The 69,361-nt window shown below is 40.5% G+C and overlaps 3 protein-coding genes across 11 annotated transcripts; 1 reads left to right on the forward strand and 2 right to left on the reverse strand.

Annotated features, from left to right (window-relative positions):
• Positions 1-3,674: 3,674 nt before the first annotated feature.
• LOC124283379 (glycoprotein 3-alpha-L-fucosyltransferase A-like) lies at positions 3,675-20,218 on the reverse strand. Of its 5 annotated transcripts, none has more exons than XM_046719424.1 (3): positions 15,689-15,801; positions 13,170-14,322; positions 3,675-3,731 (listed from the first exon to the last, which is right to left on the reverse strand). In XM_046719424.1, exons 2-3 carry the CDS (start codon positions 14,309-14,311, stop codon positions 3,701-3,703), a joined length of 1,173 nt encoding a protein of 390 aa, XP_046575380.1. In that variant the 5' UTR covers positions 14,312-14,322; positions 15,689-15,801; the 3' UTR covers positions 3,675-3,700. The 5 variants fall into 5 exon arrangements, with proteins under 5 accessions (XP_046575380.1, XP_046575379.1, XP_046575378.1 ...); XM_046719423.1 differs by lacking the exons at positions 3,675-3,731; positions 15,689-15,801 and adding exons at positions 16,911-17,070; positions 18,494-20,218 and having other exon boundaries at positions 12,676-14,322; XM_046719422.1 differs by lacking the exons at positions 3,675-3,731; positions 15,689-15,801 and adding an exon at positions 16,328-16,419 and having other exon boundaries at positions 12,676-14,322.
• A 1,118-nt stretch (positions 20,219-21,336) lies between these two features.
• Positions 21,337-40,241, reverse strand: LOC124283378 (monocarboxylate transporter 12-like). Of its 5 annotated transcripts, none has more exons than XM_046719416.1 (7): positions 40,098-40,241; positions 38,194-38,402; positions 34,389-34,532; positions 33,916-33,954; positions 32,354-33,502; positions 31,984-32,034; positions 21,337-21,490 (listed from the first exon to the last, which is right to left on the reverse strand). In XM_046719416.1, exons 1-7 carry the CDS (start codon positions 40,103-40,105, stop codon positions 21,426-21,428), a joined length of 1,665 nt encoding a protein of 554 aa, XP_046575372.1. In that variant the 5' UTR covers positions 40,106-40,241; the 3' UTR covers positions 21,337-21,425. The 5 variants fall into 5 exon arrangements, with proteins under 5 accessions (XP_046575372.1, XP_046575371.1, XP_046575373.1 ...); XM_046719415.1 differs by lacking the exon at positions 21,337-21,490 and adding an exon at positions 30,871-31,416 and having other exon boundaries at positions 40,098-40,235; XM_046719417.1 differs by lacking the exons at positions 21,337-21,490; positions 40,098-40,241 and adding exons at positions 30,871-31,416; positions 39,816-39,988 and having other exon boundaries at positions 38,194-38,404.
• A 15,062-nt stretch (positions 40,242-55,303) lies between these two features.
• On the forward strand, positions 55,304-58,648 carry LOC124283392 (glycoprotein 3-alpha-L-fucosyltransferase A-like). The gene is made up of 2 exons (XM_046719443.1): positions 55,304-55,493; positions 57,410-58,648. Exon 2 carries the CDS (start codon positions 57,421-57,423, stop codon positions 58,588-58,590), a length of 1,170 nt encoding a protein of 389 aa, XP_046575399.1. The 5' UTR covers positions 55,304-55,493; positions 57,410-57,420; the 3' UTR covers positions 58,591-58,648.
• Positions 58,649-69,361: the final 10,713 nt, after the last annotated feature.

Below are 69,361 nucleotides of genomic sequence, written 5' to 3' on the forward strand. Positions count from 1 at the left end.
CCGGTCTGATTCTCGAAGCGCTAGAAGCTGGAAGTGTTATCCAAATGGTCACATTGAGGCGTAGCTACTGATAGAACATTCGTGAACTGTACAATTGGTATAAGGATTGGTTGCTGAGATGTTCGACACGACTTTGAGTACTGCTTTGGATTTACGCTCATCTGTCTGTTTACATCGTCCTCTCCCCTCGTCGCATCTGCCGTCAACAATCTTCAATCAGATTTGTGACTCAATAGTTTTGTTTTAGAAACTGCACTGTCATTCATTGCTACCATGCTCATTGTGTATTCAATATATTATTGAATACTATAGACTTGTCTGTGTTCGATTTTGCTGGTTCAACAAACCTTTTGTCACGGCAATTCCTAAACCGTAACAGCTACACAAACACACATTGATGGTTATTACATTAATCGTGATATTAAGGCAGGGCATTTATCACGAGAAACAGGACAGCTTGAGCTAACATTCAAATAATCTAAGCTGTGGAGTGATGGTTAATCGATCATTGGTGTGCGGCGTTTTATTAGGGTCTGATACAGTCTTTTGACAAATCAAACCGAAGGTTGGGGCAAGTGATCACGGTCAGGTCTGGCTCGAACCTTTCAAGATACTTTTAACACGAGTAGAGTCTGACAGAAGCCAATCGCTGTGACTAAGATTCCCCAAGCTGCGAGCCTATCCTGTCTTGTATATCAGTTGTAGTTTGAGAAATGAACTGAGGCACAGCTCATTCAATTTTAAATGCCAATGCTAGCATTATTCAAATCCGGAGCTCAGAGGTGGAAAATTCCAAAAAAGGTCAAACATATTCTCTTTTTGAAATCTCAATTTGAATTTGAAAATTATCTATTTAACCCTTTAACTCCGTTATCCCCTTACTCTGTTTTCGTATTTCGTGCCACCATTTACCAGTTGAAAAAGGAAGATGGAATAGGATACGAATAGATGATAGAAAATGTAAATTATGTTGTATGAATGATGTGGTTGATGAGTTTCATTTTTAAATGTGTATATTTTAGAAAAGAAAGTTCAATGTATATACCAGCTTACTTTATAAAAAGATCAAATATGTTAACATTTAACTCACTCTGTAAAAAGATATCTGTAAATATATCATGCAAATTGTAAAATCTTCCCCTAACTACTATTCCGCCATAATATTGTCATTTATTGTCATTTGTACCTCATATGCGGAGGATATTGGCCTCAGTGTAATAAAGGTCTTGTTATGACTCTCGTAAGCCTATGATAAGCTACAGAGTTACGACCGCTTTGAGGAACGGTGCGATCATAAGACTGGAATAAGTTTACAACCCAAATGATTGCGAACAGACTTTTCAGAATGGCGAACGGACAATCTAGGAACAGGAAAACGGCGCGGTCACAGTGACTAGAATTGTACGTCATGTAGACTACCAGTTGCCCGAGTTCCATTTTATGTTGACGACGCGCTGGCTAAGTGGGTCAGATGGCAGCCTTTGAGTGGTGCCTCACTGAGAGTCTGCGTTCGAATCTCGGATGGGACTCAACCCAGCAAAATTTACATCTATAGTAACAAGAAGACCAGGAATTGTGTGATCATCATTCTTACACCAGATACTCAGGATTATTACCATCTGTGTTTTAATGCTATAATCATTGCTCTTGTACTGCATTGCCTTTGAATTTGGAATGGCACCCTATGCTGTACTCCCACTGTAATACCTTTAGGTTTGTATCAACTTGTAAATTTTGCAACACCCCAGTGCCTTGTTGTTTGTTCTTTTACTGGCTGAATCACGGTTAACTTTCACTTTCAACGTGGGAATCAACACGGTACAGTGTGCATGGCTGTGTAAATATGTTGCCACATGTGTAGTGTGTGTGTGTGTCTGTCTGTCTGTCTATGGGTCTGTTAGCCTGTCAGTCGGCGTCTGTGCGGCCGCATTGTACGTGTGTTTAATTAATATATAAAAACAACTATTGCGTACATATTTTAATTCATGTTGCTCTTATCTGTGATTTCATACGTTGTGTCTCGTAGTCTATACCTGGCCGGGTGGTATATATAATTGATCTGTGTACATGTCTTAGCATGAAGTATATATAACGTGAGACACCATGGCAAACATTATCAATGCGGTCTGTGGTTATAATCCTTCCATAGACAGGATAGGATATCTATGTTGTGAAATGTCTGTTTCAAACTGAAATAACTGCATATTGCGAGTTTTCAAAGCGCGAATGGCACGCCTTCGTTTCATTGTGAAATTCGTATGGTTTTGCTTGGTCAGATACGATGGGAAGTTCACGAGTTTTGTATATTTGGTATCTAACCAGAATGACCAAGGTATTCTAATTTACAGAATTCTACTCATTTTTATAAATAGTACAATACCGGGACGTCATCTTTCGAGATCACGCTCTACACCGTCTAGAAACGCATGGATGTAACGTCACCTTGCAATAGGATAACCAGCCAGAAATGAAACCTCAGATTGGCCAGTCTTTGGATAAAATATGAAACCACCTTCCCCCTATCGTCTTGTGTTTCCCATTGTTTACTGGGTTGTTATATCACCACCTTTCATCGCTCATTCCATTATTTCCGGGTATGCTGTTGATCACTGGATTGTCTGGTTCAGACTGGATTATTACAGACCGACGCCATATAGCAGAAATATTGCTAAGTGCGGCATAAAACAACAAACCAAACCAACCCTATTTCCGGGTATTGGTCTTGTCAATGCATTTATCATCATAAACTGGCAGAAAACTATAGCCAAATATCATGTTGACAATTTCTACAGCATAACAATTACACACATGGGAGAAGCACAACTATGTGTATCCGTATTCTATTCAGGCTTGACGAACAAAAAGATTGAATTGTAAAGGAATGAATGATAATTTCAATAACTGGATGAAGAATGAATATAAGTTTACGTTGTTGTCAGCAACATGTACATCAACAAACTACAGATCGCTGTCAGCGAGTGGACGACAATGAGCAACGCCGTTTACATCCCCTGCATTAACACGGCAACTTTGTCAATGGACAGAGCTAATAAACTACCTATCACAAAATGTTCTGGGGACTATGGGGTAGCCTAGTGGTTAAAGCGTTTACATGGGTACACTGTGTGAAAGTCAAGTGTCCCCCATTATGATATTGCCGGAATGTTGCTAAAAGCAGCGTAAAATCTCTTCAATTCGCTCTTCGCTTTTGCTTATTAGAAAGTAAACAATGAAACCTCCAAAAGAGGACGTTGACCATGAGTATGCCTGGGTGGTTCTTTCTGTTTGCTTCGCTATACAGTTCCTCTACGGCCTTTTGATCTGCTCTGTTGGGGTGCTCACACCGGCGTTTCTGTGTTAGTTAGTGTTCAACTTGTACGAAAATTGGACAGTTAAATATTGTTATTCTCGATTTTTATGCATTTTGTTCTAAATGTGAAACGGATGGTATATTTCACATGTTTCCTTAATTCGTTGTTCAGATGGGTAAATACGTGGAAGGACATTTTAATCATATGAGATCACTTAATCAATGTTTGAAGCCCATATTTGGTGTCCCCAATCCTGATATTGCTTGGTGATGCTAAAAGCTACGTAAAACCATACTCACTCACTCAGTCACTGTAACAAAACCTGTTTCTTGTGCACTTCACGTTTACGACATGTAGCAATTGGGACAGGTTTCTAACAATACCAAACATTACGGCAGATCTTTTGGCTGTTCTTGGCATTTTCCGGTTTGAAACCACTGTTTCATATCCATGTAATGCGTTGTTATATTGTTACCATGTAACTTGGCACACAGCTGACATCTCCAATCAAACTGCGTTCTTTCTGAATTAATGTATGCATACTTGTGCTTCTTTTGCAGAATATCACCCATAGCTGTCTTATTTCTCTCCAAATATTTGATATAATTTGCCAAACTCTTGGGACTGTCAAATGATGCCGTGTTAGGGGAGGGTCCCACAGAGCAATTACTACTACTGCGTTGATGTTGATCCATGGTAGTACTGCTGGCTCAGTACTGAGATTATGCTATATTAGACTGTATGTACGAAGTTAATTTCCATTTGGTTGGCGTCTATCGTTCCATAATCAAGTAAGTCATTCTTGATGATCCAACATTAATAAACAAAACTTTGCTTTCTGAAATTCAGATTGGGAAGTAGTAAAAAGACTAGAGACTGGAAGATTCTATGCAGAGATTAACTTAAGAAGTTCGTTATTCCACGAAGTTCTAAATTTAAAAGACAAATTGGAAATTACATGGATATGTCTATTTTTGTCAACTACGTGTAGCTTACACCAAAATTGGTGCAATAGCGACGTTCCGGTATAGATACTTATACCGTTTTCAAGCATGAAGTAGTGAATGAGTACAGCAGGATATATTCAGGGTACATGAGGGGCTAACAAAGACAATGGATGATAAAACAAGATGATTAACAATGAAAACAAGCATAAATATACATGAGATAACAGCATGATGATTAGGATACCAGTAGGATGGCTAACAGGCGAGGCGATTAGTTAGAGGAGACAGAGATTGAGTTCATTAATTTTGGATTAGGTGATGGTAAGCTGATGGGATGAAATAGCCCTGTTAAGTTTTGGGCGGTGTCGTTTTATGTGTAACGCTTCAGTCAATTTTCTTGTGGTGTAATCATGTTGATAGTTTGCTTGTGTTTTGACGGTGTCCCACTTGATGTTGGTTTTGACTGGTGTGGCTGTCGTGAAGTAAGTGTCAATGTCTGCATGCTGCTTTAATAAACGACTGATGTGATGTGACATTTTGCCTCTGCATGGTAGTGAGATGCGGATGGATGCAGATTCGGGGTTGTTAGTGGTGGGTTGAGGGTGGATTTGATGACTCGGTCAACAAATTTAGTGGGGTAATTGTTAAGTCGGGTGAAAACGTGGCGAAGGTGTTGGAGCTCGGGTTCGGTTAGGCAGAGGATAGATTGACAGCACGGCGGATGAGGGTAGAGATGATGACGGTTGTAGTTCTGAGAGGGTGGTTAGAGTCAAATTGGATGTATTGGTCAGTGTGAGTGGGTTTGAAGTAGACAGAGGTTTGGATAGTATTGTCAGCCGTGCGGGTGACCAGAACGCCAAGGAGAGGAAGATGTGGGTTGTTTTCAGTTTCGATAGTAAACTGAAGTCGGGGATGCTGTTGGTTAAGGTGTTGGAGAAGAACAGTGGGGTCGTGATTTTGGGAGAGGATAACAAAGGTGTCATCAATCTTCCAATACCAGCAGGTTGGGTTGATTAGTGAGGTGCGGAGTGCTTGTTGCTTAGAAGAGGTCAGCTGCAGGTAGATTTCAGAAAGGATAGGGGAGAGTGGTGAGCCAATGGGTAAGCCATGGATCTGTTCAAAGATGTCATCACCCCAGGTAAAGTAGGTGGAAGTGATGGAGTTAGAAATGAGTTGGATGATGGAGTCAGTAGAGAGGAAAGTGTCAAGAGTTTCAAGATTATCAAGGCGGTACTGGAGGGTGTGGAGGGTTTCGTTAATGGGTACACTGGTACATAGATCAACAACTTAGTGTGATACAAGAGTTGGTGATAGACTTGAGTTTGTCACAAAACTGGGCTGAATCTGAGATACAAGACTCTGCACTCTTGCCCTGGGTGAGTGAGTGAGTTAAAATCTTAAGTCACATCAGCAGTATTTTAGCCATATCGTGACTATATTAAGCTATGTATTAATAACAACTACAGGTAAATTATTAAACTCTGTCAACGAAGGACAGTAGTGAGTGAGTTAATATGTAACGTCACATCGGCAATATCTCAGCCACATCGTGACGAAAACAATTTATACAATAGTGTTGAAAACATTTTGAAGAGTAAAAACTGTCGACGATGGCCAGTAAAAACTAGAGTATCACAGATATAAACATAAAACTAGTATGCAAAACTAAAACATTTTACTTAAAACAAGACAATACAATATAAAACACGGTCTATAGATCGCCAACAACTGAAGGTAGGTCACCATACTAGGGACCATGGGGTCTTACAGTACCTTTGCTACCTGCATGGACCCTAACTTGATTTACGCCATCCCTTTAGTCCCTGTGGATAATGCAGGAAAAAATAGCGAAAATTACAATCACAATTTTTTAGAAATTTTTGGTCAGTTTGAATTTACTGTTACCCGGCTCGTTATGGGATAACAAGTTTAAATCCTTAAAATAGAATGTAGAATTCCGTAAGTCAATGATCAGTCAAGGAGATGTTTCATCATTTATTGTGAGGTCAAGTGTGTTATTCATAAATACATATGCATAAAAGATATTCAAACAATAATCTAATATACACATTTTGATGGGGAATTAGCATCTCAAACGGTAGAGCTTGTGTGTATAACAGATATAATATTTCTTCTTTCAACCTAACTTCATATAATAATCATAATACAAAATCATTCATACAAATCATTTTAACACAAATCACAATTATACCTCAGCTGTCGTCATATAAAACATATATAAATGATATATGCCACTGAACCAATTTGTTCACTATTAGCATATTAGTGATGTAAAGTACATCTAATGTGTCCATACATGAGTCCAATACAGGCACAACTAATCCATGACAGCACATCTAGTTCACTTACATATTCAATTAACGACTGAGATATATGCATGTCAATGTCCATGCAAAATAAACATACACATGATATTGCCACTATAAACATATACATAAAAATATATTCCAGTCATGACATTATCTGACAGAATTCGTAGAGTTGTACCAAAGAACTTACCTTAAAATAGAATGTAGAATTCCGTAAGTTAATGATCAGTCAAGGAGATGTTTCATCATTTATTGTGAGGTCAAGTGTGCCGATCGGAAATCACTGACCTCTTTTATAGCCGAAAACATCACTGATCAATGTTGGAATTCTTTGCGATTGGCCAAAACATATAATACGGTAATTACGATTTTGGTTGGTTGACATAGATCAAACAGTTACTGATTGGACAAGCCGAAACGGGTTTTGGAAGGGTAGTCACGTGACCGTGACAGGATAATTGCATCAGTTTAATTACGGTTTGTTTTACAACCCTTGTCGGGATTAGTTTTTATAGCTGGCGCCACATGACCGTGTCACAATAGTAATTGGCGTCAATTAGGTCAGATTTATTGCAGTTTGTTTCTACAGTTGTTCGCCTGGACATCTGCACGGTGGTCATTAAGACATTTACTGGTGCAATAAACAATGGATTAAGTTTTAAGTTGACACTTTCAATGGTATATGGCTTATGTTAATTATCTTTGCGAAGTGCGTTACATCAGCTGGAGCCATGACATGAAGTGACGTTTCAATATTACAACTCTTCAAAATGAAAGTGAAATTTGTGGCAAATATATATACAATACATACATTCAGAAAAATATACAAATATGAAGAATATAATGATAAATTGTGCACTGTCACAATACCCTCGGGTGACAACAAGCTTTTGTCCTCAAAAGCAAAAACAAATGAGGTTCAAAGAATGCCAAACATGTGACAATGAATGTTTACACTAATCAGTGGTTGGTGCCCTTGTTTGCCCTTCTAACTTTAAAAATAACTGTGGTCATTTGTCATCTATATATGACTGTTGTAGGGTGAAGAATATTGTACAGACCATGATGGGATATAAAAATAGTAGCAGAATAAGGATGTTTTAAAATTGTACGAATGCGTCTGGCTTTAAGGCAGTTCACGCGGAATTTGTTTGGGATATTGATAGGTTGGCATGAATATTTATTTTTAATTGTAAGTCCTGGCCATTGAATATGAACAGTAGGAAAGATATAACCATCTACATAAATATCATACGTCGTAGTTAGCAAGGTAGCATCCCAGTTGGATGGACATGTACTTAAACTAAGTATGGGGAGGAGTTCACATTGAAATCCTGTTGTAAACTCAAGTGAGATTAAGGTACAGTGTGCCTTCTTGGACTTGAGTTGGTATACGATTACAATAAGCAACATTATGATAATGACGTGAAGCATTATGGGAAGATTGTCCAGGAATGTTGATGTTACCATAGATAGACTTATTGTGGGGGTAGGGGTAGTTGGGTTGTGATACTCAAATGAGGGTTGTTCTGATTTAACCAAAGAAGGTTGTGAAACCAAACAAAGAGTGGCAGCTAGTGCTCTATACTTGAAGAAGAGCCAAACATATGCCTGTGACAATACAATGGATATAATTTAGGGTGAAGACTACACCTTAATTCATACGCTGAATTACATAATCTGTTGCTTTCTCTCCAGAAACGGGATGCAAGAGAAGTCTAAATAGAATGCATCCAAAGAGGAACAAGAGTCCTGAGAAATAAGGAAATCACAGTTAGATGGGAATAAGTCTGGGGGTGAGAAGTGTAAGACGTCTCTTACATATCCCTAGCACTTTATAGACACATATTTACTATGCACGTTGTTGAGGCTTATTCTCATCATTGTGTTAGAAGGGTGATAGGAAAGAAGTGAAAGGGAAGAGAGGTTATCAAGGTGGAGAATTGAATATTGCTATATCTGATATTGTATGAATGAACATATTTATGAGGCAGCCTCGAAGAAACGTGGCTTCTTCTTACGTACTGTGGCAGTCGTGATGGCATGGAAACCATCCACTGTGTAGTCTTGCAATTTTTCTGACGCCATTTGGGCTACAGGGTACAGAACTGCATCAAAGGGTGCAGGTCTAAATCTTTCTCTTAGGTACTTCAGCTTGTCTTCAGTGGTAGTGTTCACTGGAAGAGCTTGTGAGTTGAAGAACCGTTTGGCTTTGCCTTCAAAGAACATAGGCAGGTATTGTCTTTGTTGTTCTTCATTAAGTTTATGTAGCTGGAAAGCATGTTGCAGACGTCAATGAACAGGTTGACATTGTCCTCACCATCAAACCTGTCAACTCCCAGGTGTTTGATCTTGAAGGCCATTGTGGGTGAAACTTGGGGAACAGCTGGCGGGGGAGTCGTGGGTCTGATGGTTGCCGTTGGCTCTCAGGGTCGAGGTTGTGGAACAGCTGGTGGGGGAGTACTGGGCCTGACTTGACCTTGTTCTACTTGGGAGCTGCTCCGGAGTCTGTAGGCATTGAAGGACGGCGTTGTTCCTTTCTGTTTTGGCATGTGAGAGGTTTTTAGGGAAACCCTTTTTCCACCATTTGTTACCCGGCTCGTTATGGGATAACAAGTTTAAATCCTTAAAATAGAATGTAGAATTCCGTAAGTCAATGATCAGTCAAGGAGATGTTTCATCATTTATTGTGAGGTCAAGTGTGTTATTCATAAATACATATGCATAAAAGATATTCAAACAATAATCTAATATACACATTTTGATGGGGAATTAGCATCTCAAACGGTAGAGCTTGTGTGTATAACAGATATAATATTTCTTCTTTCAACCTAACTTCATATAATAATCATAATACAAAATCATTCATACAAATCATTTTAACACAAATCACAATTATACCTCAGCTGTCGTCATATAAAACATATATAAATGATATATGCCACTGAACCAATTTGTTCACTATTAGCATATTAGTGATGTAAAGTACATCTAATGTGTCCATACATGAGTCCAATACAGGCACAACTAATCCATGACAGCACATCTAGTTCACTTACATATTCAATTAACGACTGAGATATATGCATGTCAATGTCCATGCAAAATAAACATACACATGATATTGCCACTATAAACATATACATAAAAATATATTCCAGTCATGACATTATCTGACAGAATTCGTAGAGTTGTACCAAAGAACTTACCTTAAAATAGAATGTAGAATTCCGTAAGTTAATGATCAGTCAAGGAGATGTTTCATCATTTATTGTGAGGTCAAGTGTGCCGATCGGAAATCACTGACCTCTTTTTATAGCCGAAAACATCACTGATCAATGTTGGAATTCTTTGCGATTGGCCAAAACATATAATACGGTAATTACGATTTTGGTTGGTTGACATAGATCAAACAGTTACTGATTGGACAAGCCGAAACGGGTTTTGGAAGGGTAGTCACGTGACCGTGACAGGATAATTGCATCAGTTTAATTACGGTTTGTTTTACAACCCTTGTCGGGATTAGTTTTTATAGCTGGCGCCACATGACCGTGTCACAATAGTAATTGGCGTCAATTAGGTCAGATTTATTGCAGTTTGTTTCTACAGTTGTTCGCCTGGACATCTGCACGGTGGTCATTAAGACATTTACTGGTGCAATAAACAATGGATTAAGTTTTAAGTTGACACTTTCAATGGTATATGGCTTATGTTAATTATCTTTGCGAAGTGCGTTACATCAGCTGGAGCCATGACATGAAGTGACGTTTCAATATTACAACTCTTCAAAATGAAAGTGAAATTTGTGGCAAATATATATACAATACATACATTCAGAAAAATATACAAATATGAAGAATATAATGATAAATTGTGCACTGTCACATTACTTTGAAAGCTTTAGGACTTACGTACCCTGTCTAGAGGACAATCTTTTTACAGTACTGTAACCCCCTTTGAGGATACAGCCCTGAACAATATCAGCTGATACTAGTAATCTAAACTGCCAATTATAAAACATAATTCTATTACAAAGCATATGAAAATTGGTGTAACAATTATATTTCTTTAAAAACTCAATAACTAAATTATAATTAACATTAAAAAGATCCTTCACTGTTTTGACATTGAAATATGTATCCCTTGTGATATAGTCAAGCAGGACACGATTCTTTCATCATAAGGGGACCCGTAAAGGTCGGGGTTAGAATGAACCTTCTGTAACCCATGCTTGTCGTAAGAGGCGACTAACGGGATAACTAATACTCAATAATTTAAATGTGCAAAAATAATTTCTTTGCACAGGGCACAGCGCGACCAGCCGATTGATAGAATCGTGCCCATTCTACCACCCGTCTAGGTGAAGTCCACATATTTTAAAAAGTCAAAGTGGTGTGTTGGGCAAAGGAACGCTGTTCCTGGAACCAATGCCCTCAAGCACCAGACTACCGTCCTCCATCGCCACAGGGGCACGACCCACGGCAAACAGGTTGCCCAATTCGGTCTTACAACCAGCAATGGGGTGCCGTGGACCAATATGCCCCCGGGTCCACACAGGGAGTTGAAGAGCTATTAGCGTTACCCAGCACCCACCACGAGGAGGTTGCGTGCCTACATGAGAAGTAACACGGTAATGAGATTAATTAATTTTCAGTTCTTGTTAAAGAGATTAATCTGTCCAGGAGCGGCATCTTTTCTGATATATAATTTGATCATCTGTAAAATCACTTTCTAAATATAAATCATAACTTCATTTTCTGTGAGTCGAACTTTAAATTTTCTGTGAGACTCCACATATTTTAAAAAGACACTCTCTTAACTTTTGCAAGAAATTTAACAAAACGGTAAAAATCTCCAGTAGTGTGGTCCTGTCAGTCAGTGATATCCTCGTGAAACGTCGTACAATCACTGTCTCACGCTGGGCCCTGGCCACACCTCCAGGGTCAATGTCCCCTACAATGGATATGGCAGGTGGTTCTGATTGGATCCCTGGTGTCTGATCCTGACCTCGGTCATCCTGAATCCCACGGCCCCCATGTACTCTTTTCTCTCTTGGCTCCTGTACAAGTTATTTCCCATGTGATACAAACTTGTGTTAGTGTGTAACACATGTTATATTTGGGATTACACTTTCTCAGTAAAGTACAGATTCTAGTACTTTGGTTGGCTTGTGTGAGCCCCATCCGGAATTCGAACCCACACCCTCAGAATCAGGCACCTCATCGCCAGCACACAAAGTCTGCCGTCTAACCCATTCAGCCACCACGGCTTCCACAACGATGGGAGTCGGATAACTGGTAGTCTTGACCACCGACTTTGTGTACCCCTCTGATATGTGTAAATTGGCACAGCTCCAACGGCGGAAGCTTTGAATACACAATGCCAATTAGAAAGTGGTCAAATGTAACACATGCCATATTTGGCATTACACTTTCTGAATAAAGTACAGATTCTAGTACTTTTGTTAGGCTGAGTCCCATGCGGTATTCGAACCTACACCCTCAGAGCCAGGCACCTAATAGCCCCGGATGGGATCTATGTCCAGTCGATGACACTTAGTCAGTTCTCAATCCTGAAGCAGAAATGGTTATAGTTGAAAGTGCCTGTTTTCTCAGCTATTGAATGATGTAAAGGACCCATAGATTGATCTATCTAGCGCCAGATCTGTATGTCTTGACAAATGTTATCCATAGGAAGACTAGACAATACCTGGCACTTCTAACACAGTGGCAGTCTCCCCATTAACACTGAAAAATGAGGTTCATTTGTCCCCTTGTTTCTTCCAGGATAGGGGGCGGTGGGGTAGTCTGGTGGTTAAAGCGTTCGCTCGTCACGCCGAAGACCCGGGTTCGATTCTCCACATGGGCACAATGTGTGAAGTCCATTTCTGGTGTCTCCCACCGTGATATTGCTGGAATATTGCTACAAGCGGCGTAAAACCCAACTCACTCATTCACTCCTTCCAGGATAGAACTTCATCTTTTTGTTTTAACTCAGTCGAGACCAAGGTCCACCATTAACTGATTGGTACATTTATGATGGTTCGCGCTGTGACGTTAGGAGTGCTGTGAATGAATGTTTGTCGCATTATCTTCAACTGAGAAATGTATTGCTTTATTCACATATGAATACAGCTGGTATTATCGTCGTAAATTAATTGTTCAAATCCTCAAATGGTGCTTGGCACTGATGTAATAGTTTGTCCTATTCATTCATTCATTCATTATGTGTAGTGAGGGTGGCATAAAAGACTCTTATCTCCGTGTGTAGATGAGAGCGTGTATGGAGAGGGCGTGTCATTTGGTTTCGTGAAGCCTTGTGGTTCAAGCGATTGCGCGTCAGAAGACCCAAGTTCAACTCCCCACATGGGTACAATGCCTGAAGCCTATTTCTGTTGTCCCCGCCCTTATATTGCTGGAATATTGTTAACACGTGTACACTCATCCACTCGCTCACTGTAACTAGTGTGTTCCAAGATGTAACTGGGAACAAAAACCTTTCTTTTGCATTTCCCGTTATGATATCTAACGATTAGGACAGGTTTCTAACATTACGGCAGATCTGTTGGCTGTTCTTGGCATTTCCCAGTCTTTAACCACTCTTTCATATCTGTGTAATGCGTTCTTGTAATATTACCATGTAACTTGGCACACAGCTGACATCTCCAATCGAAGTCCGTACTTTCTGAATTAATGTATGCATACTTGTGCTTCTTTTGCAGAATATGACCCATAGCTGTCTCGTTTCTCTCCAAAGATTTGATATAATTTGCCAAACTCTTGGGACTGTCAAATGATGCTGTGTTGATGAAGGTTCCTTTTGGCAGAAGATGTGTATAATTAGCGCCTCCACGAACGATGGGAATAGCTGAAGTCATGAACGTGTTGTAGAACTTTTCTGTGATATAGTCTTTACAAAGGGAATTTTCAAACGAAAGGTAAAACCTATAGGTTGTGTTTAACAGGCCAAGACACTCGAATGACCTTTCCTTGGGGCAGTCAAAACTCTTGTTATGTCTGCAGGCACCATAGATGTCAACATCAATATATTTTTGCAGTTCCGTCACATACACTTCCCTCTTTGACGGTGTACCACAGTTACTAACAAACCAAGCTATTGATCTACTTTTTCGTCTCAGAACATCACTTATATTCACAGTGCCTCCTGTATACAAGATCCTATTGTAGGGAAAGGGTATATCCGAATCCAGGCGGTACGTCAATGTCCAGTTAAAACGTCCATTCCAGTCAGAACGGAAAATCGTGTTTGAATGATAGTGAAGAGGTGCTTCCCACCCATACATAATCCACACCTGGTTCATGTTGGTGTTTGGGTGTTTTGATGAAGGCAGATTAACGCCATTGACAATCACAGCATCAGCAGATGAAATGTGTGCCTCGTTCGTACTTATTTCACACGAACGAAGGTAACAGTGGTCAAAGGACTTTACAGTTTTGTACCAAGATGGGACGTTCATCCACACAATACGTTTCCGCGTTTCGTAACCTGCTGAAGTAATGTTCACACTCCGTCTATGAAGCACGAGGGGATGCTTGAGAGACACTTCGAGGAGGGACAGTTGTTGTCTTGTCTTCAGTGTTGTTGAACTGGACGTTTGCAATGTAAGCACACCCAGTAATCGAGTACTTGTCAAGTAGAAAGCTACAGCAGCAAGAGATGTCACCAGGCATGTGACGAAACATATTTTGTACTTGTAATTCATAGTGGCCGAAGCTGAAACACAACCCACTACAATTAATCAAGAAGGTGAAAGTCAGGTAAATGCATATTAATAATAATATTCACTTATTTAATCTAAATCATCTCACTGTCAAATGCGAACATGATGCCTTAAGCCACACAAGGATATTTCAACAGGTCATTCCTCCCATTTGGGCATATGAGAATGGGTGTTGTTTTACGCCACCTTTAGCAATATTCCAGTAACATCTCGGTGTGTAAGGACACCAAAAGCGGGCTTCGCACATTGCACTCCTCTGGGGAATCGTACCCACGTCATCGAGCGAACGCTTTTACAACTTGGTTAGAACACCCCTTAGATTCATCAGCATCCGCAGTCACTATAGAGTACTGATCCCAATTGGTAGGAGGGTGCTCGCGATATTCTTGTCTCCATTTGAATAACTGACATAGATTGTTATTGTCATCACTAGAAAAAGTACTTGATTGACTTAACATAATCAATTCTAAACACTCCAAGTAATGTACTATAAATAATGTAGTATAAATAATGTACTATAAATATTTTCCGTATAGACAGTTTAATCATACTTGTACATGTTGACTTATTTGAATAAAGATGTTGTTCATCCAATACGGACCTATAACAACTTATACTCGGGAACCAGGCCAGATAGGGTAAGCCATGTTGAAAGTTTATCAATAGGCTTTAGGTTATGTTTGGATAGATCAAGATTTCGGTGGTAATGCTGTGTTTCCATAGGCCTTTCAGCAGCGATCTAAAGATTGTGGAACAGTGAAAAGGGAAGCTGTGTCTTGTTGTTATATATTAATCATGTCTAGTACCTTCAGTTCACTCTTGGATATTGAATATCTACTTCAGATAAAAACCTTATGGTTTTATCCCTAAATTCAAAGTGGTTATAAACATGTAGGTAAACAGAAGGTACAAAGGGTATTGATGGGATTATTTACTAAAGGTGTTTATGTAAACGATATAACGTGCCTATATGAATATCATGTTTGTATATAATGACAAACGGTATCAGTTACTTCAACAAAATTGCATCATATGTTACGCACTGATCCTCTGTGTAATAACCTCAATCACAACTAATTGTATTTTTTCTTTCTTTTAAATTATGCATTCAAAATGCTGGACGAAAAGTGCATAATGGATCGCAAACTTCATGTGCTATGGGCCTTTAGCCTTTACGACAATAAATTGTAGTTGTGCTTGTTCGTCTCAGTATAAATCATTCATAATATCTGTCAAATATCTATTGTGGTGAAATATTGCGGAACTTCTTTGAATAAAAACACATCTCACCCAAAACCGTTCCCTTCAACATTTGCAGATTTCTGATTTATATACCTAATTACAATTTTAAAATCTAACCTTGATTTGAGTTTGATCATCGAGCACATGATATTATCAAAATACATTTCAAATACAATGACCTCGTTATATGAAAGCTTTGTTTATCTATTGAACACCCGCCGGCCGGCCAGCCAGCCGTGACGCAGTGTTCAATCTCGGAAGCAGACAAATATCGTCCATGGTGACCACATCATTAACATCGTGCTATCACATTGTTTTCATTGTCAGCCAAGTGACATATTTGACGCTGGAATCACATATTTTCACGTTTAGTAACGGGAAGGGTAATACATTGCTTGTTAAATTTAAATATAAAGCATCACTACCTTGAACAAGCAGTATTCATCCAGGTGTCCGCCAGCGAGATATATCCCTACATAATCACTTATTATCGTCAGCCGCTGAACCGTCGCCTTCGCTACCTGGATGCACACCTTGCACCGACAGTGTAACCCTATAGAATTTGTAGACTTGCGCAATATTCTGCGCTTAAATCCACATACCTCTGAAATAGGAGCCTTATTTTACTGTCAGTCAGTCGGTTCTCTTGATTTGATTTTAAGGGACATGTTTGACGCTGGAATCATATATTTTCATGTTTAGTAACGGGAAGGGTAATACACTGCTTTGTTAAATTAAAATTAAAACCAACACTACCTTGAACAAGCAGTATTCAGTCAGGTGCCCGCCAGCGAGATATGACCCTGCATAATAATTTATTATCGACAGCTACCGAACTGTCGCCTTCTCTACCCGGCAGCACACCTTGTATACTATTTGTAGACTTGCGCAATATTCTGCGCTTAATCCACATACTATTCTCTGAAACAGGAGCCATATTTTACTGTCAGTCAGTCGATTCTCTTTAGGGGATTGATTTAATAAATGCATCAGATACAGGAAAGTGTATTGACATACTGTTGTTCTCTGCAGTCATAATATGCAAAGTGATCGGTTTAACAGTTTTCTGTGGGATTGATAACCTTTCCACACCATACCACGACCACTGTTTTGTTGTTGTTACTGTTGGAGATATATATTACAGAGAGCCAAGATCGTATAATATATAACTGTTTTCATGATATTGACGTTGAATATAGTATTGAATCTATGAAACCAGCTTAAGGTAACTAATGTTTATGGTTAAAATTGCAAAGAAAACATTTTCATTCAGCTCAATAGAATCATTTGATGAGAATCTATGCATTAACTGGCTGTACATGGCATAGGCTGTACATACCTGTATGTAGTTGGACAAAGGCGATCAGTCGATATCAATAACAAATATTTATCTGCATGAATCTTTTCTGCTTCTAATTGTAGCCTCCTCCAATCTATTTGCAAAATGTCTTGCAGTACATCCTGGTTCCCCTCTTCTGGTTGTACAATCTTTCCTTTCCCTGAAACAAGATCAATTTGAATAGTAGCACTGGAAATTAAATACAAACAGTTAAATGAATGCTTATATGTCCAATAACCTCATGCACAGGAATCGTATTTAATTAATGTGTAATAAAATATATGGGGCGGTGGGGTAGCCTAGCAGTTAAGGCATTCGCTCGTCATGCCGAAGACCCGAATAAAATGTGGGGAGCCATTTCTGGTGTCCCCTCGTTACATTGCTGTCATATTGCTAAAAGCGGTGTACAACTAACCTCACTCACTCAATAGTGTTATGAAGAGTTGTCAATATACATCAGCACAAATCAGAAATTAATCAGGGCTATATTTTTTCGTACATATCTTGAAAGGATGAAAGCATAGAAACTAGAAGCTCTGATAGGTTCTATTCCTGCTATTAAAATATACCTACCAGAGGGATGTGTTTGTGTAACACCAGACACTGGAAGTGACACAGATGATGAACCCAATCTTCTGTGACAATCATAATCATTGTCACTATCATTCACAATATCATATTGAAATGTTATTGCTCCAAGCTTTTCAATTTCATGAAAGCATCTATGCATCTCCCTTGCAGAGAATTCTGCTCGACAGGCTACCATCAATGGAATGCTTCCAAGCAAATGTTGACACCTTTATGATGATGTATATGTAGATTCTGTTTTGTATAAACATGACCGACTAACTGAATGCTGTTAATTGTTTTTCCACAAATAGCTGGTTGAAATGAATATTGTCAAAAAAGCATTTCTCACATTTATTCGGAATATTCATCACTCAAATTTTCCAAAACGTATACATACAGGACACAGTAGTAACAACATCAAACTGATAGCCAATATTTGCCTGAAGTGCAATTTGTGATTGGCAAACATAAAATGTAGGTTAAAAAAATAAATAGCCTATAATTCCCGATATCGCCATGTATAATGAACTCAATTCTAAACAATGTCCATGTAGATTTGTGTTTCATAAATTGTACATGGAATTAACCCGTGCAGATCAGGGCTAGAATTGGTCCTCAGCAATCCATGCTTGTTGTAAGAGTCGACTAACGGGATCGGGTGGTCACGCTCGCTGACTAGGTCGACACAAGTCATCGGTTCCCAGTTGTGTAGATCGATGCGCATGCTGCTGATCGCTGGATTTTCTAGTCCAGACTGATTATGTACAGACCGCTAGTATACGATGACATGTCGACCAAGCCAGCGAGTCTGACCACCCGATCCCATTAGTCACATGACAAACATGGGTTGCTGAAGATCAATTCTAACCCGGACATTCAGAGCTGAGGCACTACCTTGAATGTACACACGCTCCTTTGCCTCTCCTAATGACAAATACACGGTTCACCGATCAAACTACCCACGAAAACAACCAAAGATAGGGAAAAGGGTAAGCATATATATTGTAGCCTACCTCTCACGGGATATCCACTCCATTGACCCCTAGATTGCCCGGATATATCGTTCTACGACAAACGTGGACGGTTGTGAAGTGTGTCAAGGAGCCGGGTTGGAGGACGTGATGTGATATGACAGTGTTTGCTTCTACGGAGCAGTGTACACATTACCTATAGCTACGTGTGACACTACTGCAAGCTATGTCATCGTGTTATCAAAGCTAAAGTCCGTTTGGTTTCATTTGAGACCGAAGATTTGCTCACTAACACAAAATCTAATAATTGCCACAAAACTAAATTTTGCACAGTCACATGAAATCGACAGACCGGTGAGTGAGTGAGTGGGTGAGTGAGTCAAACGGACGGTAGCTGTTGTCTTGAGAGGGTGCCTGATAGTCAGCCGTCAGTCGCTGTTGGTTCAGGCTGAAGACTGGATGTATAAAGCTGCTTGCTGTCTTACACGAGAATCAGCCTGAGTGAGTAAGTGGGTGGGTGAGTGGGTGAGAAATCGCTGAATCTGCAAGTCGTGCACTTGGTACTAATATCAGTAAATTTAAAGCTGTTAGTGGCTTTCCTTGTGATGTTTATATCACCCTATACAGAATCTTAGTTCAACCCATCCTATCATGTGGTGCGGCAATATGGGATACCAGGCAGTTAGGTTGTATCAATTCTGTCCAGAATCGGGCATGTAGATTCTTTTAGGTGTAGGAAGTAAAACCCCACTCCACTCCGTCCGTGGAGAGATGGGTTGGGCACTGCCTTTTACAAACCAAAAGATTGGCATTTTATCATTCTTGAGTAAGCTAAAAAAAATGGAATAAACCAGATTACCAAGTCTGATCTTTAGATGGTCAAATCAGTACCCAAAGTCCTGGAATAGTACTGTTTTTAAATTTATTGATAATCTGAATTTACCATTCGATCTCCATGATATCTCAAGAGCTGATTTTATCATATGAAAGTCTGGACTAAGTCTCTTGATAGTCAATCATGGTACAACGATCTGTATAACGACCGGGGTCAACGTAAAGTGAAATAAACGACGAACTTATCGGTTATTTAAGAAACTATTAAAGCCAGAACAGTATGTCACCTCACTGTTAACAAGATCCCAACGTAGTGTACTGAGTTAGCTACGCTATGGTACTTTGCCTCTTGAGATAGAACTAGGCAGGTATTCCCACCCGAAATGCCTTTACAAGACAGGATCTGTAAATTTTGTTGCAGCAAATCTGTTGAAGATGAGTTACACTTTCTCGCCAAGTGCGACTTTTATTCTGATATCAGATACAATTTATGGCATGATATCTCCCGTATTAACCCTCTATTTTCACAAATGTCTTCAAAGAATCAGTCTATATTCTTATTACGTAATGGAAGATTTGTGAAGCCTCTTGCCGCATTAATATCACAAATGTATAATAGACGAAAACACGCGTTTTAGTCCAAGACACTGATTATCGTAATGTATATTATATTTTAACGTTTTAGTCTTGTCGTAATAATTTTCACATTTGTATGTGGTTTTAAAGTTGTTACCGGGTGGTCAGCATTTTTTACTGTGTATTTTATGTGATTTTAACATGTCAATTGTATACCAAGTTACACGTTAATAAAGTATTTTCTTCTTCCTTCTCTTTCTTCTATAATGTGTCTCCATGCCTACCTGCTGCATGGTATCTCAGTGAGCTAGCACTATAAAACCAGCTTTAGTCTGGGCAAGTACAAGTAGCCACACATACACACGCATGCACGTCGTCATATGAGCGAAATATTCTCAAGCACGACGTTAAACCCCATTTCTCCTCACCTTACTTTGACAAATAGAAAAATACTGAATGCAATATACCTTTTATAAATGCATTTAACGCAGTTCTCAGTAGATGTGGAATATCAGGGGGTTTTTTTATTTTGGTCACAGTCTGCCCCGTCAACTCGTCCTTGTCAACGTGTTCCGGCGACCGTGAACACTGCAGACCTACTGTTGGTTAACCGTCTGAAGAACTGCATTTACCTAGGTATATCATGACTGTATAAGTGAACATGAACAGTCGTAGAAATAATAGAAACACAAAACCCTTTCAACATACAGAAATCTGCTAAAAGAAGAGTCGATTGCACACTTTTAACCATATCAGACCAGACAATCCAGTGATTGACAACATTCGCTACGAGAGACGTGTTTATGAGCTTAATAGTTTGATAGTCTCATTTTCAGTAACACGTGCATCTGAAATACTGTCCGTGCCAGTATGTGTTTAAAACAATGCGTCTCTCGCGCGCCAATTTACACACAAATGCAAAAGGTGTCTCTATTTAGCGAAATATATATCCTTGCCTATCAGATCTTCCTTTAATTGAATGCGACGATGTCTAATGTACAGTCAAAACTCAAAACGTGATGATTTTGCCACAATCATCTTCAACTCAGCTGGTTCCTAAATAACGGGTCCTAACGGTGCCCCGGACGGGGTAGGATAGATGCACTTTCTCGCCAACTTCTGGTACCATCACTATGTTATAGGGGCGGTGGGGTAGCCCAGTGGTTAAAGCGTTCGCTTGTCACGCCGAAGACGTAGGTTCGATTCCCTACATGAGTATAATGTGTGAAGCCCATTTCTGGTATCCCCCTCCGTGATATTGCTACACCATAACCATACTCACCCACGCACTATGTCACAGAGATTCATAAACACATGCTTGTGATGCAGGCTTTTACCAGAGATTTCTCATGGATGTGGAACGGGTTTTGACGCTTTTATATCCATATCTTCCCTCCTGTACATACATACAGACAGACAGACAGACAGACAGACAGACAGACAGACAGACAGACAGACAGACAGACAGACAGACAGACATGATTATATGAATTTACATCCAGGTTTTAAACACAACATTTTCTTAATTGTAGGATATAATGATAATGATACAGTGGGCATGTATCTATGCTGTCTTCTTGCACACAGGGATACACGTGGCAAAGAAGGCACTGGCGAGGTTGCAGCATCCTGAAAGAAAAAAAATAAACGTGACATCATGCGCCGAATAGCCATCACAATTCGCAATGTGTCCGAACTGCGACACGGGACAAGGATCGTCAGACAGAAGTTTAGACCAGCAGTTTAGTCAACAATCAATTCCAGACAGTTTAGACTAGTACATAGAGTCAACACAGTTTAGACTAGTACATAGAGTCAACAATCAATTCCAGACAGTTTAGACTAGTACATAGAGTCAACAATCAATTCCAGACAGTTTAGACTAGCAGTTTAGTCAACAATCAATTCCAGACAGTTTAGACTAGCAGTTTAGTCACCAATCAATTCCAGACAGTTTAGACTAGTACATAGAGTCAACAATCAATTCCATCGCTGTACGATTCCAAGGTAGAGACCTGGTTAAAGCTTTACAGGTTCGATTCCCCTCATGGGTACAGTCTGTGAGCCCGTTTCTGACGTAAATTGCTTCTGGAATATTGCTTAAAGCAGAATAAAACCATACTCACTCACTGCTGAAGTAGTGCTCAACTTATTGCACAATTGGATTTTTATGCATTTTGTACCAAGTGTGGAACAGATGAAACGTCCCACTTGTTTCCATTATTCGTTGTAACGATGTGTAAATGCGTGGAACGGGATGCATTAAGCGGCTATTACAGAAACCCTCGTCACACACATGAAGATCAGGGTAACAATTGATCTTCAGCAACTCATGCTTGTCGTCAGAGGCGACTAACGGGATCGAGTGGTCTGGCTCGCTGACTTGGTTGACACATGTCATCTGTTCTCAATTGCGCAGATTGATTCTCATGCTGTTGATCACTGGATTGTCTGGTCCAGACTCCATTATTTACAGACCGCCGCCATATAGGTGGAATATTGCTGAGTGCGGCGTAAAACTAAACTCACTCACTGACTCAATCACTCAAATAATACAAAAAAACCTCTCTCAAAAAAGAAACGCAACCCTATCTAAATATCTGACATCATTTCTAGAATAAAGATGGTGAATGTAAATTAGAATTTTCTTCAAAATACTGTTAATACGTTCCCATCTGATCAGTATAAGCTCCCAAACGGAACCATTTTCACACATGATGACCTTTGTATCCGTGTTATTTGAGAAAGTGCGAAATTGTCATGTACAAAATGCTAAAAGCCTGTTGCACGTGCAAATCGTTGAAAACACAGTTCATGTAGAGGGTTTTAAAAGCACGCGTAGTTTTGTAATTTTTCTCTCATAATTTGCTCTGCAAATCAAGTTCGAAAATGCCCCGTTTGAGTACAGCAAATCGAAATATTGCCATTGGTCGCATTGAGGCCGGGGAAAGCTTTGGAACAGTTGCCCGTCATCTAAACGTACACAAAACAACAATCTCACGACTTTGGAATCGTTACACACAGTTCCATGCAATTGAAGATCGTCCCAGGAGCGGTAGACCTAGGATCACCACACCGGCTCAGGATCGCTTTATTCGACTCAGCCACCTACGTAATCGGCATGCCACACCCACCATCACTGCAACACAGGTGCCAGGTTTGAGGAGAGTATCGGCCCAAACCATCAGGAACCGTTTACATGAGGCAAATTTACGTGCAAGAAGACCAGTTGTTGGGCCCGTCTTGAAACGCCAACATCGACGCCAACGTCTCAGGTGGTGTACTAACGTAAGGAGATGGACCCTCAGAAACTGGAGAAGAGTCTGGTTTAGTGACGAGTCTCGTTTTCTTCTTCAACGACGTGACGGTAGACAACGTGTCTATAGACGAGCAAATGAACGTTTTGCACCGAACTGCGTTCGACAGGTCGACAGATTTGGAGGAGGAAGCATCATGGTATGGGGAGCCATGTCTTACAACCAACGGTCAGACTTGGTCATCATTCGTGGCAATTTGACGGCACAACGGTACATTGATGACGTCTTACAGCCACATCTTCTGCCGATAATCGACCAACAGAGGGAGTTGTTTCAACATGACAATGCCCGCCCTCATACAGCTCGTGCAACAGTGGCATTCCTACAGAATTCAAACGTCAACGTGATGCCGTGGCCCTCCAGATCGCCAGACATCAATCCTATCGAACATCTGTGGGACCAGCTGGATCGTCGTGTTCGTGCACGTACACCACAACCGCACACGTTGGTTGAACTGGCCGCAGCACTCCAGGAAGAGTGGAGAGCAATCCCCAGGAAAACATCCGCCGTCTGATTCGTTCTGTTCCGAGGAGGTGCACTGCTGTGATTAGAGCTCGTGGCTCTACAACGAGATACTGAAGACAACGCCCCTAGCGTAAATTGAGAGTTCGATACTGACCTGCATTAACTGTTACCTTATACCGTGCTGACCTAAGGTTCACCATGTCAAATTTCATGGCATTATCTTTAAAAATACAAATGTAATAACCAGTTAAAATTGATATAAACATTACCAAAAAACAGGGGTTGCGTTTCTTTTTGAGAGAGTGTATACTTAAAAGGAACCAATCTCCACAAACGTCAGATAAATAACAGAGAATGGGAACTAAATAGTAGGTTATAAACATACGTGTACACTTTGATACAAAAGGAAAATCTCCATGAACACTGGGTAAGTAATATAGAATGGATACATACTAAATAGAAGAAAAGACCAAAAGCTATGATGTCTGGGTGTTTATAACGCTAGGAAAGCCTACCGACCCTCACAGTGTCAGGCACGGTTCACATCAAGAATGAATCTGAGTTTATAGGCAGCTGTGGTCATGACATAAGTCATTATCTCAAGCACACTATGAAACAGATACAAGGCAATACATATTCAGGGTTTACCTACTTCCAATGGGTGGTCCAACCATGTAGCCAGTTCCCAAGACAAATGACCATACGCCATAGCCAAGGGCAAGTTTGGATCGGCCTATCACTTGGATGCATATAGGGCTGACTAACGTCCCTGGCTATAGGCACCAAATAATACACTGAATATCATTTGAAGGCAGTACGTATGGGAGAGCAGGGGGAGTACCATCAGTGATGGCCCCGATAGCTGGGTCAGAGGAGGCAAAGCCTGTCAGGATTCCCGTCAAGAAGGCGGTAATGCCCATTCCGGTGAACAGACTTGAAGACTGTGCCGGCGTGCTACCTTTCAATTCAGCATAATATGGCAAATGAACCATGCAGATAGCTTGTCCAAGGGACCAGAAAAAGGCGCTAGTGAGGTAGAAGAAGAATCCGCTTTTGCCAAAGAAAACTACATTGGCCTTCATAGTACAACAACATCGTGTGTTTGAAAAACGTGTTTGGTGGTCTAGTAGAGGTGCAACAGTTGTAATGGTTGACACTGAATTGTCTTCCGTCAAACTACCAGGAACATTGTATGTATCAGCAGAAAGAGAACAATCGACGTCATCGTGCTGGCTGTCGGAACTCCTGCACGTATCATTGTTCTCCACGATGTGAAGGTCAGTTAGATCTTCTTCTGTACATTCTCGGTCAAGGTCGTTTGTACCAAGGCCAACTGAGACTGGTTTCTGGTCCGCCAATTCAGAAGATGGTCTAATAAGAGTTCCAGCTAGGCAAACATTAAATCCAATGGCACCCAAAATGAGCAGCGTTCCAGAAAGACTGTACAAGTCTAAGAGAAACACTGTTAATGGGGCAACAGTAAGAAGTCCAAGTGCACCTCCAGACATGCAAATACCATAAGCTGCTGGGAGCCTCTTAGCGAAGTAGTCACCAGGTGCCACGCCACTCACGATGGCTGCCAGACCACACCCAACACCTGTGAAAATAGATGTCATCTGGACGTCAAGGTGCACGAGGAAGTACTGTCAATATTTGAGACAGTGAATGGTGCAATAACACATGATATACATAATCATTCATTGAAGAGGGTCTTTTGTTCTCTTAGTATGTGCAATTGACATGTGTGGACATATAACGAGGAAACTGGGGAAAGACCTAAATAAGAAGGTGCGTGGGACTGTTATTATATATTTATGTATAAATTGGCGTTATCACATTTATTCATCAGATCAGTAATTTATTCCACGAAAGCAAAGCATGTGGTCAACAGCCACGTTCCCATGTCAGTGTGTAACATCTGTTACCGCTCACAATGTTTCCAGAAAATGTATGTTTGGTAATATGGGTATGATCTTCGCACCAATGAGCATTCTTTGTATTACTTATCATTATAGCGATATTCACCTGTGATAACTCCAAACGTGATGACCAATCCAGTGACAGTTCTACAGAAGGATGCAGCTGTCAGCCCTACAAGTATCAGGATGCCACCCACAACGCCAGTCAACCTGTGTCCCAGTCTGCCTTCTAAAACACCTGCCAGTGGTCCTTGAAGACAGTATTTATTGGTGGTAACTTGCAGTGAGACTTGAAACGTTTTGTGGATAACAACGACTTGATTATTCGTAACAATATGTTTTCCGTCTATGAAAGACGCTAGCTTGTCACATTGTCCCCCAAGAACCAGTCCATGCATACTTTTTAACATGCATGATGATACAAAGGGAATGTCACTCACTTTGTATTAGCTGTACAAATCCAGCCCAATTTAGGGACATACCCAAATACTAGACTAAGTGTTTGTTGTTTAACGCTGGACTCAGCAATATTCCAGGTATATGACGACGGTCCGTAAATAAACGAATCTGGACCAGAATCTAAAACTAATTGGCATCATGCACATTGACCAACGCAATGGGAGAAAGAGAGTCAGAGAGCCTTGACCACCTGATCCCGTTGGTCGACTCTTACGGCAAGCATGGGTTGCTGAAGACCATTTCTACAACTCTGATCTCGGGAAGATACTATTGGGTAAGTTTTACTTTAGGCCACAGTGAGAAATATAGAAGCTGCTGGCCTGTGAATTGCCCTCTGTGAGACAGATAATCCAGTGACTTAGAGTATGAGTGAACAATTAACCTTATCAAGGCATGCCAATAGGAGTTGGTTGGTTGGTTGGTTGTTTAACGCTCAGCTATATTCCATCTATATTGCGGCGGTCTGTAAATAATCGAGTCTGGACAAGACAATCCAGCGATCAAAGCCATAAGCATCGCAACTGGTATACGATGACGTGTCAACAAAAGTGACCATCCAATCACGTAAGTCGCCTCTTACGAGAAGTATGGGTCACTGAAATCTAACCCGGATCTTCACGGGTCTTATGTATATCCTTCTGTGACACAACATCTCCAACTGTGTTGAGGCTGTTAAAGCACTGTCATCAGATACCTTCTACCAATAGATCGTATTGTAAACGTAAGGTACTCAACTTTAGGACATATATTTATTAGGACCGGATATGCTTGTTATTATTGTAGTTGTTGACGCTTGAGCTGGGTGAATTAGATGCAAATTGTTTTCTCTGTAGGGACAAACCACATAAAAGGGGAGGTAATGTATGGTCTAGAGGGCGCTGTCAGATGTGTCTACAGATGTGACGTCATAGCGCGATAAGTTCATCCTCGGCTGCCACGACCTGTACTTAACATATTGATCTGTTATATTTAAAACAAAGGGTTTTTGTTAAGGTGCCGCAAGAAGAGATTTTTGGAAAGTAAATTAAATTTAGATGTTAAACACTGCTGCAGTGTTGCCATACCTACCTTGTAGGTGGAAAAGATGTGGAGCATCTGATATCTACAGTGATAAGCTTACTTTTTCCTTCTGGGTGCTAACGTAGAAACGGCCTTGCGGGAGTGCTGTAAACGTCAATCTGATTGACGGGTTGTATGCATGGAACAAGACGGTGATACCTGAATCATCATTGATGTGATGTGATGTACCGTCTACAATTGTAATAAACGCCTCGGGGACTTACGAAGATGTTTGTTCTTTTATCTGGTTTGTGGTGGTAGATAGAGAACGCCTTCAGGCGGCGTAGACTACGACAACGAGCAATAAATGCTTGCTGGAGTCTTATCACATTTGGCATTTTTTGCGCTACTGTTGAATACTGATGTTAAAACCTGTTCTTTACTTTTTAAGTAGTTGATTACATCCCGTGAAGATCCGGGTTAGAATTGGTCTTCAGTAACCCATGCTCGTCGTAAGAGGCGACTAACAGGATCGGGTGGTCAGGCTTGCTGACGTGGTTGACACATGTCATCGCATCCCATGAGCATAGATCGATGTTCATGCTGTTGTTCAACTGATTGTCTGGACCAGACTCGATTATTTACAGACCACCACCATATAGCTCGGATACTGCCGAGTTTGGCGTTAAACAACAAACAAACAAAATATTGTTTACCCTCATAATAACATGTAGAAGAGAAATCACACCTGGTTACATTTTTGTTTTTGTGATATTAACTTTTCCTGTCCAGAAACTGATTTCCTCTTCACATTATTACTGATCAAATATTTGTAGATATAATTCTGTTTTAGGCTCTTCAAAATTTGTTTCGGTCATTGTTGGCTTTGTGTGAGTGAGTATGGTTTTACACCGCTTTTAGCAATATTCCAGCAACATCACGTTGGGGGACACTTATGACCCTTGTGGGGAAATAGTATGTCCAGTTTTTATGCCCAGGGAATATCAACTGCACCTCTGCCCTTTGTGGTACATATGTTGCTCAAAATAGGTTTACTTTGTAATTCCAAGCTGTTACAGGGGCGGTTGGATAGCCTTGTGGTCAAAGCGTTAACTCGTCGCGCCAGAGACCTGGCTACATCCATTATTCCATTTGTTCCATTTCGCGTCACAGATATTTGAGAATTGTACATTTATGTGGAAATTTAAGAAGAGGCCTATATTTGTGTTCTCTAACATATTTTATGACTGCAAACATATGATAAAAGTGAAAATATGGAAATGCATCTCACATCATTTTGGTTACGTGAGCATCAATGTCCAAGGCGTCACCCATACAACTTTAACGTTTTACTGGCATCGGACATACTGTCATCCACACCACTGGAGCAGTAATGGCGAACGTGCACTTCTTTCCAGATGGTGTTCGTTTGGATTGCTGCTTATAAGATTTTGTAAACGTAGTATTTTTGTTCTTTTAAAGTTTGGCTAATATGTTCTTCAATCGCCAGCGGCTGAAGGGATGGTGTAAATGCAGGTAGCAAAGCCACTGTAAGTCCCCGTGGTCCCTAGTATGGTGCTCTACCTTCAGTTGTTGGCGATCTATAGTCCATTTTTTACTGTATTGTCCTTATTTAAAATCCAAGTTTAGAGAGAGATGCTAGCTTTATTTCATGATACTGTGATATTCTAGTTGGTTTTACTGTCCTCCGCTGACAGGTTTTTATAATGTACATGTATTTATGGTGAATTTAAAACTTGATTCAGTCACGATATGGCTGAAATATTGCCGATGTGACTGTAAATCTTAAGTCACTCACTCACTCCTTCAGTATCGCTGAGAAAGATAACCAGATATATAAGTATATGGTATACAAGATAACCACATCTATAAGTATATGGTATACAAGATAACCAGATATAAGTATATGGTATACAAGATAACCAGATATATAAGCATATGGTATACAAGATAACCATATATAAGTATATGGTATACAAGATAACCATATATTAGTATATGGTATACAAGATAACCATATATAAGTATAAGGTATACAAGATAACCATATATAAGTATATGGTATACATGATAACCAGATATATAAGCATATGGTATACAAGATAACAATATATAAGTATATGGTATACAAGATAACCATATATACGTATATGGTATACAAGATAACCATATATAAGTATATGGTATACAAGATAACCATATATACTGAGTCAAAAAAGAAACTTCACATTCTTTCTTCAGGGCACTATAAAAGAACAAGAGATGGTTAGATGGTTAAATTGTTATTATTTCATTGCTGAGATCTGTGTGATGTACTCGATACACTGACAGTGCCATAATCAGTTCCATTAGGCTACACCGCCGTTCCAAAACATGGGTATACAGAATGTCAAGTCACAAGAATAAAAATGCGAAATTTCTCAGTTCAATATCGTGTATGGCCGACCCGCGCATTCACCACTGCCAAACACCGTCTCCTCATCGACTGCCTGATGCTTATGAACACGTGGTTGGGGATTCTGCGCCATTGCTCTTGCAAGACAGCGCCAAGTTCCTGCAAATTCTGAGGTTGGTTCCTAAGACCACGAAGCCTTCTCCCAAGTGCATCCCAAACGTGCTCTATTGGATTAAGGTCAGGGGACCTCGATGGCCAGTCCATGACGTTGATTCCAGCGTTTTGAAGGAAATGTCGTGTCAACATCGCGGTATGCGGCCGAGCATTATCATGCTGGAACTGTAGACCTGGGCCATGAGCCGCCATGAAAGGAACGAGTTCAGGGGTGAGCACCTGGTCGCGGTAGGCAGCAGCTGTTAGGTTTCCACGGATGACCAGAAGTCGGGAACGGTTGTTCCCATAGAAAGCACCCCACACTATGCAACTTCCGCCCCCGAATCTGTCGACTTCCTGTACACAACATTAGGCATACCGTTCACGACGTCGTCTCCAGACTCTATGCCTGCCGTCCGCGAATCTGAAGGTAAACCTGGATTCATCGATAAAGACGACTCGATTCCAGTCTCTCTGGGTCAATCGGAGGTGACGTTGGGCCCACAGCAGACGTTGACGTTGATGAAACGGCGTCAATATTGGCCCACGATATGGACGTCGAGAATGGAGATTGGCAGCCCGCAACCGATTTCGAATGGTCTGTGAGGACAGTCGACCTCTAAACATCTGAGCCCTGGTTCGTGTAGCCAGCAGAAATCTGCCACGTAGGTGACGTAGGACGATTTGACGGTCTTCTGCTCGTGACGTCACACGTGGACGACCCGACCTTGGGCGATCAGAAGTGGTGCCAGTTTGTTGTAGACGACCTCGCAAGTCATACACAGTACGACGGCTGCATCCCATTGCTCTTGCGACGTCAATAACTGATCTTCCCGCTTGCAACATGCCAACGGCACGTTCACGTTGCACATTTGACAATCGTAGCATTTCAAGTACCGTTAGAACTGTGGTTTAAAAGTGTTTTTTCAATTCTTGAGGCCAATGCAAACACGTGCATATGAAGAAAACTTCGATGCGAAGATCACGTGATCGACTGCACGTGCAAAACCTGATTTGGCACTAACGTCATTTGCACGACGAATGGATGGGTTTGAGTGGGTTTTGCTAACGTTTTTCTAAAGTCGAAAGATAGGGATCCCATTTCGGATACATAGATGTATCATCAGAGAAACATTATTCATTATTTTTCAAATTACATTTTGTGAAGTTTCCTTTTTGACTCAGTATATAAGTATATGGTATACAAGATAACCAGATATATAAGCATATGGTATACAAGATAACCATATATAAGTATATGGTATACAAGATAACCATATATAAGTATATGGTATGTTTATTTTTCAATGCTTATGAACTGAAAGCATGGTACATCACATATAGACTTGCTGAAAAAAGTTTACTGTTTGGCACTTCCGTATCTTGGATGAATACTAAGATGAAACTTCTTCCTGTTTCAGCCCCTATCATGTGACAACGCAACAGTTTCTATATGAATTAATAGCCTTGACATTTTGTATCTGAAACTCTGACATTAGATGTTTGCTGAGATACAAACCTCCATCAATGAGCATGTAAGGGTTAGCAGGGTCCATGAAACGGACCATAATGCGACAGGAATTTGAACAAATGTTTTTACTCTGTACAGTGAAATCTTAACGCTTTCAATAGATATGGAGTCCATTGTGAAATCACGTTCTGTTGTGTCATTAATCTTGCATCCTAAGGGGTTCAGGTCCGTCCCATCACTTTACACACGCACACGCACGCACGCACGCACGCATACACACACAATGCACACTCATATATATTTCTTGAACAGAGGTATACACATGGCGAAGACGGCACTGGTGAGATTGCAGCATCCTGAAAGGAGACAACGGTGATCCATGAACAAAGGAACAGTGAGTGAGTGAGTGAGTTGAGTTTTACGCCGCACTCAGCAATATTCCAGGTATATGGCGGCGGTCAGTAAATAATCGAGTCTGGACCAGACAATCCAGTGATCAACAGCATGCGCATCGATCTGCGCAAATGGGAACCGATGACATGTGTCAACCAAGGCAGCGAGCCTGACCACCCGATCCCGTTAGTCGCCTCTTACGACAAGCATGGGTTACTGAAGGCCAATATTCTAACCCGGACCTTCACGGGTCTAACAAAAGAAGACATAAACAAAGATGACTTGTTCATTATCAGACACATCACGTCTGCTCGAAAAGAGCATACAATAAACAGGATGACCAAATTGGTTTCAAAATAATATCACTGAAGGTTTCCAAACCATTTGAACGTGTTCAGCAATAAATAACATTAATTGACATCGTATGTTTGGATATCAGAATGACTTGACGTGAATAACAGTCAAACATTCAGCTGTGGATGTCTACTTTCATTTTCCAAATAAAATAATCACTTGCTATGTTCCATTACCCGCAAAAATAAACGTGTAGTCATAATCTCCGCTGTTTGCGTATATTAGACCTGAAACAAATATGGTTATGCTTCAGCAAGAATGTTCTTATAACAAGACCAGAAGTCAAATGTCATTTCAAATATGTAATAAAGCGCACATACACACATCTGTCTAGGATTCGTGTTCTTGCGACCGACGTAACCTTGCGGTTAGATTTAAGCCAATTTCAATATGCCATAAAGTTTGAACAGCTCATTAATGATCATACGTTGAATATGATACACCCAATGAGCACACAGCTTGTATTTCATTCAGCAATCACATTAAAATTGATGCTCATTGACTCACGAAGTAGATAAGAGAATTAGCATTCAAAGTTTTACTTACTTGCAATGGGTGGCCCACACAGTAAACCGATTCCTAAGACAAAAGACCACATTCCATAGGCAACAGCCAGTTTAGATCGTCCTATCAGTTCAATGCATATAGGACTTACTAATGTATACGGTCCTTGGCTATATAAACCAAATAACACACAGGCAACCATTTGGAGATGGTATGTATGTGACAGCACGGGGAGTAGCATTAGAGACACCCCAGACATTCCTTCAAATCCAACATAAAGTAGTAAGCTGCCAATAGCTTTATCCGATGAGGCCAAGCCAGAAAGCATTCCAGAGAAAAGAGCAGCTATGCCCATTCCTGTAAACAGACTCGCAGACTGTGCCGGTGTACTACCTTTCAATTCAGCATAATGTGGTAGATGAACCATGCAGGTAGCTTCTGAAAGAGACCAAAATAAGACACTGAAGAGGTAGAGGAAGAATCCATTTGCGCCATATGAAGCTACATGTTCTCTTATTGTCCTGCACCGTGAATGTGTCTTTGACGAAGGTGAGTTCTGTTCCAGCAGAGGTGCAACACTTGCATTTTCTTTCCCTGAATTGTCTTCTTTCGAAGTACAAGGGTCGGGAGTGCGTGCTTCTCTGTCATCATTATTATCTGTTGACGAGAAGATATGTCCGTCATCTTCCTGGTGGGAAAGAGTAACAATTGTCTCACTCTGTGCACATAGGTCTTCAGGTCCTTGTGGTACATCTACACAATCAGCAGGTCCTTCAGATACATCTACACAATCAGCACATGTTTGTGGGGCATCTCTACACTCATCAGGTCCTTGTGGTACATCTACACAATCAGCACATCCTTGTGGGGCATCTCTACACTCAGCAGGTCCTTGTGGTACATCTACACAACTATCAGTGTCATCTTCTGAAACTGCTATGTCCTGCATCAGTGTAGATGATGGTCTAAGCAGAGCTCCGGCTAAGCACACATGGAATCCGATGGCACCCAAAATTAGCAGCGTTCCGGACAGGGTGTACACTTCCAACAGAAATATCGTTAATGGACCGACTACAAGTAGTCCTAATGCACCTCCAGACATGCAGATACCGTACGCCACTGGAAGTCTCTTATTGAAGTAGTCTCCGGGAGCCACACCACTCACATTAGCAGCCAAGCCACAACCTAAACCTGTGTAAAATATATAAGTAAAGTCTCGAGTTAAGAAAGATGTAAAAGTACGAGCATGAAACCAAAGAATCTACGAGCTGCTATCCATTCGATGCAGGCAAAGACGCACCCGGTTCATAAATGTCTCTTGACTAACCAAGCGCACATGTACAAGTTTGTTTGAGGCCATTAAAGACCCCAAGAACGACATACAGCTCTTAAAACTTAAACATTTGAGACATTGATATACGATATGTTTGCACGACGTTTCTGTCATGAATGAAACATACAACAGTAAGGATGATAACTTCTTCTTATTGCATTAAGCGACGTTTCCGTGTAGATTCTGACATCGTTATCAATCCGAATGGTCGCTCTATGCTAGAAACAAGAAGTTGTCATCCGTAAAATTGTATGCTTAATTATTGACTCACCGACTTCTAGAATACCAATTAAACAGTTTTTTACATTATCTGCAAAAAATAATGTTGCAGTTTATGCAGTTTTTTCTTAAAATAAATATTTCTATGTAAATGACCACAACCTCAAAACTTTGTTACATGGAATACCTCCAGCTACCAACAATGTCAATAAGAACATAATAGAGTCTCTGTATCAACACACCTTTAAGACTAAACGATTTGATAAATTATTCCAGACCAATATCAATGAAATGTAACTGCAAGTTCAAGGTTCATAAGCACGTACAATGCACATATATGATTTGATTTGTCGTTTTTATGTATCCAGTTCTTGTGTATTTTATTTAGATGATATATGTACTGGTGAAATGTCAACAAAAGCACAGTTTTGCTAATTTACTAAACCAGATTCTTTGAGAATAAAAACATGTTTAAACCAAGATATATATTTGCTGACTTGTGGTATATGTTGGTTCATACTTCACCCGTTATTACACCGAAGGTGAGGATCAGCCCAGTCACAGTTCTGCAGAGGGATGCGGATGTCAGTCCTACAAGTATCATGATGCCGCCCAGAAAACTGGCCAGTCTGTGTCCGAGTCGGCCTTCAATACTTCCTACAAATGGTCCTGAAAAAGGTATTTATTGTATGTATTAATTTTTCGTTTTAACACTATTAATTATTAATACAATGAAACCTCATAAACACAAAGTCATGTTAATACCGCATATCTGCTCTTTACGGTTTGGCTTTTTTAATTCTATGCAATAAATGTCGAAAATGCTGAATGGGTTTCATTGCCATGTCTACCGATATATGTCACTGAGAATGAACCCATCAAGGTGAGTACTTAATGGTCGACAATGATTTTAGCATTCAAAGTATGAAAACTGAACTGTTTTTTCATAACACATAGTACTTACTAACTGAAGACTCTATCAAAGCACACTATCAGCTTGTTGTTACTACTTGATTCTCTGTTGTTTATGGCTTCATCAACCGTTTTGTTTGTTGTTCTCAGTCCACAACTGGCCTCTCCCAGTTATGTACCACTTGTTATTCAATTACAAGCTGTTGTTAAATGTTTATCTGCTGTTTGTCATAACATACCAAGTAGATATACTTCTCACCATTTGGTCGTAGTCACTTTCAGCTTGATACCGATGCAAGAATCTACATTGAAACGTTGCTCTATGCAATAAACAATAAAATGTCATCTATAGAGTTGTATGTTTCATAATACTTCCTGGTCACTTATACTGCCGTATGGTGAGAACATGGCTCATGTCAGTCGATAGCATGCAGTTTAAGAATGTCTGCAGATTGCGTATTCACAGCTGTAGGAGTGGCCTTTAACAACACAATTACCGTCAGTATAAAACAGGACAGCCGAGAATTAAAGCTATGTCACAGCGACCGATTTACAACTCTTGTCTGATTGAAAATTCAGGGTTGTTGGTTTGATTGGCTGTTGTTTAACGCTCCATCCAGCAATATTACAGCTATATTGCGGCGGTCTGTAGATAATCGAGTCTGGGCGAGATAACCCAGTGATTGACAACAGGAGCATCGATCTACGTAATTGGAATACGATTACGTGTTTCAACAATAGCTAGGCTTCTTTTACGTATTTACCCACAAAAAGTAAACATGTGTATGATGAATGAAGCATAAGCATCGATGTCTGTGTCATTACTTCCTTCCGAGAACACAGTCAGTGCGGCAAGCGTTGTGAGATACGTGGTGAAATCGTTAAACATGCCACGAAATAGGGTATATGTTGTACCTTGCATGTTATATGATATACGTTGTGACATGTTATATGTTATGTTATACGTTGTGACAAATTATGTTGTTATACGTTGTGACATGTTATATGTTGTTATACGTTGTAACATGTTATATGTTGCATGTTATATGTTATATGCTGCATGTTATATGCTATACGTTGCATGTTATATAGTATACGCTGCATATGTTATACGTTGTGACATGTTATATGTTATACAATGTATGTTATCTGTTATACATTGTATGTTATATGCTGTGACATGTTATATGTTACATGCTGCATGTTATATGTTATACGCTGTGACATGTTATATGTTATACGTTGTACGGTATATGTTGCATGTTATATGTTACACATTGTGACTTGTTATATGTTGTACGCTGTGACATGTTATATAGTATATGCTGCATGGTATATGTTGTGACGTTATATGATATATGCTGCACGTTATATGTTATATGTTGTGACATGTTATATGTTATACGCTGCATGTTATATGTTGCATGATATATGTTATACGTTGTGACATGTTATATGTTATATGTTGCATGTTGTATGTTATACGTTGTTACATGTTATATCTTATACGTTATATTTGTTATGACATGCTATATGTTATACGTTGTATTGTATATGTTATACGTTGTATGGCATATGTTGCATGTTATATATTATACATTGTCACATGTTATATGTTACATGTCATGTTATACGTTGTATGTTATATGTTATACGTTGCATGTTACGTGTTATACGTTGTATGGTATATGTAGCATGATATATGTTACATAACGTTGCATGTTATACGTTATGTAGTTTGTTTCATGCTATATGTTTTTATTAAATGTCATGTTGTATTTGCATGTTACACGTTGCCTGTTGTAAATTACATGATATTCGTTACGTCGTAGACGTTACATGTTATATGATATGATGCCACTGTGTATAATGTTATACATTACATGCCAATATGTATGTTAAACGTTACATCATATAACTTGTAATCATATAACATTATATGTTACACGTTATATATTTCATGTTATACGTCACATGGTACACGTACGCTTTGTGTTATGTATTATGTACAGATTATATGTTACATGTTATACCTTTACGTCACATAGTACATGTAAGGTATGTGTTATATATTACGTGTTATATGTTACATGTTATATGTTTACGCCACATGGTACACGTAAGGTATGTGTTATATATTTCGTGTAACATGTAACATGTGATATGTTTACGTGACATGGTACATGTAAGGTATGTGTTACATATTACGTGATATATGTTACATATTATATGTTTACGTCATATGGTACACGTAAGGTATGTGTTATATTTCGTGTAACATGTTACATGTGATATGTTTACGTGGCATGGTACATGTAAGGTATGTGTTATATATCAAGTGATATATGTTACATATTATATACTTACGTCACATGGTACACGTAACTTAGGTGTGTTATATATAAAAGTGTTAATATGTTAATATCTGTTAATATGTAAGATAATTCTTTGAACATTTATTCCACTCATACAAACCAACGGAGACCTTCAGGAGAATCTAGTAATAGACAAAGGGCAAACATTCAACATTTGTCAAATTAACGGAAATATTTATGTATTGGCTTGTGCCATGATGTTCCGGTAAAGCGTTGACCTCACACTAGTGCAGGCATGTATTACCTTATAACACATGGTGTAAATGTCCCAAACTTGACATGCAACGTACAGCCCATATAGTAGTTATAGCAAGCACATCTGTGCATTGCTCTAATAGAGGATAGACCCGTGAAGATCCGGGGTAGAATAGATCTTCAGCAACCCATTCTTGTCATAAAAGGCGACTATGCTTGTCGTAAAAGGCGACTAACGGGATCGGGTGGTCAGGCTCGCTGACTTGGTTGACACATGTCATCGGTTCTCAATTGCGCAGATCGATGCTCATGCTGTTGATCACTGGATTGTCTGGTCCAGACTCGATTATTTACAGACCGCAGCCATATAGCTGGAATATTGTATAGTGCGGCGTAAAACTAAACTCACTCACTAATAGAGGATACCAAACGACCTTCCGTGTAATACCATTTTTATTAAATGATATATGATTTGGTATCAAATGATCGAAAGTGAGTTTGATACTAAATCTATCACGAGTTTAATAAAAATGGTACTTCACGGAAGCGAGTTTAGTATTCTGTTCATTACTCTCCAACATAAATTGATAGAAACTGCCTACGGTGTGATGACTCTCAGCTTTTCGCGAGTCAAGCAAGGTCTGATGCCATGGTGACAGGTAATAGCATTGTGACGTCATAACTGTAAACCATTATGACCTCATACGTCTAGCAGTATTACACTAGTGCGATTTTGCCGTAAAAATATTACACTGCAATATCTTCCATGGGCGTGTAATAAAGTGTATTGGTGTGGGCCTACATATAATATATCAACGTTGAATCATGAACATCAGAAATACACTCACCACACATTGTAAATGTCCCCAACAGAGTTGATCCAATCCATGACACTTGGACTAAGTCATTGTCAATTTCCTCCAGAAACGCCGGTGTGAGCACCCCAACAGAACAGATTAAAAGGCCGTAGAGGAACTCTATAGAGAAGCAAGCAGCGAGGACCACCCAGGCATACCCACGGTCAACGTCCTCTTTGGGGGGTTGCATTGTTTTCTTTCTAATAACAAAGAATATGAGTGAATGGATGAGATTTTACGCTGCTTATAGCAACATTCTAGGATATGTTTCCTGGATTATATTTCCTGGAAATCTGTGGTTGGTATATTCATCGTTTCAGGCCACAATCTGCATTGTCCCAGTTATATCATATTATATGTAAATAATGGAATCCGATTTTCAAGATCCAGGAGACATTGAAATCTCAAAACCTAACAGTCCATGACAAATAGTCCGATTTACACCCCCGGAGGCAGTGAAATCTCAGAACCTAACCACCCATGACAAATAGTCCGATTTACACCCTCGGAGAATGTGAAATCTCAGAGCCCTTGAGTTTGTCAAGAGAAAACTATATCGCCTATCAAAGCCTTTCAGACAGATAGACAGTTATATCCAGTAGAAAGGCCACTGGGCCATAATACAGTCAAATGCATGATCACACATCACATGAATGGTACACAAGGATTTATAAAAATGTTCTGCTCTTAATTATAATTTGTACATTATATAAAAACAAAGAAACATTCTTAATCACATCGACATTAGCAGATTGAATAGTATGTATAAAGTTGTTTATCGTCGGAGGCTGACTTAAATATTTCACAATATATTTTTCTCGAATATCAGAGAAACATTCACAAATATACAAAATATGCCACTCATCTTCAACAACATTAATACCTTTGGATTTACAAAATAAACAAAATCTTTCATTAGAAGCAATATTTTCATATCTCCCAGTCTCTATTGCTAAATTAAAGTTTCCACATCTAAATTTTGAAAGCCTTGCATTTCAAAGCCTTGCATGAAACATAATTAATTCATTAATGACCATCAAACAATGTTGATTCACCGCCAACAAGATTGATGTATACTGTACTGCTAAGTGGCTGAGCTGACACTGAGTGAGTTCGCTAATCACGTCGTTAATTGGGTCTTGGGGGGTAGTAAATCAGTTCGCTATAGCCGTTAATTCGCTACTCACGAGTTCGGTATTCACGTATAATTTTAATGATATTATAAAGGACTGTTGACGGGACTTTTAAATTTGTTCGCTATATCCGTTTGTACGCTATATCCGTGTTCGCTATAACCATGTTCTACTGTTATAACAGCTATCGATTTTCAATGGCTTTGCAAATATGGTTATCATGCAGTCAATATAGATTTAATTGTTCACATTTACCAGGCGATATCCCAATAAAATTATCCAATATTTCCAATTATTTTTGGATTAAAGAAAAGCTAGGGAACAACCTGATCATCTCAAATTTCGAAAGACACAAGTGCACGATGCGTTGAAACAACGTTCCTATCGTTCATGGAAGTGTTGTAGGTTTATAACACCAAAACGCAGCAGTGTGACGCTAATCACAACAACAGACACTTTGTATTGAACATGCGTTACCTTTTAGTCCGATCCCATCCAGAGCATTATGGACGCTAATGTTCATGTACCGACAGTTTCAAGAATAGTAGTAACGCGCCGATGTAGAGATATATGAACGGGCATCATGACACATTGCACAACAACGCGACATGCCCTTTGTTTGCGTTCTAGCATTATAACCCGCCGCTCCAGGATTATGTTATCTGCTCTACCGGTCACGAGCAAGATACAACTAGGTCAAGTCGGTTCGGTTGAACATCTAGGCCAGTAATCTATGCGATTGTGTTATGAAGGTCGACTTACCCCAGCATTTCTTGGCGTTGCGTTCGAGCGAAATTCTCAGCGACCGCGAACAATAAACAAAGGTATTGATTGTAGCGATTACTCTGCAGTCACCGCTTTCATGGACATGGGTGTAAGTTTAAGTTATTTGGAAATATGGGGGCATGTGCATAGACGTCCATGTATACATAAATTATTCGGAAATAAGACAGGTGATTCGTATGCTTCAGATGTATACATGCGAATACATGTCTGTGCATGTGTTAGCTTAGATACATAGCGTTCAATGACATGTCAGTGAACGCCATGTATCTTAGCTATGCATGTGTGGGGGCACATGTAGGTGTGTATGACTATGGAGGTATGTATACGTACGTGCGTGTGTTCATGATTGTGTAATTAATCCGTTCACTCTCACGTACATCACAAAATACCTGCTGTGAATGTCCGTCAGGGCCCCAAAGGAATATTCATCATATACCTATCAATAACATGGACCATTTTGCACATACAATACTTGCTGTCGGCATATGTCCATATTGACCACCCGGGCCAAAATGCATCTCAGCCATATCAGCCCAAGGGCCGAAAATCAACATCAGCCGTATTGCCCGGCTACTAAACTGGTACGGAATGAATACAGGCAAACGCTTGAAACTTTAAATGACGGAGCCTAGATTATTTTAGAGTTACGTCCCTTGCGTCGTCTGCTGGAGCTGCTGTTCATCATGAAATGGTAGTTGTCGTTACAATTGGTGTTGAGTATTCCATTGTTATGGTTATGAATAAACAGTTTACTATTTTCTTCTTCTTATCGTTTTTTGAGTGTTTCAGTATTTACAGATGTCGTTTATGATAAAAAGGTTATGATATGACAGTTTCCCTTTCCCTTTCGCCAGATATGACTCATGGCGAAAGGAAAACTGTCATGTAATAACCTCTAAATGTGAGAGTGTCCAATACAGATTTAGCGAATAACCATCTAATACACTCGATAACGTGCACTGCCCTGGTGTAATAGCGTTGACGTATAACTGTCAGTTGATTGTCTGATTATTGTTTAACGCCGCACTCAGGAATATTCCAGCTACAGGGCGGCTGTTTGTAAATAATCGCGATCAAGTCTGGACCAGATTATCTATTGGTCATCAGCACGAGCATCGATCTATATAATTGGGATACGTGTCAACTAAGTCAGTGAGCCTGACCATCCGATCCCGTTAGTCGCCTCTTACAACAAGAGTGGGTTGCTGTTCGATCAATGACCAATTCTTCCGTATGAAGCACGATTTCATTTGTTACCAAAATTGATGATATCTTAATATGCATTGTTTCAGTTCCGAATTTCATGTTGTAACAATCTGATCCCACGTGAACAAAGCATTGCGGGAACGTCGTGATCCATAGCAAATTCTCACCGAGAGTTGATTTCCTACGGGTTGGTGGGGTAGCCTAGTGGTTAAAGCGTTGGCTCGTCACGCTGAACACCCGGGCTCGAATCCCCACATGGGTACACAGTGTGAAGCCCATTTCCGGTGTCCCCCGCCGTGATGTTGCTGGAATATTGCTAAAAGCGGCGTAAAACCAAACTGAGGCAGGCAGGCGATTTCCTACGGCTTAGTCCAGAACATAGTGGACGCAGTGAACATTCGTACACCTACATGTACGAAATTCAATATGCTTCCTTTCTGCGTAATTTAATTCCATTTGTACTGTGTTTCAAATGTCCTGGCTTAATCATGTTAATCACGCTGATGTTCATGCGATAATTATGTGATGCTATGTTTGAAGAATGTTTTTAATGTTGCAAATTTATCAGATAATGAATACAATACACATATTCCTCATTGGAGATTTAAAGTGTCATTTGAGGTGAAGTGAGATGAAATGGGATCTAACTTAAAGGTCACATGCAACCAAAAAATCAAACATAATTAAAACACAATTATAACTTTTTCATTACATATAATATGCATTGCTGATTATGAAAAAACAAATAAACAAAATTATAAGCGTATAATCGCAAATCAAAAGTGCAATATTTTGCACTTGGGTTTACCTCCCAAGAAACGAAGCAGCCGGGATACCGAACCCAGTCAGAGCGGGTGGGTGTGCACTCAAGTGTAACGGCTGGTTCATTAGCAGATGCCGCCTTCACGGTTCACTGTGTGTGTATATATAGAGATGTTGGGTTTTGTAAATACATGCTCATTTTTTGTGTATAACATTTTGCAATCAACAGACATCATAACATGTCATGTGTTCAAGTATCACACCTGCCTGTCTGTGTAATTACATAATGTGACAAAGACCGAACTCGGGCCATAAATCAATGCGTTTTGTTTATGGTGTATAGCCTGATTGGTGTTAAGTTCAAATTGCATGTGGTCAGTGATCGCAGTTGTGTATTGAATATTGTCATTAGCCGACAGGCAGGCAGACACACAGGTGTCAATAAAACAAGACATTGAGTTTTGTCTGTGACAGCGACATATCTATATCACAGTTAGAAATTGTGTCAACGCTAAATAATGCATTGCATTTAAGTATCGAACTGAGAAAGTGACTCGGTAAGAAGAACGTGTGGTGAAATAGACAAATGAAATTATATAAACAGTTTATTTACTGTCATAACATATAAAAAGCTCGCGCCTGCGAGATATCAACAAAACATTATGAAAATAGCTCACACCTTCACAAGCCTTCACCGAGTATTCACCAGACAGCCCGCTTCCAAGTTGCGCGAACCTATTTCACTGCGCATGTGCTATGAGCGCAGCCAAGCTGTTGAAACCCGTATTCCCCAGAAAAGTCTGGGGAAAATTAGTGAAACGTTTGAACTCCGATTTCGCGCGGTTTTTTTCATCGCGTTATTTTTCAACTTTATAAGTTGAATTTGCATTTTTGACGCTTTGTTTCGGTAAGTCCATACCGAAAGGTATCAGAATCTGCAAAGTTGTGTTTTACGTTGCATGTGACCTTTAAGAATATTTCGCTCATATTACGACGTGCATGCGTGTGTATGTGTCGGCTTGTGCCAGTCCAGACTTATTAGTGAGTGAGTGAGTTTAGTTTAGTTCTGTAAATAATCGAGTATGGACCAAACAATCCCGTGATCTACAGCATGACTGACTGACTGAGTTTGGTTTTACGCCGCTTTTAGCAATATTCCAGCAATATCACGGCGGGGGACACCAGAAATGGGCTTAACACATTGTGCCCATGTGGGGAATCGAACCCGGGTCTTCGGCGTGACGAGCCAACGCTTTAACCACTAGGCTACCCCACCGCCCCTCTACAGCATGAACATCGACCTACGCATTTGGGATGCCATGACATCTGTCAACAACCACGCGATCCCGTTAGTCGTCTCTGTCGTTACTGCCGATTGGATGTCAGTAAACCCTACAACAGCTACCTTCTAATTATAGCCGTTCCACATTGTCAGGGGAGACAGTAGCTCTCCACTCGCTTGATCTGTTGAGTGATGCTAAGTCAAGGAGTGAGGGATCGGAAGACCGGGCCTAACAACTAACTTTTTGAGGTGTTCGAGCCAGCTCCGCCCTTGTCACATGTCCCGATACAGTATTTCTGATTGGTTTAAAGTTACATCATTTCATGGTCTCATGTCGTACCTGTCGTACTGTAAACTGTGATTCACCTTAAAGTAAATACTTTCAGAGTCTTTTGAATTCTGTTACTCCCAGTTATTATGTTCTTGATTAATTACCAAGCAGTGATAGCATCCAGTCTATCACGAAATAACCGCAATTCCCAGTAATGGGTTTGTTATACTTGTCTTGTTTAGGAAATGCATTTTTAACCTTATAACACCTCTTAAGGTAAGCACGGGCTGCCGAGGACCAATTGTAACCCGGATCTCCACGGGTTCATGAACCAATATTACAACACATCACCTCCTGGTACACCAGAAACGGGCCTTTCACATTGTAACCATGAGAGGGTATATCGATCACAGGTCACCAGTAGACTTGTCTGCTGGAACAAGGTTCATCTATCGAGGCTTAAAGTACTCACGAAAATAGAAATAAAATTGTGTTTGGCTTTTACTTCTTTATCTCTTAATGGAAATGTGCAACTCAAACAAATATCAAAATACCTTCGTTAGTCCCAAACAGGCCTTTCATTATCTTTACCACATCATCTTTTACAGGTAAAATGTAATAAATTTGTATATTTAACTGATTTTAAGAAACAGATAATAACTGACGTCACAATCAGAGATGGATGACAACAACTGCCTGCAGTGCTCACTGTTGATGTATTTGCACGTGCATTGTCATTTAGGGGTCGTATCAAACCGTGGCTTTAATTGTTGGTTTGAGTTTCATTGGCGTTCAATTTTCATTTTTTGGCGATAACTCTCCCTCTCTCTCTCTCCCTCTCTCTCTCTCACTCTCTTTCTGTCTGTCTGTCTCTCTCTCTGTGTGTGTGTCTCTCTCCCTCACACTCTCTCCCTCTGTCTGTCTGTCTGTCTGTCTGTCTCTGTCTCTCTCTCTGTCTCTTTCTCACTCACTCTCTGTCTGTCTGTCTGACTCTCTCTGTCTGTCTCTCTCCCTCTCCCTCTCTCCCTCTGTCTGTCTGTCTTTCTCTCTCTCTCTCTCTGTCTCTCTCTCTCTCTCTCTCTCTCTCTCTCTCTCTCTCTCTCTCTCTCTCTCTCTCTCTCTCTCTCTCTCTCTCTCTCTCTCTCTCTCTCTCTCTCTCTCTCTCTCTCTCTCTCTCTCTCTCTCTCTCTCTCTCACACACACAGCCAGAACTGCACGGCATCGCCTCGGCATCGAACGAATAAGTCTCAGAATCTCGTGTAGCCCAATCGCAGCCCACTCTGCCTGTAGTGCCTGAGCGAGTTGCTGAAGTGTCTGGGGCTGAGGGTTACGGCGTCGCACTCGTCTGTCCAGGGAATCCCACAGATGTTCGATCGGGTTTAAGTCCGGTGATCTTGAGGGCCAGGAGAGCACATTGATGCTGTGGTTCTGGAGGAAGTCTCTGTTGTGACGTGCTGTGTGGGGCCTGGCATTGTCCTGTTGAAACAACTCCCTCTGGCGATCAATGATTGGAAGGAGGTGTGGGCGTAGGATTTCGTCCAGTACCGTTGAGCTGTCAGGTTGCCCTGGATCATCACCAAATCACTCCTACTACGGCAGGTGATCGCTCCCCACATCATAACACTTCCCCGGCCGAATCTGTCCACCTGGGGATCGCAAGCGTCGGCGAAACGTTCATGTCGACGTCTGTACACCCGCATTCTTCCATCGCGTCGTTCCAATAGAAATCGTGAGTCATCACTGAACCAGATTCTACACCAATTCGGTAGGTTTCAGGCCTGAACGTTGGTGCACCATTGAACTCGATGTCGACGATGTTGTTGTCGAAGCACAGGGCCAAAATAAGGTCTTCTGGCACGTAAACCAGCCTCTCTCAACCTGTTCCTGACGGTCTGTGCAGAAAGCCTCTTTAATCCGGGTATTTGTCGAGCGGTACTGGTCGCCGTAACTGTTCGATGACGCAGGTGATGTACCCGGATGTAGCTATCCTGCGCCGCAGTGGTCGCTCGAGGTGGCCCACTACGAGGGGCATCTGCTACCGCATTCTGCCGGCGATATCTCTCCCAGAGCCGTGAAATGGTGCTTTGGTGAACATTCATGCGTCGGGCAACTGCACGTTGAGACTGGCCAGCTTCAAGCAAACCAATGGCGATATGACGGTTGGCCTCACTTAGACGTGGCATTTTGCGTTCAACAATATTCCATATACAGTGAATAATCGACAGACAGCGATCAACCTGTTATACCCATCATTGAGACTATCTGACCCCCAACTTTCACGTGTATTGCATGTGAATTGTGTATTCTGTGACACTACACGCCGAAATTGAAAATCATGCTGCTAATACAGGTATTTTATGGATGGTGCGTTTTGTTGTGATGTTTCAAAACATAAACACCATGGGACTCATAAACAGAGCAAAACCTTTTGTAAAATGAATCACGTTTTAATTCATTGCTACATGAAATTGCTATTTTCATGATGCGTTTCTTTTTTAGGAGAGTATATATTAAATATATTATTAGTACAGAAAATATAATATTAGCAGACATATGGAGAAGACGCCGTATTTGCATACTATAGCTTCAATTGGAAAACTAATTTTTAAAGTGTAATTTTTGCACTTTTTTATCTCCTGTAACCTTATCTTTCTCGGACGAATTACCAAGAAAGAGTATACCAAAATACCAAAGAGTAAACATTGGAGAAAAGGGTGATTATTGAATGTTTAAAAACATAATGTTGCTTTGCTTTAATTTGATAAAATGAAAGCCAAAAAACATTTCATTTCTATTTCCTTGAGTACTTTCGCTAGCGGGATTAGAGTAGTTAGGCTAATTTACTTGGGTTTAGTGGGATTAATGCATTTGCACTTGTGTACTCGGGTGTACTTATAAGGTTAGTGCATTTGGACTAATGTAGTCGGGCTTAACTAGAAGGGGCGAGTGTAATTGGACCAGAGTAAAGGGGTCTATTTAGTTAGGTTAGTGCACTTGGACTAGTGTAGTGGGGCGTGCCTAGTGACGCTAGTGTCCTTGGGCCAAGATACTGGGGCTTAGTTAACGAGGCTAGTGCACTTCAGCCAAGATACTGGGGCCTACTTAATGAGGCTATTGCACTTGGGCCAAGATACTGGGGCTTACCTTATGAGGCTAGTGCACTTGGGCCAAGATACTGGGGTTTACTTAATGAGGCTAGTGCACTCCAGCCAAGATACTGGGGCTTACTTAACGAGGCTATTGCATTTTGGCTAGTGTTCTGGGGTTAATGTACTGAGGCTGTTATACAGGGACACAGATAAAGGTCAGACAGTCTTAAAGGATACCATTATTCAAGTACGTACGATATCTGGTGACAGAATGTGCCCAGAAAACACCTACTGTTGTCTCCAGGGAATACAATTATTTGGACTAATAACACCTCCGTTTCTGTATCCACCTTCAAGGAGTATTCGCAGTTGTGAAACTGCTGAGCATCAAACCATGTCTCGCTTGATCTGCTGCAGGGTACCTATCCTTGGGGCTGTGACAGTTCTAGGAAGTGCCTTGGTAGTGTTTTGTCTTGGAAACGGCTACACATTTGGTGAGTTCCTGTACAGCTGGTAGCGGGGCCATGTAGTACGCCATGCAGTACGCCACGCAGTACGTCATGCAATACGTCATGCACCTTACGCATCACTGATGTCAACGTTCTTGTGTTGTTTCGCCTATATGGGAATATGCAGTACGTCATGCAGTACGCCATGCAACTTGGGCATCACTGATATCAACGTCCTTGTGTTATGCTTCGCCTGGTATGGGAATATGCAGTACGTCATGCAGTACGTCATGCAGTGCGCCATGCAGTACGTCATGCACTTTCCACATCACTGATGTCATCATTCTTTTATTACGTTGCGCCTTGTATGGGAATGTGCAGTACGCCATGCAGTATGACATGCCGTACGCCATGCAGTACGCCATGCACCTTCCGCATCGCTGATGTCATCATTCTTGTATTATATTTCGCCTGGTATGGGAATATGCAGTACGCCATGCAGTACGTCATGCAGTACGTCATGCACCTTGCGCATCACTGATGTCAACATTCTTGTATTATTTTTGGCCTGGTATGGGAATATGCAGTACGCCATGCAGTAGGTCATGCACCTTCCACATCACTGATGTCAACATTCTACACCTAGTATAAAATAGTGATTTTCGAGCAGAGACATCATTCGATGTACAGCCGAGCTTGCCAGCCTAGACTCTCATCTCATTTTCGCTAGAGCTACCCATTTTTTCAGCAACTACTGACTAGACCTCGACATGCCGAGTGGAGTTTCCTTTATTGGGGGTCTCGTAAACTCCCAACTCGTCGAGGTCTAATCAGTGGTTTATGCGCGTGTGTCCGTACGCGTAAGTCATGACGCCGTCGACGGTGATCCACTGTTTGGTATCCATGGGTGACAAGGAGGTTTTATTCAGGGTGTTTACATAGATGTTGTGTTTGTCACTTCTCAACACGTTCATGGGGTGTTTGAACGTTTTATTCTTGAACACAGCTTGTTTTAAAAAGGCTTGCTTTTTGTGTTGTTTCAACACGTATTTCTTGACCCCTTTCGCCTTTCGGATCTCACCTTGCATACCCAGGTTGCAGGTTGCGATAGTGCACGACGTAATTGGTTTTGTTCATCAAGTTTGGGGCGAGTTTTTCCACCTGAGCCAGTGTGTTCTCACCCAACAAGTCTTGCTGATAGTCGGATATCCAGTTTCGATCGACCATTAATCGTTCGGGAGCAGCGGATAACTGTTGTGCGATTCGTGAGAGAAACATCAGGGAAGCTTTGTCGGATCCTGCCTCCATGGATATGCGTTGGGAGTTTCCGAGACCCCCAATAAAGGCATGTCGAGGTCTAGTCAGTAGTTGCTGAAAAAATGGGTAGCCCTAGCGAAAATGAGATGAGAGTCTAGGCTGGCAAGCTCGGCTGTACATCGAATGATGTCTCTGCTCGAAAATCACTATTTTATACTAGGCGCTGGGAGCGGTATACGTAGAAATAAGCCTATAAGAGGAAGTGGTCTAGAACCATCATTATATAACTACTCCTGGTATGGCAATATGCAGTACGCCATGCAGTACGTCATGCAGTAGGTCATGCACCTTCCACATCACTGATGTCAACATTCTTGTATTATGTTTTGCCTGGTATGGGAATAGTTTGGCTTTGTTGTAGATCAGTATAATACCGTTGCTGAGGTTAAAGGACTGTTATCCTATGCAAGTTGACATCTTAGTTCTATAATCCTGTTTTGTTATTTTTGAATGAGGTCCCTGCACTTTTAGTCATCTTAATAGTATATGTTTTAAGCGTATCATCCAAAAAGAAAACAATAATTACTTTTTAAAATACTGTGTCCATAAGCCTCCCTTGGTGAGTTTAAAAGGATAAAATGTGTTCTGTCGACTTTTAACAGGAGTGGGAGATATTTAAACTTTGCGCTGGCACCTTTTATCAGCTGAACTGTTTGGAAAAATACCATTGGAGTTCCGGTTCCGAGAAGGCACCAAGTACACAATTCTTGTCGTTCTAGCACAACTGAGAAGTATCGAGTAGGCATTAAATACCCATGCCTATTGCCCGTCATCCTGCGATTGTAGAGTACAACAACATTCTCTGACACCTCGCCACAGTGTATACAATCACCGATCATTAATTCCTAGGGTGATTTCTGGTTAGAATAGCTTCCAGAAACCCATGATTGTCCTAAAAGTGAGTGAGTGAGTGAGTGTTGTTTTTACGCCGCTTTTATCCATTTTCCAGCAATATCACGGCGGTGGACACTAGAAATGGGCTTCACACGTTGTACCCATGTGGGGAATCGAACCCGGGTCTTCAGCGTGACGAGCGGAAGCTTTAATCATTAGGCTACCCCGCTGCCTCTTGTCCTAAGAGGCGAATGAATGGATCGGTGGTCAGACTAAGTGGCATGGTTGATTGGATGCCATTGCACTTCAAGATAGTTGCAGGATGCTCACAATATCAATCAATCGTTTGTCTAGTCAACTCAATCACAGAGCTGGAATAAAACTAATTTGGGGTATCATGAAATCGGATGTTGGCCAGCAAAATACAACGTTCACACTTCGGGAGTGTGTGAGTGAGTCTAGTTTTATGCAGCTTTTGGCAATATTAATGCAATATCACGCCGAGGGACAACAGAAATGGGATTCACACATTGTACCCTTGTGGGGGATCGAACCCGGGTCTTTGGCGAGTCGAACGAACGCTTTAACCATTAGGCTACCCCACCGCCTGTAACTTCGGGTGTACAGAATCAATAAATAGACACCATCACGCAGGAAACATGTCCAAAGTGCGTTGAGAAAGTTGAGAATGAAATAGAGAGACATTATTGGAAACAAAGTGGATTGGACCATGCAGCAATCTAGCCAGCCATCATCAGGGTAGACTCTGACAGCAGCGACGCCGATTTGGACCACAGAGACACCGATTCACGGCTTCTGCATTCGGCAACACTGACTCCGATTGAACATCCAAAGTGGTAACCAGACAACGGCTTTTGAGATGACCCCCAGTTTCACTGTACACGCTTGTTGATTACCTGGCTGTTCTACCAGCAGGTGGTCTCCCTTTGTAAAAAATAACGAAAAATGATAACAAAATAAGTATTGTTAGCTGGGGCGGAGCCAGGATTTGGGGGAAATACTGGCGCTATACTGTTAGTAACCTCCCCGGCCCCAGACCCCTACAGCCCATAACCCCTGCAGCTTATAACAACAATGTGCATGGTCCAGTGCACTGCTAATCTCCTGCCTGTTACCTATTCCATACAATGGACCAGGCCAAATACTTAAAAATTAAGAGAATGATTTTAATGAGCAATAACTAAGAGTTTGAGATAATGGTTTTAATGAATGATAACAAAAATATTTTATCAAAAGTTCAATAATATTGAACTTGAGGTTTCATTAACTTCATCAAATATCATAGTGTCATAACATGTCATATGTTTTTGTGTTATGTTTTTCTACATATTATCTGTCAACCTCAAGCAAATTGGTTTTCTTCTCTCCCAGCCTCACGATCCACATTTTGTGTGATTTTTTTTATCTTGGTACCCCCACACCCCCACACCCCCCCCAAAAAACCCAAAACAAAACAAAACAAAAAACCCGCAAAATATGCAATACATGCATTACAAGCTTCAGGAAACAAAATATGCAAGAAACATTATCTGAGGGCCTGTACAACCCCAATATGTAAAATCAAGACAATATGTAAAAACTAACGCAATATATAAAAACTTAACACAAAACGTAAAATATAACGCAATATGTAAAAGATTAACGCCAAATGTCAAAAATGTCTTTAACGCAATATGTAAACACCTAACGCAAAATGTAAAAACAATTTTTAACGCAATTTGTAAAAGATTAACGGAATCTGTAAAATACAGCTTTATTGTTGTTTATTGTTTTGGCGGCTGAAATTTATTTTTTTAGAACTTTACTTTATTGTGTTTCAAAATACCTAAGCTATTGCAATATGTCTGACGAAATTAACCTCATTTCTGACTTAATTGATATCTGATCTTTTGGGTCGTTTAACACCAAAGTAAAGCCGATAATTGTGTAATATACATGTATAGCGATACATGATATCATAATCTATATTCGACAGTATCCAAGGAAATCATTTTATTCTCCATAGTATTTTTACATAAATGGTCATATGTGTTGTATTCATTATGTCCTAGTCAAGGAGGTTTTACCTTTTGGCCTTTTTTTTATCCCACAACGCGCATGTAGCGCAAAGTTGGGGACATAAAATTACCCTCCGCATTGGGTACGGTAACCAAGGTTCAACTTGGAATTCTGCAGATATAGGGTTTTTGTATTTTTTTCTTTTTCTTTTCATTGTTTTTGCTGAGAGACCAGTTTTGTTTTCAAATTTGTCCTATTAGTGGTGAATTAATAGCAAAATATTTTCCTTTATGGAATTAATGTATTAGTTATTTTCCTGGCAGTATTTTTTTTTAATCTCACCTCAAAATACACAAATGAAATGCTACAAATACTGATAAAAAGCTTGAGCCACCCTATAGAAATTACGAGAGACTTGGGAATTTGTTTCAGAAACACTTTGAATGAATTTTAGAGAAAATATGATGATGTATTTACAAATATTATATTACTCCAAAATGTGAAAATTACTGTTTAAGTATAAATGTGTCGCAGGACACAAGTATCTTTGATTTAGAAATGGTAAATCCATCTTGCAGTTTTAGGTATAATGGACATGCAAGATGCGTCGCAGTGATTCGGGTATTTGCATTCCAATCACATCTGATTTCCTTCAATCAAGTCACAGGTAATATTGCTGCAAATGAAATCGAGTAATACCAGAGACATTTGAGACTGGATCCCGATGGTGATCGCTCAAATTTAATGAAATAAAGTTATTGTATGTGATGCAATTTAAGTAATATGGAATATTGATGTAAATGGGTAACATGACTTGTTGTTTTAGGTTTAAAAAAACTGAATCCATCAAACATGCAAGAGAGAGAGTTGGTTTACTTGAAGCTATGGCGGTTCAAGATGCACGCAAGTAGGAACTATTCCAGTATTCCCTTAAACCGCCCATCGTTGTTTCATGTACACAGTCAAATCATAACGATTGGCGCTCTCTCTTAGATCAGTTGCTTGGCCGAAGTCCAATGGTCAGAGCTACCATCTCGATGCCCAGTACCAATTGCAATTAATTCGAACCCCCATGAACAATGAATTAAAATTGGAAACATTGCTACAACATGCATGTTATTTCAAACCAAATTATGAAGGATCATTAAGTGGTTTTCTTTAAAAACCCAATTCGGTAATCACAGATTATCAGCAACGGAATGTACAGTTTGAAGGAAAGGTCAAACCTTTTTGAATAAGACATAATGAATATAACCCAAAATACCATTTATGAAAACAAGTTTGAAGAATAAAATTATTCCTTAAAACTTTCGAAAATAGACTATAAGATCGATCAAAATATCTCTATATACAAGGAAATTATATGTTTATCGACTCTGCTTACATGTATACTGAACGAGGTAAAATTTTGTAAAAAAATGTAATATGAAGTTTATTTTGTAAGAAACATTCCGATATCTTAGTTTTTGTACATAAAGTCAATTTTTGCCAAATTTGTGACAAAAATGGATTTCGATCGCCACCCGTAATATTCAAACCTAAAAGTGGATTTTACATATTGCCTTTATTTTTGACATATTACGTTAAAAACTGTTTTTACATTTTGCGTTAGGTGTTGTACTTTTTGCGTTAAAGACATCTTTTACATATTGCGTTAATATTTTACGAATTGCGTTATTTTTTACGTTTTGCGTTAGTTTTTACATATTGTCTTGATTTTACATATTCGGGCCTACCATTATCCAAAAGGTACCAAATGACACACTGTTTTTCATTTTCTGCATTTTTTTAAAGAAATATAAAACAATGTATCTCAATGTGTTGTGATGAATGATTTCTCGTTAACCACATATCCCAACTATGTGGAATTTTGGATATGGCTTCAAAATAAAATGGAAACCTTTCAAACATTGGACATCGAGAATATAGTCTGGCTGACTACTTTTTGAACGCCCCTCGTATATACCACCCCAAATCATCTCAAATTATTTATCTCAGTTTATCTCCAGCACTATTACAACTGATATTATTAGGATTTGCAAAATCTGTCTACTCACTATGTACATCAGAGGCTAAAAGAAATAGTTCAACATTTAAGTCATCTTAATTATTTAAAATGAATGATTAAAACCCAACCAACAACAGCACAATCTCATTCCCTGCTCATCTGTATACTCTATGCAGCTTAATTTCACACTGTATACTCTACCCTGTAATCTATCCTTTAGTTCAGGTCATTATGTCAGACAAGTAAATATTGTTTTAACTAATTGTAGGGGTACTGGGCTGTAGCTTTTATTTCGGAGACAACCATACTGGCGGTCTGTCCATAATCTGTCTGGACCAGCCAATACAGTGATCAGCAACATGCGCATCGATCTATGCAATCGGGATACGATGACATGTGTCAACCAAGCCAGCGAGCCTGACCACCCGATCCCGTTAGTCGCCTCTTACCATAGTCATAGGTTGCTGAAGATCAAATGTAGCTCTGATCTTCACGGGTTAATACCATGTACAATTTATATAACACAAATCTACATGGACCTTGTTTAGAATTGAATTGAAGTTCTCATTTTACTTGGTAATATCATGAATTATATGATAGATGTTTTTTGTGTTTGCCAATTACTGATTGCACTTCAGGCTAAAAAAGGACGATCAGTGTGATGTTGTTACCATTGTATCCTGTATATATACGTTTTGGATATTTGAGTGATAACATGTTTCGAATAAATGTGAGAAACGTTTGTTTTACAAAATTCATTTCAACCAGCTATTTGTGAGAAAACGATTAACAGCATTCTGTTAGTGGACATGCTTTCATGAAATTAAAAAGTTTGGAGCAATAACATTTTAATATGATATAGAGAATGATAGTGACAATGATGATGATTGTCACAGAAAAGTATTGCGTGACTTGTTTATCATCTGTGTCACTTCCAGTAGCTGGTGTTACCCAAACACCTCCCTCTGGTAGGTAATAACAGGAATAGAAGTTATCAGAGCTTCTAGTATCTGTACTTTCATCCTTTCAAGATATGTAAGAAAAAATATAACCATGATTAATTTCTAATTTGTGCTAATGTATATTGACAACTCTTCATTAGACTATTTTGTATTGAGTGAGTGAGTTTATTTGTACACCGCTTTTAGCAATATTACAGCAATATAACGTGGGGACACCAGGAATGGGCTCCCCACATTTTATTCGGGTCTTCGGCATGACGAGCGAACTACTAGGCTACCCCACCGCCCCATATATTTTATTACACATTAATTAAATACGAATCCTGTGCATGAGGTTATTGGACATATAAGCATTCATTTAACTGTTTGTATTTATTCAAGTGCTACTATTCAAATTGATCTTGTTTCAGGGAAAGGAAGCATTGTACAAACAGAAGAGGGGAACCCGGATGTACTGTAAGATATTTTGCCAGTAAATTTAATGTGAAGAGGAGAGGCGACAATTAGAAGAAGGAAAGATGTCATGCAGATAAATATTTGTTAATGATATTTTGATTTTCTTTGCCCAGCTACAGGTATGTATGACCTATATGTATAACAACCAGTTTAATCTATAGATGCTCATTAAATGATTCTAACGAGATGAATGAGCAATGTTTGGTTTGCTATTCTAACTATAAACATTAGTTACCTTAAGTTTGTTTTATAGATTTAATGTTAGATTTAACGTCAATATCATGCATAAAATATATTATATATTAACATATACCTACAGCAGCCACAAAGACAACGAAACAGTGGTGGGCGTACATGTATGGTGTGGAAAAGCTATGAATCCCACCTAAAACTGTTAAATTACTGTGCATGTTATGACTGCAGAATAACAGTAATGTCAATATACACTTCCCTGCGTCTGATTCCTGCTTCATGATTCATTGATTAAATCAAAAGAACCGACTGACTCACAGTAAAATAAGGCTCCTATTTCAGAGAATAGTATGTGGATTTAAGCGCAGAATATTGCGCAAGTCTACAAATAGTATAGGGTTACACTGTCGGTGTAAGGTGTGCTGCCGGGTAGAGAAGGCTACGGTTCAGCGGCTGAAGATAGTAAGTGATTATGTAGGGATATATCTCGCTGGCGGACACCTGGATGAATACTGCTTGTTCAAGGTAGTGATGGTTTTTATTTAAATTTAACAAGCAATGTATTACCCTCCCAGTTACTAAACGTGCAAATATGTGATTCCAGCGTCAAATATGTCATTTGGCTGATAATGAAAACAACGTGATAGCACGATGTTAATGATGTCGCCACAATGGACGATATTTGTCTGCTTCCGTGATGAACACTGTGTCACACTGACCTGGGTGGCTGGCCGGCCGGCGAGTGTTTGATAGAGGTTTTCATGAGGTCATTGTATTTAAATGTCGAATGATAATATCATGTGCTCAAAGATCAAACTCTTTCAATATTAAATTATAAAACTGAAATTAGGTATATAAATCAGAAATCTGCAAATGGCGAAGGGAACGGTTTATTCAAAGAAGTTGCGCAATATTTCGCCACAAAAGATATTTGACAAGTATTATGAATAATTTATACTCAAACTAACAAGCACAATGACATTTTATTGTTTATTGTTGACCTGTTGAAATGTCCTATCGGAGTGGATTACGACAGTGTCTGATGTTGACATTTGACAATGAGGCCCATAGCACATGGAGTTTGCGACCCATTATGCACGTTTCGTCCAGCATTTTGAATGCATAATTTAAAAGAAAGAAAAAATACAATTATTTGTGATTGAGGTTATTACACAGAGGATCAGTGCGTAACATATGACGCAGTTTTGTTGAAGTAACTTATACCATTTGTAATTATATACCAACATGATATTCATATCGGCACGTTATATCGTTTACATAAACACCTTTCGTAAATAATCCCATCAATACCCTTTGTACCTTCTGTTTACCTACATGTTGATAACCACTTTGAATTTAGGGATAAAACCATAAGGTTTTTATCTGAAGTAGATATTCAATATCCAAGAGTGAACTGAAGGTACTAGACATGATTAATATATAACAACAAGACACAGCTTCCCTTTCCACTGTTCCTCAATCTTTAGATCGCTGCTGAAAGGCCTATGGAAACACAGTATTACCACCGAAATCTTGATCTATCCAAACATAACCTAAAGCGAACTGATAAACTTTCAACATGGCTTACCCTATCTGGCCTGGTTCCCGAGTATAAGTTGTTATAGGTTAACATTCATAGTCCGATTGGATGAACAACATCTTTATTCAAATAAATCAACATGTACAAGTATGATTAAACTGTTTATACGGAAAATATGTAAAGTACATTACATAGTACATTATTTATAGTACATTATTTATAGTACATTTCTTGGAGTGTTTAGAATTGATTATGTTAAGTCAATCAAGTACTTTTTCTAGAGGGGCGGTGGGGTAGCCTAGTGGTTAAAGCGTTGGCTCGTCACGCCGAAGACCCGGGTTCGATTCCCCACATGGGCACAATGTGTTAAGCCCATTTCTGGTGTCCCCCGCCATGATATTGCTGGAATATTGCTAAAAGCGGCGTAAAACTAAACTCAGTCAGTCAGTCAGTCAGTACTTTTTCTAGTGATGACAATAACAATCTATGTCAGCTATTCAAATGGGGACCAGAAAATCGCGAGCACCTTCCTACCAATTGGGATCAGTACTCTATAGTGACTGTGGATGCTGATGAATCTAAGGGGTGTTCTTACCAAGTAGTAAAGGCGTTCGCTCGATGACGTGGGTACGATGAGTGCAATGTGCAAAGCCTGTTTTTGGTGTCCTTACACACCGAGATGTTACTGGAATATCGCTAAAAGGTGGCGTAAAACCACACTCATTCTCATTTGCCCAAAAGGGAGGATTGACCTGTTGAAATGTCCTATCGGAGTGGATTACGACAGTGTCTGATGTTGACATTTGACAATGAGATGATTTAAGTGAATGTGAAAATGAAGTTTAATATGCATTTACCTGACTTACACCTTCTTGAGTAACTGTAGTGTGTTGTGTTTCAGCTTCGGCCACTATGACTTACAAGTACAAAATATGTTTCGTCACATGCCTGGCAACATCTCTTGCTGCTGTAGCTTTCTACGTGACAAGTGCTCGATTACTAGATGTGCGTCCATTACAAACGTCCAGTTCAACAACACTGAAGACAAGACAAGTGTCCCTCTTTGAGGTGTCTCTCAAGCATCCTCTCGTGCTTCATAGACGGAGTGTGAACATTACTTCAGCAGGTTACGAAACGCGGAAACGTATTGTGTGGATGAACGTCCCATCTTGGTACAAGACTGTAAAGTCCTTTGACCACTGTTACCTTCGTTCGTGTGAAATAAGTACGAACGAGGCACACATTTCATCTGCGGATGCTGTGATTGTCAATGGCGTTAATTTGCCTTCATCAAAACACCCAAACACCAACATGAACCAGGTGTGGATTATGTATGGGTGGGAAGCACCTCTTCACTATGATTCAAACACGATTTTCCGTTCTGACTGGAATGGACGTTTTAACTGGACATTGACGTACCGCCTGGATTCGGATATACCCTTTCCTTACAATAGGATCTTGTATACAGGAGGCACTGTGAATATACGTGATGTTCTAAGACGAAAAAGCAGATCAGTAGCATGGTTTGTTAGTAACTGTGGTACACCGTCAAAGAGGGAAGTGTATGTGAAGGAACTGCAAAAATATATTGATGTTGACATCTATGGTGCCTGCAGACATAACAAGAGTTTTGACTGCCCCAAAGAAAGGTCCTTCGATTGTTTTGGCCTGTTAAACACAACGTATAGGTTTTACCTTTCGTTTGAAAATTCCCTTTGTAAAGACTATATCACAGAAAAGTTTTACAACACGTTCATGACTTCAGCTATTCCCATCGTTCGTGGAGGCGCTGACTATACACGTCTTCTACCAGAAGGAACCTTCATCAACACGGCATCCTTTGACAGTCCCAAGAGTTTGGCAAATTATATCAGATATTTGGAGAGAAACGAGACAGCTATTGGTGATATTCTGCAAAAGAAGCACAAGTATGCATACATTAACTCAGAAAGAACGAACTTTGATTGGAGGTGTCAGCTGTGTGCCAAGTTACATGGTAATATTACAACAACGCATTACACAGATATGAAAGAGTGGTTAAAGACTGGAAAATGCCAAGAACAGCCAAAAGATCTGCCCTAATGCTTGGTGTTGTTAGAAACTTGTCCTAATCGGTAGATATCATAACGTGAATTGCAAACGAAAAGTTTTTGTTCTCAGTTACTTCTTGGAACACACTAGTTACAGTGAGCGAGTGGATGAGTGCACACGTGTTAACAATATTCCAGCAATATCAGGACGGGGACACCAGAAATAGGCTTCAAGCATTGTACTCATGTGGGGAATCGAACCTGGGTATTCTGACGTGCAATCGCTTGAACCAGTAGGCTTCACGAAACCAAATGAGACGCCCTCCCCACACACGCTGTCACCTACACACAGAGAAAAGTGTCTTTTACGCCACCCTCACTACACTTACACGTTACATATATCAACCCCAAAAAAGAATGCTACTTCTCCCTAGCATACTAACAAACAACAACATGTAATGAATAGGACAAACTATTACGTGAGTGCCAAGCACCATTTGAGCATTTGAACAGTTAATTTACGACGATAGTATCAGCTGTATTCACATGTGAATAAAGCAATACATTTCTCAGCTGAAAATAATGCGACATTCATTCATTCACAGCACTCATAACGTCACAACGTGAACCACCTTAAATGTACCAGTTAAATTTGAGTGAGTTTAGTTTTACACCGCACTCAGCAATATTCCAGCTCTGTAAATAATCGACTTTGGACCAGACAATCCAGTGATCAACAGTATGAGCATCGATCTGCGCAACTGGGAACCGATGACATGTGTCAACCAAGCCAGCGAGCCTGACCACCCGATTCCGTTTGTCGCCTCTTACGACAAGCATGGGTTACTGAAGGCTCATTCTAACCCCGACCTTCACGGGCCAATCAGTTAAAAGGTGGACCTCTTTCAGGTGGCAAGAACTAGCTCAGAAATGTTGTGAAAAATAAATCAAGATGTTGTTAACCATAAAATTTGTCTTGTTTTACTACACCAACTTCTAAATGGCTTTGAAGAATTTCATCTTAAATGTACCAGTCAGTTGATGGTGGACCTTGGTCTCGACTGAAGTTCCATCCTGTAAGGAACAAGAGGACAAATGTACCTAATTTTTCTGTGGTAATGGGGAGATTGCCACTGCGTTAAAAGTGCTAGGCATCGTCTAGTCTTCCTATGGATAACATTTGTCAAGACACAGAGATCAGGCGCTAGATGGATCAATCTATGGGTCCTTAACTCTCCTTTACGATTATTTACATCATTCCATAGCTGGGAAAACAGGCACTTTCAACTATAACCATTTCTGCTTCAGGATTGAGAACTGACTAAGTGTCATCGACTGGACATAGATCCCATCCAGGGCGATTAGGTGCTTGGCTCTGAGGTGTAGGTTCTAATACCGCATGGGACTCAACCTCACAAAAGTACTAGAATCTGTACTTTATTCAGAAAGTGTAATCCCAAATACGGCATGTGTTACATTTGACCACTTTCCAAATAGCATTGTGTATTCAAATCTTCGGCCGTGGGAGCTGTGCCAATTTACACATATCAGAGGGGTACACAAAGCCGGTGGTCAAGACTACCAGTTATCCGACTCCCATTGTTGTGGAAGCCGTGGTGGCTAAAAGGGTATGAAGGTACACTTTATGTGCTGGCGATGAGGTGCCTGATTCTGAGGGTGTGGGTTCGAATTCCGGATGGGTCTCACACAAGCCAACCAAAGTACTAGAATCTGTACTTTACTGAGAAAGTGTAATCCCAAATATAACATGTGTTACACACTAACACAAGTTTGTATCACATGGGAAATAACTTGTACAGGAGCCACGAGAGAAAAGAGTACAGGGGGGTCGTGGGATTCAAGATGACCGAGGACAGGATCAGACACCAGGGGTCCACTCTGAGCTACCTGCCATATCCATGGTAGGGGACAATCACGCTGGAGGTGTGGCCAGGGCCCAGCATGAGACGGTGATTGTAGGACGCTTCACGAGGATATCACTGACTGACAGGACCACACTACTTGAAAATTTTACAGAGACATCCCTGAAAAGTGTACATACAGTTGACTTGTGTCGGTACAATTCATGTAATTCATTCTCAGCTTTAAGTGATAAAGCCACTGGCGGCGCTTCTATTCTCGTGAAACTAGTCATCGCCATCAACACAGAACATGCGGCGCAGATAATACTTGGCCATAACAGCTGTTTGATAAGAATGTTGCATGCATGCTAGTACACAGTGCTCGTATGGGCCCATCCCTTATATACTTAATACCCATTGATAAATAACGTTTAACTGACACCTTTTAAATACCCCATGAATAAATTTGAGTCGGTGCTGGATTGCCGTTATATATTCTTGTGCCACTCCTGAGATGTAAGGCTGACCAAGTGAAAACCTAAATGCGCCTGGTCAGAATGTCCTTCTATCAAGAGACAATGCAATAGGCAGATATTCAAGAAGAGCCACGATAAGCTTCTTAACCTCTCGACACAGTGCATAGACAAGGAACAAGTTCATTCCTGTCCAAGACAGCTACTTGATATCGTCACCGAAGGACTTCCGATCCCGATCCAACGCAGCCAATATGAACTGATACAATTATTCAAACAATCTGAATATGCTGTTTCGACACTATACATAGATGAATACAATATTGAAGCTATTGTATAGTTGATAATAGTAATTATTTGCTGGGGCGAAACAACCTCTTAATGGTGTGAAAAGTATGGGATGAAACGACCCGGGTGAAACAGCCTGGGGTGATCATGAACGTGTTTGGGATGAAATAACCCGTTACCTTCTGCACGTGATCGGTCGCTAACAGATCCATATATTTGTAACGAATTTAAATGATCAGTCTACGATAACCTATGTGGAAGTGGCCATTTTCCCACAAAACTTTCCGGTATAAACCCTAATGATGATCCTCCCGCAACAAGGCGGAATTTCAATAAGACCAAGTGGCCTTTATTTCAGACATTGTGTACTGACGAACTGAAGTATTACTGTTTCGCCATTGCTATGGATGCTATTCAGTTGTTCTCGGACAAACTGAATAAAATAGCTGATGAAACTATTCCTAGGTTCTCTACGACACCACACGTTCGTAAACCATGGTTTACTGACGATGGCAAACAGGCCAGGAAGTGTAGAAAGAAGGCAGAGAAGTACTTTCTCCGGCATCCTACAGTTCAGAATTTCAGTGGCGTAAACATAAATAGGCTCGACGTGTATTTAAACAGAGTAAGCGTCAGCCTTGGCGAAAATATGTTTCCAAAATAAATTCACGCACACCAGTTTCAAAGGTGTGGAACATGGTCAAACGAATACAGGCAAAGGTTCAAAATTTTGAAGGACGGTGACAACTTATTAACTGACACAGCTGATATTGCCAACAAACTTGGTGAGACTCTCGCCAAGCATACGTCTTCTTCCAACTATGTCCCTGAGTTTCAGAAACATCATAAACACGGAGGTGGGCGAGCTGGCTAAGGCGACAGGTTAGTGATCCAGCGAGAATGAGGTGTCGGGATCGGGTCCACCTGTGACCGGGTGTGAAAACCTTGGAGTCATCTTTGTGTGCAGACTCTTTCATTGTTGTCACAACCCCAAGTGTACATTACACAACCCTGTGCACGTAAAAGAACCCACGAATCCGTTGGTATATGACCAGATGGTGGCCACATGAATACGTGCAAACACCTAGTTGCGGGTACAGCAACTTGCAGTGAACTTGGACAACGTACTGTGACTATGTGTCCCAGTCCACCCAGCTGTGCATGGGTACCTCGTTAGGATGGGAAAGCCACAATAACTCGGTGCGGCTAGTTGCTGCAAGAGTTGTATACTCCCCAGGGAGTTGAGATTGATAACACGATGTGCCGTTGAGACTGACATCTAATGAACGAGGGAGAAAATACCAGTGCCTTGAGCAAGCACTAGTTGCCTGGATATGTGCGTTATATAAATATCGTATAATAATAAACAGGAGAAAGAATTAATTTGAACTCAAACAATGGCGGGGACAATAATGAACTATTTTCTCTACACGAGCTTCACGCTACCCTTGAGCAAACGCATGATGCAGCAACGGGAGCTGATAATATAAACTTTCAGCTCGTGAAGCATTTACCTATCTGGATGGTTTTGGTGGTGCTGGCGATGTCACTAAGAACCTGAACGGGTCACGTTTCGCTACCGACAACAACGACATCAGTGTCTGTGCAGGATCCAAAGGTATTGGATGTTAGTACAATCCTGCTGGGTGCACGATTTTGAAGTTTGACTCAGATGAATTGCATTGGTCTGTTAACCGAACCGGAACAATTGAAGTGGAGAAAATCCATATAGTTCAAATGGAACTAGTTACGGTATTCTGGTTTGTCGAAGATGACCTCGTCATTTGATCAAATAGCGTGGTTGACTGACCATCCTTGTAAAACAAGTATGCTTAACGATCCATATTTTCTTGGTAGAAGATGTAGATGTAGGGAGGCTTAAGTTCGAATTAATGTCCAGACACAACAAGGAAGGAGCTCCAGTGTAAGTCAGCACATATAACTGTACACGAACAGGCATGCAATTTCCGTAACATGAAGAATTTGGTTTTTGCTCCTTTTAGGAATGCAAAACAAGTTATCAGTCTTCCTTCACACCGAGTATGACATTTCCTTCCTCGAATCCTGAAGTATTATTCAGTAGTATATCTTTTACTATGTCTGGAGTGAGGAAGTGTTTTGCTCAATATCATGACGGAGGACGTCAGAAATTAATGGGTATAACAAGGACCGGTCGGCTCTGAGTTAGTATATTCTGAGTAGGGTATTCATGCTTAACCGCGGCATGGTATCTCATTCAGCTAGCACTGTAAAATCAGTCACCTCACCTCACCTCACCTCACCTCACCTCACCTCACCTCACCTCACCTCACCTCACCTCACCTCACCTCACCTCACCTCACCTCACCTCACCTCACCTCACCTCACCTCACCTCACCTCACCTCACCTCACCTCACCTCACCTCACCTCACCTCACCTCACCTCACCTCACCTCACCTCACCTCACCTCACCTCACCTCACCTCACCTCACCTCACCTCACCTCACCTCACCTCACCTCACCTCACCTCACCTCACCTCACCTCACCTCACCTCACCTCACCTCACCTCACCTCACCTCACCTCACCTCACCTCACCTCAACTCAACTCAACTCAACTCAACTCAACTCAACTCAACTCAACTCAAGGACCTAACTCATCGTATTGCCCTTTCCCTCGAACCATATATATATATATGACTATCGACGCCATTTTGAAAATGGTTTATACAGTCAAATCTTTCTGATACGAATTTCCTGAAGTGTCTCTCTTACAAGTTACCTGTGTTTGCAGAGGGAAATATAGATTAAAGTGAATATGTCAAGTTAGTCTCAAATCAAAAAGAATTTCACTTGCTAGAATACCGGGAATACCAATTGTTAGATTGGATATGTCTCACCGGTGTCGGCTAATGGTGTCGACTTTTGGATTTTCAGCCTCAGGACGTCGACAAGCGACCATTATTTGTAATTATACAAAGCTTGATCCGTTTTTAATTGACCTATTACTTCACATCAACATATATATAAGATCGAACTTCTGTTTGTTGGTGAAGGAATTCTTGGAGAACCTGAAGGTAAAGCCATCATCGACCCTGACCCCGATGCCGTCCCTCTACGAAGAAGGCCTTATCGAGATGAGAGATGGCGCCTGGAATAACGAAACCAAGGCTCTGGTTTCTTCCATGCCACCTTACCACAGTGCACGGAACCTCCTTTACCGAGCCAGACGTGCAGTTCTACCTCCTCTAACCCTCAGATGACAGGACCTGGTCATCCGGGACAGCTACAAGACGACATGTCCAGGGAGCATCAATCTACGCAATTGGGAACCGATGACATGTGTTAACCAAGTCAGCGAGCCTGTCCTACCGATCTTGTTAGTCGCCTCTTACGACATGCATGGGTTACTGAAGATCAATTCTGGCCCGGATCTTCACGGGTCGGACTGGAAAGGAGCAGGGGGTCTTGACACGTGGGTTTTCTGGAGAGGTGGATGAGCCTTACCAGGTGCTGATACCAAACATTCATGACAGTTGGATAATAACTGATACTTAGAAGCTCTTTCTCGCTTGTGAATTCAGTGACCTTGAAACTGTGGTAATCTAGACTTCCAACATGACTTGCATGGACTGTGTTGGGTATATGTGCTTCGGGGTCTGACTAACAGACTTAGTCACCTTCCTATGACAGTAAGTAGTATATATTCTGTAAGCCATTAAAAACGCAATTGGTATTTGTTGTCCTGAAACTCACAAAAGTTCTATTGAAGATTTTTGCCTGCGATACAGAGGATGTTGGTATAAAAGGCTGTTATTCTGGCCCATTTCGAGTTCGAGTCCCGGAGCATTCCTCTCACATGAACTTTGATACTTAACACTGAACCTTTGACATTTCTCGTAAACACAACCACATTCATGAAACACGTTGTGCACATGCATTACCTGCACCCAGGCCCTGTAAAAGCACAGGAATTGTGGAACTCAATCACTTTGAGAAAATGCCACACTTGACACAAGACGAAAGGAATCAGGTTATCGGTATGTTCAGCGAAGGTGCTTCAGATGTGATGATTGCCAGGCAATTTAATGTGCATCCATCCACTGTAAGTCGACTCAGACAACGTTTTCGGGCTACCGGAAGTGTTGCTGATCGTCCGCGACCTGGTGCACCACCTGTGATAACAGCTAGACAAAACCGCAATATCCGAGTTTCACACTTGCGAAATCGGTTCCAAACAGCTGATGATTAGGCAAGCAGGACAATTGGGACAAGTCAACGTCATTTCAGCGCCCAAAAGGTGCAAGGACGCCTTGCTACCTTCAACATCCGGTGTCGTCACCCGTACCGTGGTCCAACCTTATTGCATCGCCACAGACTTGCCAGACAGCGATGGGCAGCAAATGGGGCCAATCTTGGCAACAGGACATGGCCAGATGTCCTTTTTTCAGATGAATCCAGGTTTAACTTATCCTTTGCAGATGGACGTCAACAGATTTATCGACGTAAAGGAGAAAGACTTGCGCCAAACTGTGTCCTTGAACATGATCGTTTTGGAGGGGGTGGTGTCATGATCAGACCACAGACCATCAGAGGCTGCAGACCATGCAACAGCTGTTCCTGAGAAATGTGTGTCTTTCAATGCCCCAAAGACTGCGAGCATGTCTTGCAGCGCATGGTGGACACACACGATATTGACTGCAAGTGACCCCTCTTTTGTTTGATGTCGTTTTTGCGTCACTGATGTTGTTGTTGACTGGACATTTTCAGATGAAATTATTCACAGATGTTCACTTAAAACATATCTGCCAGTTAGGTTTATATATGTTGAAATTGGTGTGAGTAACGAAAGTGTGAATGTCAAAGCGTTTTTTAATGGCTTACAGTATAGATAAGAGTAGCTACAACAGTTGCAAGATGATTAGGATAAACCAAGAGGACTGAAAAATTGACCTTTATCAAGTCCTTGCGTGTAGCATAATCATTCGTGAGGAGAAATATTCTGTACCTGTTTTGATACAGAGAAAAGTGGAGAGTAAATTGGAGAGCAGATTGGAGAGCAGATGGAAATAAGAGCCAGGGCGGGGAGACAGGAGAGTGCGAAAGAGAAGTGAAGGGTGGTGGGGGGCTGGGGAGGGGGAAGTCAACTTCCAGCCAGCCAGCTACTCATTAGACTGGCTAACCGGAGATGCATCAGTGCATGTCACAATTGTATAGCTGAAGGATACACCTCAACCAGCCTAGGACGTATATGTACACACCCTAACAACATACGCCTTCTCAGTTGAGTTGTAACCCAATGATGACAGAGTTCAGGAAACATTTAAGAGGCGCCAGGTCAAGTTTCTAAAAGTCGCCCTTCTACAATTTCAAACCTGAGATTGGTGTGATTTCAAAACATGGAATTCAACAATGGATGACTGCATTTACATAATGTTCATTAAAACACTCGCCTGTACATATTCAAATCACGTTGCGACAGTGTTGTATCGGTGCTGTATCAGCAATGTATCAGTGTTGTATTAGTATTGTATCGGTGCTGTATCAGTATTGTGTCGGTGCTGTATCAATATTGTATCGGTGTTGCATAAGTGTTGTATCGGTGCTGTATCAGTATTGTATAGGTGCTGTATCAGTTTTGTATCGTTGTTGTATGAGTGTTGTATCGGTGCTGTATCAGTGTTGTATCGGTGCTGTAAAAGTATTCTATCGGTCCTGTGTCAGTGTTGTATTGGTACTGTATCAGTGTTGTATTGGTACTGTATCAGTATTGTATCGATGCTGTATCAGTATTGTATCGGTACTTAATCAGTATTGTATCGGTGCTGTATCAGTGCTGTATCGGTGCTGTATCAGCATTGTATTGGTACTGTATCAGTATTGCATCCGTGTTGTATCAGTATTGTATCGATGTTGTATCAGTATTGTATCGGTGCTGTATCAGTATTGTATCAGTATTGTATCGGTGCTGTATCATTATTATATCGGTGCTGTATCAGTGTTGTATGGGTATTGTATCCGTATTGTATCGGTGCTGTATCAGTATTGTATCGATACTGTATCAGTATTGTATCGGTGCTGTATCAGTGTTGCATCGGTGCTGTATCAGTATTGTATCGGTGCTGTATCAGTATTGTATCGGTGCTGTATCAGTGTTGCATCGGTTCTGTATCAGTATTGTATCGGTGTTGTATCAGTGTTGCATCGGTGCTGTATCATTATTATATCGGTACTGTATCAGTGTTGTATGGGTATTGTATCCGTATTGTATCGGTGCTGTATCAGTATTGTATCGGTGCTGTATCAGTGTTGCATCGGTGCTGTATCAGTATTGTATCGGTGCTGTATCAGTATTCTATCGGTGATGTATCAGTATTGTATCGATGCTGTATCAGTGTTGTATCGTGTTGTATCAGTTTTGTATCGGTGCTGTATCAGCATTGGATCGGTGCTGTATCAGTATTGTATAGGTGCTGTATCAGTGTTGCATCGGTGCTGTATCAGTATTGTATCGGTGCTGTATCAGTATTGTATCGGTGTTGTATCAGTGTTGCATCGGTGCTGTATCAGTATTGTATCGGTGATGTATCAGTATTGTATCGATGCTGTATCAGTGTTGTATCGTGTTGTATCAGTTTTGTATCGGTGCTGTATCAGCATTGGATCGGTGCTGTATCAGTATTGTATCGATGCTGTATCAGTATTGTACCGTTGCTGTATCAGTGTTGCATCGGTGCTGTATCAGTATTGTATCGGTGCTGTATCAGGAGTGTATCGGTGTTGTATCAGTGTTGCATCGGTGCTGTATCAGTATTGTATCGGTGATGTATCAGTATTGTATCGATGCTGTATCAGTGTTGTATCGTGTTGTATCAGTTTTGTATCGGTGCTGTATCAGGAGTGTATCGGTGCTGTGTCAGTGTTGTATCGTGTTGTATCAGTATTGTATCGGTGCTGTATCAGTATTGTATCGGTGCTGTATCAATATTGTATCGGTGTTGCATAAGTGTTGTATCGGTGCTGTATCAGTATTGTATAGGTGCTGTATCAGTTTTGTATCGTTGTTGTATTAGTGTTGTATCGGTGCTGTAAAAGTATTGTATCGGTCCTGTGTCAGTGTTGTATTGGTACTGTATCAGTGTTGTATTGGTACTGTATCAATATTGTTTCGATGCTGTATCAGTATTGTATCGGTACTTAATCAGTATTGTATCGGTGCTGTATCAGTGTTGTATGGGTGCTGTATCAGCATTGTATTGGTACTGTATTAGTGTTGTATCGGTGTTGTATCAGTATTGTATCGGTGTTGTATCAGTATTGTATCGGTGCTGTATCAGTATTGAATCAGTATTGTATCGGTACTGTATCAGTGTTGTATGGGTATTGTATCCGTATTGTATCGGTGCTGTATCAGTGTTGTATGGGTATTGTATTCGTATTGTATCGGTGCTGTATCAGTGCTGTATCGATACTGTATCAGTATCGTATCGGTGCTGTATCAGTGTTGCATCGGTGCTGTATCAGTATTGTACCGGTGCTGTATCAGCATTGGATCGGTGCTGTATCAGTGTTGTATCGATGCTGTATCAGTATTGTACCGGTGCTGTATCAGTATTGTATCGGTGCTGTATCAGTAGTGTATCGGTGCTTTGTCAGTGTTGTATCAGTATTGTATCGGTGCTGTACCAGTGTTGTATCGGTGCTGTATCAGTATTGTATCGGTCCTGTATCAGTGTTGTATGGATGCTGTATCAGTATTGTATCGGTGCTGTAGCAGTATTGTATCGGTGTGGTATCAGTATTGTATCGGTGTTGTATCAGGATTGTATCGGTGTTGCATCAGTGTTGTACTGGTGTTGTGATGGTGTTGTACTGGTGTTGTATCAGTTTTGTACTGGTGTTGTGATGGTGTTGTGGTGATGTTGTAATGGTGCTGTATCTGTGTTGTGGTTGTGTTGTGATGGTGTTGTACTGGGGTTGTATCAGTGTTGTAGTAGTATTGTATCAGTGTTGTACTGGTGCTTATATACTAGCTGTTTGTCATTATCAAATAAAAAATTGTTTTAAATCGATGTCGCAAAATGTATAATATTTCTTCAAAACAACTAAGGTATCCTGAACATCTGCATCTACATGTACGTTCATGTTTTGATGCCGCCATACAGCTGGAATATTGCTGAGTGCGGCGTAAAACTAAACTCACTCACCCACTCATCTTTTG

Source organism: Haliotis rubra, unplaced genomic scaffold, assembly GCF_003918875.1.
Source record: "Haliotis rubra isolate DU_JTF1 unplaced genomic scaffold, ASM391887v1 Scf314, whole genome shotgun sequence".
Taxonomy (NCBI): Eukaryota; Metazoa; Mollusca; class Gastropoda; order Lepetellida; family Haliotidae; genus Haliotis; species Haliotis rubra.

Excerpts from the sequence above, each read along its gene's own strand:
- LOC124283379 (XM_046719424.1), bottom strand. The coding sequence starts at position 14,311 with ATGAATTACAAGTACAAAATATGTTTCGTCACATGCCTGGTGACATCT. Across the intron at positions 3,732-13,169 it reads GAGTGGTTAAAGACTGGGAA|ATGCCAAGAACAGCCAAAAG; the intron begins ATGCCAAGAACA and ends TCAAACCGGAAA.
- LOC124283392 (XM_046719443.1), top strand. The coding sequence starts at position 57,421 with ATGACTTACAAGTACAAAATATGTTTCGTCACATGCCTGGCAACATCT.
- LOC124283378 (XM_046719416.1), bottom strand. Across the intron at positions 33,955-34,388 it reads CACCTTCGGTGTAATAACGG|ATAATGTAAAAAACTGTTTA; the intron begins GTGAAGTATGAA and ends TATTTTTTGCAG. Across the intron at positions 33,503-33,915 it reads AATTGGTATTCTAGAAGTCG|GTTTAGGTTGTGGCTTGGCT; the intron begins GTGAGTCAATAA and ends TATTTTACACAG.